This window comes from Gigantopelta aegis, chromosome 3 (genome assembly GCF_016097555.1).
Source record: "Gigantopelta aegis isolate Gae_Host chromosome 3, Gae_host_genome, whole genome shotgun sequence".
Lineage (NCBI taxonomy): Eukaryota > Metazoa > Mollusca > Gastropoda > Neomphalida > Peltospiridae > Gigantopelta > Gigantopelta aegis.
Genome location: NC_054701.1, coordinates 18,791,242 through 18,863,330, shown reverse-complemented (window position 1 = coordinate 18,863,330; position 72,089 = coordinate 18,791,242). Strand labels below are relative to the sequence as shown.

The following is a 72,089-nucleotide window of genomic DNA, read 5'->3' as shown; positions in this document are numbered from 1 at the left end:
CTAGTGCATACAACTAGTAAGAGAAACGTGAACAACAACAACAGGTAAACAAATACTGGGAACAAGTAAACGGGTGCATAGAGGTAAACAACTAGCGTGAATACAGGTAAACAACTAGAGTGAATATAGGTAAACAACTAGAGTGAATATAGGTAAACAACTAGAGTGAATATAGGTAAACAACTAGCGTGAATACAGGTAAACAACTAACGTGAATAGAGGTAAACAGTTTGCGTGAATATAGGCAACAAACAATTAAAGAGGGAACGTTCAAACAACTAGTGAGATCATGTGAACAATTATAGAGAACATGTGAACAACTAGTTTGAGAACTGATAAACATTTACAATATAAAAACAGGTAAACAAGTTATATATTGAGAATATGTAAATGTAAACAAGGCTATCATGTTGTCTGTAACTTTGTATTTTGTCTTTTGCGGGGGTAGGACGTAGCCCAGTGGTAAAGCGCTCGTCTGATGTGATGTCTAGGATCAATCCCTGTCGGTGGGCCCATTGGGCTATTTATCGTTTCAGCCAATGCCACATGACTGATATATCAAAGGCCGTGGTGTGTGCTGTCCTGTCTGTGGGATGGTGCATATAAAAGATCCCTTGCTACTAATGAAAAAATGTAGCGGGCTTCCTTTTTAAGACTATATGTCAAAATTACCAAATCATGTTTTACATCTAATAACCGATGATTAATAAATCATTGCACCCTAGTGGTGTCGTTAAACAAACAAACTTTTGTTTTGTCTTTTGATTATTGTTAGTATCAGAATAATATATTAATATGACTGTGGTGCATGCATTGTTAAATTGGTTTTCTTTTACCAACGATGATGTGACAACACCTACCGTTAATGTCCATGCTGACGAGGTTGTTTGAGAATATAGTTCTGAACTCTGCCTCCGTCAGCTGGCCGTCGTGGTCGACGTCGAACACGTCGTACAGGAGGCACGCCACCTGGTTGTAGACGCCGTACCGGTAACTCTGGATACCCACAAACTCACATCTGCCAATAGGGGGCGCCACTACGAAAACGGTAATTGCAGGCGTCATTAAACATAGGAGTAGTGGAAAGTGAAAAGAAATTAGTGGTAAAATACATGAAATTTTCAGGAACGTATTTAGGGGGGGGGGGGGGGGGGGGGGTCGGGGGAGGGGGGTGTTCATCTGAACCCTCCCGCAAAAGATGAGGTCCACTTTTTTTCTTCTGTTTTAAATATTGCACAAATACTTGATTGTAACTCTCCCATAAAACAATATTTGCTTGTCTTCGTCATTTAGCACTCCCCGTAACAAAGCTGCAGTGTACATGATTCAGAATTTCTAACTAATCTGGTAAACTCAAAACAAAGGAACCTACATATAAGGTTAGGAAATCAGCAAAAAATAATATTGTGTTGGGCGAGTGTGGTAGGGTCCATCTTCAACGTATTTATACAAGAGTTATCAAATATTGGTGTAAACGTATTCAACTACCACTTTTCAGATTACCTTGTCAAAGTTATTTGATGCTAAAAAATTTCGATGATGATGGGTACATTAATTGGGCTACAAAAGTGAAACAAATTTTATTTAATTATGGTTTTGATTTTGTATGGCTATGTCAGGAAGTAGGTAATATAGATTTGTTTATCTCATTGTTTAAACAGAGGCTTTATGACAATTAACAGCAACATCTGCCTCATGTTATTACAAGCAGTATAAATCTTTATTGAATATCAAACGGTACTTGCAACTTAACTTTGCGGTACATTTGAAAAGGGCATTGTCGAAGTTTAAATGCAATAACTTTGGATTAGCTGTAAATACTGGCAAATTTAACAATATAACATATGACCAAAGATGGTGCACTTTTTGTAGAAATAATGATGAGGGTTTATTTTACTGAAGACCAACTACATGTATTACTTGAGTGTAAAAAGCACACACGTATTTCTCTATCTCTCCCCCTCCCTCCCCCTCGCTCTCTCTTCTCTCTCTTCCCCTACCTCTCTGTCTCTCTGTCTGTCTGTCTGTCTCTCTCTCTCTCTCTCTCTCTCTCTCTCTCTCTCTCTCTCTCTCTCTCTCTCTCTCTCTCTCTCTCTCTCTCTCCCTCTCTCTCTCTCTCTCTCTCTCTCTCTCTCTCTCTCTCTCTCTCTCTCTCTCTCTCTCTCTCTCTCTCTCTCTCTCTCTCTCTCTCTCTCTCTCTCTCTGTCACGGGGATCCTATAATACCCGTAACTGGATGAAACACGATTATCCAAATATCTCTCCTAAATGTATATCTATTAGATCTCTCTGTATCGAGCAGTATTTACCCGAGTGGCTCGTCTAGGTATGATCAGAGATACGATCTTATATAAAGTATATATTATTATAGCACGTTTAGTTCACTAGAAAACACAACAAAACACAATACACTTTGGAATCTGTATTAACCTACGCTGACAAATGTACTGCCGCAGTAGTTAATTAATAACAACAATAATAACAACCCAGAACTGATCACTTAATTAGTTAATCTCTAGGTGTCTAGTTTACACAATATGCTAATCACTTCACCGTGACCCAACACCCACACGTGTGATAATTGAGAAACGCTTCCAGGAGAACTTAATTAATAAAGGAATTACAACTCTATTCCTAACTGGTTAATTTTTAATTAACCCTTACTACTCGTTCAATAACGTGTGATAATTGAGAAACGCTTCCAGGAGAACTTACTTAATAAAGGAATTACAACTCTATTCCTAACTGGTTCATTTTTAATTAACCCTTACTACTCGTTCAATAACGTGTGATAACTGAGAAACGCTTCCAGGGAAACTTAATTAATAAAGGAATTACAACTCTATTCCTAACTGGTTAATTTTTAATTAACCCTTACTACTCATTCAGTAACCTTGTAATACAGACTTAATACTGGTACCTATCACAATAAAGACAATAACCTACAGTTTACCTAGGTCCTCTAGGATGACTGGTTAAGCTTTTTATATATATATATATATATATATATATATATATATATATATATATATATATATCAGAACGGTAAGCCTACGGTATACTGCGTCAGCACCGTCTAAATAATATTGGTATAATACAGTATTAAGATATTTAAGTCACATCAATCACATCAAGGTTACACAACAGAGCAGAAATGATATTTACTAAGTCCAAACGGACTAACGTTCCCTGGAGCCTTCCAATATGTTTCTCCCCGATATCTCTAAAACCCTAGCTATTTATTCAAAACTCTCAGAGACAGCGAATATCGCCTGGGGGTACAAGGCGGTACCTCACGTATCATGTGGATTTCCACAGCGACCAAGACGGCATATCTTTCTCTGATCGCCAGACTCAATGACGCCAAGTCGCCAAATCACGGTTGTAAAAACCGCACTCGCGTAGGTATTACGTAACTACTGGCCACATGGCCTCCGCATCTGCGCTGGGTGTGTATGAGAAGTACAGCTCGACGACCGTCGCGCAAGGGTATCACGTAACAAGTTGCTCATCTGGGCTTAAGTGCAACTGGAACTGCACACGGCCCTCTAAAACAATTAATATCGCCACAGGCGAAAAGAAATTAAGAGCACGTACCGTCACACTCTCACACACACACACACACACACACACACACACACACACACATATTGCTCGCAATATAAAAATATAAACTTAACCATCGACGTCCCAAACTGCGTTCGGCTAACGACAAAAACACGAATACGATACTTAAAGGAAAAATATTCTATAGTTTTCAGTACATGAAATAAAATATATTCCAATCAGTTAACGAAAAAAATCAACAACATGGACGTAAAACAAATCCATTCTAGTAAACAAAAGTGTAACACAACACAGTAAACAGGAAAGCCTGCGCGCTTCGTCATTTTTTATTTTTAAAGCCACTACATGATAAAATAACTATGCACAGTTGACGAACACTTTGTATAATATTTTTTGTTTTAAAGGAAATATTCAGTTTGTCAAGCGTTATGGTCCTGTCCGCGTTTTACCAACACCCATTGCTAACAATTGATGTCAATACAAATTGGCATTATGTTCATACCAGTGAATAGTTTGTGAAATATTAGTTTTCTAATGAATTTATTCTTAATTAACACAATTTATATTCAATATTATTTATAATTGTTATGAATGGATTGTGTTTACTATTCTCTACAGTTATGTAGAGGCACAAAAATGTAGCATACCTTTTGCAGATCGAATATAATAATTTAAAACAAATTCTAACAGGCGGCTTAAAAATCATAGTTAGTTACTTTCTATGAGTTAAGTGAACCTGATATCGGTAAGTTTAAGGAATAAACAAACGCGACTTAGTAAAATTAATGGTTTAGAGGTTTGTAAAGTGTTGTATTTAGATATTTACTTGTCTGAACTTTATTGTTAATAAAAAATGTCCGTGAACTGTTAACAAAACCTCACAAATGAACAAGTAGACGACAACAAATCGGATGTTGATTGCGCGAACCGTGCACGAGAAAACAAACTGACCGCTGAAAGCATAACGCAGTTAGGGACGTTGACATACATATATACATGTATTTAATGTATTTTGCTTGCGCTCGCTTTTAGGTTTACCTAGTTAATATTAGGTGTTACTGGTAGCTGTTTTAAAGGCTGTAACATTTATGATGAGCATTTTACCATCAATTCCCCAGTTTGTTAACGTCATCATTTCCTCTAGCGTAATGACGTCATCCATGTTAGCATCCACCCTGTTGATATCTTTGAGGAGGTCTCGGTTCCTGATGTTGGGGATGTTCGTCCATGTCACGTCCCTGAAACAGTTGACATGGTGATCATTGGCGGATCCAGGGGGTTGTCATATTTGAAGTGCTCTTTTTAATGACTTTTTAAAATATGCAATGCAATACAAGACAATAAATACAACACAAAAAGCTTTATTACCGTGCTTACATATGATGTATACATATAATTATTATATACATAAAAACACAGTCTGGTGACCCAGCAATAATAAAGCTAATGAATAATGAACGACTAAATATATACATTAAACAAAATAAAATAAGTTTTAGTTATATTATAAGTGCTATAACGACTTGCCACATAGGCTATTATTTAATACTCAACAAACTAGTTCTTGCTGTATCCACGTCCCAACAGAGCTGTGCTACTGTTACAAGATGGGCAGCAGGCCAGTTGATAATATAGTAGCATTTTTCATAGCTGTTCATTGATTCAAATGCAGGAAATTCATCTATGAGTTTGTCAAAATGATTTTGTCATGTTATTTCAAGTTCAAGACAATTAATAGGAAAATGTGTTTCGTCCTCAATTGTAATGTTGCATAGTTTGCATAACCTGCTGTTTCTCAGTATATTATGTTATCGACCTCTTTCAATTTTAAGGCGATGTGCACATATTTTTATTTTGGTGAGATGTCGTCTTAGATTACAGTTGTTAAGTTTTTCCAGATATGTTGCAAGTCTATATGGTTGTGTAATATGCTTGTAATATATATGTTTTCCCGAATTTTTCAGTTTCTGTAAATAATGCTGTCTGTAGTTATGTTGTAATTTTTCAGTTTTTATTTTCTTTTGTGTTTTTGGTGTCTTTAGAATAACGCTGAATTCTGTTATATCAATATTGTTTTTCTTGAGCATGTTATTTACGTAGTTGTGGAAACTGTTTTTTTGTCATTCCTGTTGAGTAGTTTGCTGTATTGGACTGCATCATATAATAAAGTACGTTTCTGTGGTATGTTTTGTAGATGTGCCTAGTAACAAGATATTTTTTTTCAGTTATTAATGGATATCGGCTAATTTCACTTTTACAAGCGATATTTGTTGCATTTTTTCCTACGTGTTAGTTGTATTTACAGAATTTTGTATGCACTTTTTCAAAATGTTCCGTTTCCAATATGTCTAAGAGTTTGTCTAGGTTGTGTGTCTTTGTTTTGTTGTTTAGTTCTGTATCCCAAATTTCGCAGTTATAGAGTAAGATCGGTTTAATTAGTGAATCGAATAGTTTGTTACATATTTTGAGTGGTGGCGGTAAACTAGAGAAAGATTTCTCAAGACTAAATATGGTTTTAAGTCCTTTGGCTGCAAGGTCTGTTTTGGTTGTACCCAAGTTTCCATTACTATTAATTGTGCAGCCCAGATAAATATACGTATTTGTGTTCTGGATTTCTTCCATTCCATATTGGAATGTAATTTTCTTTGGTTTTCCCTTTTGGATAATCATACATTTTGTTTCTGCTAGGTTAACGGTTAAATGCCATTCTTGGCAGCAGATGTGTAATTCATCAAGTGAATTTTGTAGGCCTAGTTGGGTTTCATATACGAGTACCAAGTCGTCTGCCCATAGTAAATGTGATATTCTTTCATTCTGTAAATGCGGTAGATCGCAGCTATTGGAGAATGTCATATCCCCTAGGAAGACATTAAACATAGTGGGACTTAAGTTATCACCCTGTTTTACTCCTACTGTTGATGGAAACTTATTAGTGAGTTTGTTGTTAATTTTTACTGATAATTTAGTTTTGCTATACATAGTTTTCACAATTTCTTTAAAATGTCCATCCTATACCCATTCTGAATAGTTTAAGAAATAAACCAGGTCGCCAAACAGTGACTAAGGCTTTATGGAAGTCAATGAAACAAAAGTAGAGTTTGCCCTTTGACTGTTCAATATATTTGTTGACCAGTGAATTTATCATAAAGATACTATCTGCCGTTCTTCTGTTTTCTCTGAAACCAGCCTGATTGTCAGCAATAAGATTTTCAGATTCTATATGCTGTGTTAGTCTTCTATTTAGAATAGAAGAGAGAACTTTTCCTAAACAGCTTGTACTAGTAATGCCTCTATAGTTGTTTGGGTCTCCTTTTTATGTATTGGTGTTATATAACCTTCTGTACAGGTTTCCATATATATATATATATATATATATATATATATATATATATATATACCATTCAACTTCCACAATATCCAACACTAAATTGCCCTGAAAGCGCATCTTTGAGCATCATTATTTTAAAATGTTCCGGGGAGCATGCTCCCGAATCCACTACAGGTTTCGCTCATTTGCCTTCGACAAACTAAAATTGCCTTCTTTTTTTGTTGTCTTTTTTTGTCTTTTTTTCCCAAACCTTAACAAAATGCTGGATCCGCCCGTGGTGATGTTAGACATATGTCTGTGTCTGTATGTTTGTGTGTTGGGAATAACAAGTATACAACCACAACAGCAACAACAGCTATATCCTTGTTATAGGTTGTACTATACCAAATAAAATCCCATAGGTGAAAATGTTAACGTAAGTGGTTCAAAATACTATATGCAATATATCCACCAAACTATGACCCGTAAATATCAGTCCTGCAACTCCTCCCTCAAAGTATTAACTGAAGAAAATGGAACAATGGAATCCTCCGTGGCTTATTTTCGATAACTTGTATCTCGCCTTTCAACAATTATTTAAAGATGACCAACATGTTAGCTTGAAAAGATTAATATCATCTTACCACCATGGGCCAGGGGGACACTGGCGCGTGGCCAGGAAGAGGCCGGAGTAACCACTAGCAGTGCAGGTCAGTAGGACAGTGCAGACACAACACAGACGGACGGCGGACAGCCAAGTCATCCTAGTGCAGAGAAACATGTATTATAAAATAGACACGTGTATCGTAATTGGTCAAACCATTCCTGAGTTTGCTGCATTGTAAGATGTTTCCGACTAATAAAATATTTTTACGATTAAACTTACATACTAAATATATTTTCTTGTTTAGAATATCAGTGTCTGTACATTCAATATGTTTCTGGTCGTCTTAATATATGTAAGAAGCCCAAACTGGAGTCTGTCTTCAAATAATTTCGTACGTACGAAAAAAACATATTTTAGGAAATAAAATGAAATTTAAACCTAGTACAAATATTAGAACGATCAGAAACACGCTTAATATACAGCCACTAATATGTTATACAGAAAAATATATTTGATATGTAATTACAATCGTGAAAAAGTCTCTGTTAGTCGATAACATCTTTAAAATTGCAGCAAACTCAGGAATGTCCCTTTAACCAGTAACCAGGGGTAAGTTCAGTCAACCGCGTGTCGCTAACGTCCGCTACACTGGTTTATGCGCTTCTCGGTAAACCATATGGCCACGTCGGGAATCAGTCAAATAGTTCGAGAACGTTAGCAAAACGTTCGCTGACTGAACTTAGGGTAGTGTTCAGGAGGGCGAGCGATCGTGAACAATTTGGCTGGTACCACCATGTTCTACCATATCGCATTCATTTAACGACAGGCGCAAAAACTAATGTAGCCAGTGATTGCGAGCGCTCGCCCTCTTGAACATGCCTTAGTAGTACTTACTAGGGTGTTTAAATATACACTGACGTACTTCATATATTCAGATAGCAAATGCGCTTTCACATATACAAAACAGATACATGTTTATATACACTATACAAATACATTTAACATACCTCTCACCTCACCATAATAAATATAACATCATTTACGAATATAAAATACAAACAGGCCTACGGTTTTAATAAAACCGTACAAATGTTGTGTACTTTGGTCTTTTGACTCTTAACAAATGGGTACACATGAGCTCAATTTCTAACTTTTTTTATTTAACTTTCTTTCTTTTTTTTCAATTCATATATAAACTGCAAAACGTCTTGGTTGTCAGTATTCACTTGAATTGCGAATCATGGTTGAACCGACAACTAGAAATTGCACTTAAATGATTAAATAATGAAAAATGTACTTGAGATTGCATCTTTAAATATTTTAGCAATTCTTTCTTACCTTGCAACTACAGACTGCATCGCAGTTCCAATAAAACACTTGTTTTTGTGATAAAATGTCGGTCTGAGGTTTTTTTCCACGCTCCCATCGCTGCAGAGATCATCAAATTGGCCGTTTGACCGCCAAGTCATGCGAGGATTGCGACGTGGTCGACGGCTAATGTTTTAATATTTACCCACGACGACGAATGAAATCACAAAATGTCTGAGTGACAATGTGTGTAGATTTTTTAAATAACTCCAAGTCGTCGAATGTGAGATGGTTTAACCAGCTTTGTTATAAACAAGCTCGCACCTAATTAACAGAGAGTGGGGTGGAGTTATGGACAGGGATGCAATAAAAAACAAAGTGTCCTTTTATATGTAGTTTATAAGTGAGATTTTGAAGTAGCTGAAGAACACTATTTATTCTGCAACCACCGTTTCTATTGCCAGATTATGAATGAATGAATGTTTAAATGTTTAACGACACCCCAGCACGAAAAATACATCGATTATTGGGTGTCAAACTATGGTAAATGCAAAAACAATGTGATGATCAACATCAATATAAAAATTCAACAGTTAAATTAAAACACAGTGTAAAGAACTGTGCTAAAATACAAATATCACAGATATATAAAATTAAAATTTAGAGTAAAAGTCAGTATCGCGTAAAAATTTGTTTGTCCAAATATATCTTTTCGAGTTTCTTTGAGATGAGGACACTCCACCAAAATGTGGCGTACCGTCAGAAGACACTGAGGTGGAGGATCCTTCTTCAAAATAAATGAATGGGTCAGGTAAGTATGACCGATGCGAACACGACACAAGCCTATTTTATCCTTCTTGCACTGCCTATAGGAGGACTGCCACTCTCCAAAGACTGGCCTGACAGCATGAAGCTTGTTCGCAACCGCACCGTCCCAATCATGTTGCGAAGTCGAAAAGATAAATTCGTTGATATTATGTTTAAAATTAGTATACGGCACATCAACCCTGGCATGAGGCAAATCCAAAGCAGACTTGGCAGCTGAATCTGCCTTTTCATTACCCCTGAAGCCAACATGGCTGGGCACCAAACAAACGACAATAACTTTACTGGCAATGGATAAAAAGACACACTTTCGTATCACCATACCAATTAAGGGGTGGTCCAGCTTCATATTGCGCAAAGCTTGGAGACACGAAAGTGAGTCGGTAAAACTAATACATTTGGATGCACTAGAATCCTTTATTTCTTCCAAGGCTTTAATGACTGCCCAAATTTCAGTACTAAAGATCGATTCCGAGTCAGGCAGTCTCATGGAAAATATTTGGTCTGATGGAAAAACTGTAGCACAAGCCACATAATTCCCATCACGTGATCCATCTGTATACACAGGAATGTAATCACGGTACTTGTCTTGAATTTCCATGTGACAGATTATGATGAAGGATAAAGCAAAGTCATTCATGTGACGTCACACGCATAGCTACATTACAAAATCGCTCATTTGACCTCTAGGTCATCGTACAATTATCAATTGTCATTGAGGGCAATATCAATTTCTTCGGTCCATAAAACATGATATTGCCCGAAATGCGGTTAATAATTGTTTTATTACATAATGTCATCCATAAGACTCGTACATTCCTGACCGGCCTCGGTGGCGTCGTGGCAGGCCATCCGGTCTACAGGCTGGTAGGTACTGGGTTCGGATCCCAGTCGAGGCATGGGATTTTTAATCCAGATACTGACTCCAAACCCTGAGTGAGTGCTCCGCAAGGTTCAATGGGTAGGTGTAAACCACTTGCACCGACCAGTGATCCATAACTGGTTCAACAAAGGCCATGGTTTGTGCTATCCTGCCTGTGGGAAGCGCAAATAAAAGATCCCTTGCTACTAATCGGAAGAGTAGCCCATGTAGTGGCGACAGCGGGTTTCCTCTCAAAATCTGTGTGGTCCTTAACCATATGTCTGACGCCATATAACCGTAAATAAAATGTGTTGAGTGCGTCGTTAAATAAAACATTTCTTTCGTACATTCCTGCTTTATTTATCAGAATCGAAATACGCCAACACATAATTTCCCGCAATGCCTTAGGGATTTAGTGACGTCACGTAATCCTATGACGTTGTATGACACGCAGTGGAATGCGGAAATAAACAGTTGACACATTACTAAGACAAAAATCAAATTCGAGACATTATAACCAGCAAGAGTGTCAAAAATCATATTAAAAGCAAAATAAAACACAAAATGTGATAAATCTTAACATACATTTATAATGAACAGTTGCCGTTTACCTCCAAATGCATTTTTTTTATTTGCAACATAAAATCCTGAGAGTGCCGATTCCAACTGCATTTTGATGTATCATGTACGTTTCTAAATCTGCGAGACATTCCATACACAATTTAACGATTACTGACCTTGTTTTTGTCGTGTTTGCGGAATTAAACTCAGTATCACTAAAGATGTTATATTTTTGTTGAAGGACAGCAAAGCGATTTGTCACAAGTTTGTGTTTGTTTACATTAGCGTTATTAGCAGTTGACGTTGCATTACGTTACCTACTCATTAATTGGATAGAATTTGGTCTCATCTTCATTTTCATTGGTTAAATCTCCCAGGGCAATATCACTTTTGATGGACCGGTGAGACCGTCTCAGGGCAATACCACTATTTACGGACGGTCATGTGACTGGTTTTCGACCAATAAGAATACAGATATATTCTCATTATGTAATAATGTGGCTGAAATAATAGAAACAATAGCTTTTTCACTTAATTTTTATGGTCTGCATGATAAAGATAATAGATAATAACTAGTTAATGACGTCGGATATCTGCTTTATCCTGTTCAGGCCGAATGAGAAATTCCACTCAGCTATATTTTCCATTATTACCGTAACAGGATAAGCAGATATCCGACGTCATTAACTAGTTATTCTCAATATATTACTTTACTAATTATTTTTAGCTAGGTATACATACGGGTTTACCTCCCAGACAAACAGTCATTACTGCAAAAATAGGCAGAACACACGAATCAGCAGAAATGTGACCCTAGAGAATAATATTATGCATGTGCATCGACTACACAGTTTTGAGTTACAGATGGCTCGTACTTTTGGCTTGGTACGGCCCTGAAAAAAAACACACAACAATTATGCTGAAAAACTCAAAGCTCGGATGAGCACAAAGGTGGCCCTAGAGAATTTGTTCTAGGTGCATCGGTTATACAAATTAGGACTTCAGCTGAATTTTCCGCGTGGCAGATGGGGGCGATAACATAGGTGTGCGGATAAAACCAGACATTGTGCTCTTAAGAAATTCATTTAATTAATTTCCTCAGTATATCACATCCTTTGCTTTAGAGCGAATAACATTGACAATATATATTAGATTAGGGATCGATCCTAATCGTATTTTGTGTTGTTTTGTTTTTTGTTTTTGTGTGTGTGTGGGGGGGGGGGGGGGGGGGGGTTGGGTGGTGGTGGCGGTCGATAAGGGTTTTTTGGGGTGTTATGGGGGGTTGGAGGGTGGAGGATTTTTTGTATCTTGATTGGAACGTGACAATCAAAAACAGAAATAAAATGAAACATTATCTATAAATCTCAGTATGGTATTTTGGTTCAAATGCTGTTATAGAATTTGTATCATAACAAAACGTGGTGAGTTTTATTCTGTTCAGTCAAATGTCCATTCTTATTCTAGTATTTCTCCTTTTGTTTTCATATACTTATATATTTCTTTCCAACTTTTCTATCTGCTTTTATTCTTCACGCTTTTATCTATTTTTCCTTTTGAAATTTTAATATACCAATAGCCATGGTCAGATAACTCTACAATAATGTGTATTTCGTGTGTTGTATTTCGCGTGTGGATATTTTTTGCACCAAAAACCCTTTAAAGATTGAGCCGCCAATAAGGAAGGCAGGAAGGCAATGTTTTATTTAACGATGTACTCAACACATTTTATTTACGGTTATATGGCGTCAGACATATGGTTAAGAACCACAAAGATATTGAGAGAGGAAACCGCTGTCGCCACTTCATGGGCTACTCTTTTCGATCAACAGCAAGGGATCTTTTATATGCACCATTCCATAGACAGGATAGCACATACTACGGCCTTTGATGTATGAATCGTGGTGCACTGGCTGGAGCGAGAAATAGCCCAATGGGCCCACCGACGGGGATCGATCCCAGACCGACCGCGTATCAAGCGAACACTGTACCATTGGGCTACGTCCCGCCCCTGAGCCGCCACTAAGTGAAATATAATGGCCATTTACGCATCAATGAGTGTTTTATGTTATGCAGGTGGCCATTAGGAGTGTTTCCTATATACGTCGTAGATACATGTATAGGTAAACATGCGTACGTGTAGGCGTGTGTGCATGCACGCGCAGTCACACGCATATCTGAGTACTAGTATAAGTAACGCATACCGGTATATAATAATATGCATTCCAACAGGCATTTATTCTGCAATCACTATATTATGTATGTCAAGATATGATGACTAAATTAACTTCTATATTATGATCACTGACCACAAATACAGCTTTTTGGGACGGAACTACTTTTACACTAGTTGATCAGTAAAGAAATGTTGTATTGTTCAAAGGTACTTATTCTTTTATTTAAATAAATTGTTAAGATTTATTTTGTTTTGGTGTATAAACATAGCAGACGACAAGGCAATACGTGATTATTGCCGTATCTCTGCACAACGCAGAGTCGAATTGGCACTTACCAAAATAGTGGTTTATTCCATCAATCTCTATCTAGTGGGTGCGGGATTTAGCTCAGTAGGTTGAGTACCAGCTCGGTGGATCCATTTAACTGATTGGGGGTTTTCGCGTTCCAACCAGTGCACCACAACTGGTCAAAAGCCGTGGTATGTGCTTTCTTGTCTGTGGGAGAGAAAGTGCACATAAAAGATCGCTTGCTGCATTAGGAACAAAATATAGCGTTTCTTCTGATAACTACTTGTCAGAATTATCAAATGTTTGACATCCCGTAGTGGATGATTAATTAATCAATGTGCTCTGGTAGTGTCGTTAAACAAAACAAACTTTAACAAATTCGATCTAGTGTCTCGTCTATAGAGGGACAGTACTATAGGCGGAGATCCTTTACTGGTGAGTTCACCCTTCTTGCGCCACAAAGACGACTGCCACTTAACGCAATAAAGAACTTGAACTTGAACTTGAGCCACTCCTAGACTAGTTTACTAAATCAACACTAGCACCGGACATAGCTCATTAGAGCAAGTACAGCTGTGATGACATGCACTCATGAATCACTTTCACACAGGTGATCGCGAAAGGTGAGCATATCCTGTCCCACCGATGGCACCCGTCACGATTATTGCCAGCCGCCACGAGTACCGCCACCCGCCACGAGTACCGCCACCCGCCACGAGTACCGCCACCCGCCACGAGTACCGCCACCCGCCACGAGTACCGCCACGAGTACCGCCACCCGCCACGAGTACCGCCAGCCGCCACGAGTACCGCCACCCGCCACGAGTACCGCCAGCCGTCACGAGTACCGCCACCCGCCACGAGTACTGCCAGCCGCCACGAGTACTGCCAGCCGCCACGAGTACTGCCACCCGCCACGAGTACTGCCAGCCGCCACGAGTACTGCCAGCCGCCACGAGTACTGCCACCCGCCACGAGTACTGCCACCCGCCACGAGTACTGCCAGCCGCCACGAGTACTGCCAGCCGCCACGAGTACTGCCACCCGCCACGAGTACTGCCACCCGCTACGAGTACTGCCAGCCGCCATGAGTACTGCGACCAGAGTAAGAGAGAGTAACCCGTTATTCTCTATATTTTCTATAACTGTACATTACTTCAATAGTCTTTAATGTGAACGCTTTCTAATATAATTTTAATGGATTTGATTTTTGTATGTGCCCTACATCAGAATTCTCCTTTTTACATCAACAACATAACAGTAACATATAATATAATTTTCTGTGGTTCTGGTGGAAGGTAAAAAAAACATTAAGAAAATTGCACATAAAAATTATGTTTTCATTCTTTCTCGAAACCCTTTATCAACAAGAGTGAAGCTAGACCCAGTTTGTAGCGAGAAATGTTACATAGGAAGCAGACATGATTTTTGATTCTAAGAAAGAAAAAAAAACAAAAAAATTTATTTGAGTAAATTTACAATATGTATGTCCTCCACACTGTCCGACTTACAGACGGATGTGTCCGAGTCAGGATCTAATTTTTAAAATGTTATATCCCCCCTTCCCATATTTCTGTTAGTAAAGTGCTTGTTTAAAATAAACTACGCAAAAGTTCTATGAATACCAGCTATTGTATGGTAATCGTAACAGCATCCATAAACCACTTTCCTTTGTGTTTGTTTATATATCTATATGTGTATGTGTTCGTGTATAACAGGTATTAGAAAGGACATCAGGAACTGATTTATAATTTTTTTAACTAAAATAAGTCGTGTTGTGCGTTGTAATTATAAGAACAGTTTGTAATTTTTTCTACATTTACTAGAAAACCGCTTCGCTGCGCTACGCGATTTTATACAATTTATGACTGTTATTCATCAATAAATTGACTCCAAAAATGACAACCAATTCTTATATAATGTTTTCTGCTGTTTGTTTATTTCCCTTCTGCATTAAGTGCACGTAAATGTGTTCCGTTTCTTTATTCCTCTCCTGTGTAAGTTTATTGCTGTGTTCTCTTTGTTGGCGACTTTTGCTCTCTCTCTCTCTCTCTCTCTCTCTCTCTCTCTCTCTCTCTCTCTCTCTCTCTCTCTCTCTCTCTCTCTCTCTCTCTCTCTCTCTCTCCTGCGTAAATGCATTGCTATCAGTTCTACAGTTTGTATACCTCCTGTATAAACGTATTTACGTGTTTTGCTGTAATGTGAATCAGTTTCGCAATACTGTGGCTATGTTTAGAATCCTCCCACTGAATGGTTCAGAATCATCAGTAGATCGTGTTCACTTACATGACTTGGCACTACTCAGTGTAGATGTTTACTCCGTCAACACTCAACCAAATGAGTTTACCAGGTGACAGGCTAGCATGTCATTTGTAAACAGAGACACTTGATAATTAAAAATTTGCGTAACATATTTATGTACAAAAACAAACTCAGGTAACCCATTTCTTTATAGTGTAACCCGTCATTACCATAAATAATGTCCTAAATTTAATGCGCGAACAAAAAATGGGTTAAACAAAAGCAGATATGCGCGAACGAAACTATTTTCAAAGCTCTGCTTTCGCAAGCTTCCACACCCACCCACCCACCTCTCTCTCTCTCTCTCTCTCTCTCTCTCTCTCTCTCTCTCTCTCTCTCTCTCTATATATATCTATATATATATATATATATATAGCCATTATATATATATATATATAAGTATCTGCCTTCATTCCTCTATCTCAGTCTCCCTCTTCATTCCTCTATCTCAATCTCTCTCTTCCTCCCTCCATCTTTCTGTTTCTCTCAATCTCTCTCCCCATCTCCCTCCCCATCTCCCCTATTTCTCCCTCTGTCTCCCTCCATCCTTTCTGTCTGTATGTCTGTCACACTCCCTCTCCCCATCTTTTTGAGAGAAGGAGGGAAGGAAGGGGAGGTAGTGGGGAAGGAGAAAGAAAGAGAGAGAGGGAGAGAGAGAGAGGGGGGATGAGGGGTGAGAGAGAGGAGAGAGGAGAGAGAGAGAGAGAGAGAGAGAGAGGAGAGAGAGAGAGAGGACTCCTTTTTCTCTCTCTTCTTCCTTCATTCTTTTCTTTCTGTTTGTCCGTCTCCCTCAATCTCTCTCTGTCTCTCTCTCTCTGTTTCTCTGTTTCTCTCTCTGTCTGTCTCTCTCTCTCTCTCTCTCTCTCTCTCTCTCTCTCTCTCTCTCTCTCTCTCTCTCTCTCTCTCTCTCTCTCTCTCGCTCTGTCTCTGTCTATCTATCTTGCACATATTTATACAAATACACTTAAACACAGATACACATGAGTGTTTCATTCATCTTTGTATAATGCATTCTTTTTACAAGTGTCCCGCGACTGATACACAGTCGTGGTATTGCAAGATCGCTAGTCTATGACCAACACTCACAAACAATTATGTACCATACAGGCAGACATTTAGACTAGACCACGTTTCATAATTACAATATATTAGACTCTTAGACACAGAAATGTATGGTACCCAAATGAAGAAATGTTTTAAATTATTAAAATCCAAAATTGTTTTCGATATAGCATCATCTATTTGCAAACTCGAATGTAATATTTTAATATTTTACATCTCTGTTTTAATATCTGTACGATTTGAACGATGCCTTAACATAATTAAAATGAATGAATGAATGAATGTTTAACGACACCCCAGCGCGAAAAATACATCGGCTATTGGGTGTCAAACTATGGTAAATGTAAACACAATGTGATGAACAACATCAATATAAAAATTCAACAGTTGAATTAAAACACAGTGTAAAGAACTGCAAAAATATAAACATCACAGATATACGGACTTTTACCCCAAATTTCAATTTGTGCTGTATTGGCCATTCTCAAAGAGAATGTTACACCCCTGCACCACGGTGAGATTACAACACGCGCAGGGGTTAACATAATTAGGATGTCTCCCTATCTTTGACCATTACACATTTTTATTATTTAAAAAGACCCCTGCGTGTGCTGTAACCTCACCGTGGTGCAGGGGTGTAACATTCTCTTTGAGAATGGCCAATACAGCACAAAATAGAAGTTTTGAGTAAAATTCAGTATCCGTAACATTCTGTGCTATTTTTGTTTTTGCACAGTTCTTTACACTGTTTTTGTTTAAGTCTTCAATTTTGATATTGATGTTGATCATCACTTTATTTATTTGCATTACCATAGTTTGACAGACAGTGGCCGATGTATTTTTCGTGCTGGGGTGTCGTTAAACATTCATTCATTCATTCATTCATTCATTCATTCATTATTTAAAAACAGAAGTGTATTTATATTCCATAAATTGCAAAATGTACCTACATGGCTTGGACATTTTATTTGTTATGTGTAAACAAATATATAGTATTGTATAAACCTAGACATTGTCAAAACAGCCGGGGCGGAACGTAGCCCAGTGGTAAAGCGCTCGCTTGATGCGTGGTCGGTCTGGGATCGATCCCCGTCGGTGGGCCCATCGGGCTATTTCTCGCTCCATCCAGTGCACCACGACTGATATATCAAAGGTCGTGGTATGTGCTATCCTGTCTGTGGGATGGTGCATATAAAAGATCCCTTGCTATTAATGGAAAAAATGTAGCGGGTTTCCTCTCTAAGACCACATGTCGAAATTACCAAATGTCTGACATCCAATAGCCGATGATTAATAAATCAATGTGTTCTAGTGGTGTCGTTAAACAAAACAAAACTTCTCTTTTTTGTCAAAACACGTCACAAATGATAAAGTACAAGAATGGTACATATTCCTGGAAGAGACACGCAAATATTTCCTGAGAAAAACAAAAACAAAAAAGAACCCAGCTTTGAACGGGTTGTATTGTTATACATAACACCGTCACGATCTGCTCAGTCATCGCTAGCAGACGAACCAGTCTCGAAAGAGGCCGAGCGCCGCCGAGAATTGTCTAGCGAGGTTCATTGACAGACGAAGAAAGCTCGCTGTGAACGTTACATTCGACATTCGGGAATCGGGGTGAGTCGACTTGTAGTACACGGGGTAGTTCTCTCTAATAGCTAATATGGCATATTTAATGCAGTAAAATGTTTTGCATAATAGTTAATATTAGTCATATTTAATTCTGTAAAATGTTTTGCATAATAGTTAATATTAGTCATATTTAATTAAGTAAAATGTTTTGCATAATAGTTAATATGTCATACAGTGTACTTAATTCAGTAAAACAATACATAATAGTTAATATGTCATATTTAATTCAGTAAATTGTCTTGCATACTATTTAATATATCATATTTAATTCAGTAAAATGTTTTGCATAATAGTTAATATGTCATATTTAATTCATTAAATGTTCTGCCTATAAGTAAAAAATATCTTAAATATTGTTTATATATATATATATATATATATATATATATATATTGTTAATGCTAATAGAAATGTGTGTTCTCTCTCTCTCTCTCTCTCTCTCTCTCTCTCTCTCTCTCTCTCTCTCTCTCTCTCTCTCTCTCTCTCTCTCTCTCTCTCTCTGTATATTATTATTATTGTTGTTATTGTTATTATTATTATTATTATGTGTGCCTATACCGCATATAATCGAGAAAATTATGTAATAACCATAATAAACATGTTTTTAATTCATTTTCTCGATTTTCCTCGTATTATTTCAGTACGCTAATATATAATTACTTTAATAAATACATTTCTTACTGTTACTGTAACATGGAACATTGTTTATAACTATAATGAGTCAGTAATTTGTAAACATTGCATTTATTTTTTACTGTTTTTTCCGTAGTAAAATGGTAACTGTTCCTGCACTATCATTCCTTGTTGCTGCCATGGCAATGGCAGTCAACGCTGGCCCAATGGACTTTTTCAAGAACTGGCAAATTGCTTACAAATGTCCAAGGTATGTACTGTGTTTGTCACATATTAACATGATCGCAGCTTTACAAGTTAGACACTGTGTGGGGTAGTTCCCATCAGCCCATTAATAAAGGAAAGGAAGGAAATGTTTTAATTAACGACGCACTCAACACATTTTATTTACGGTTATATGGCGTCGGACATATGGTTAAGGACCACACAGATATTGCGAGAGGAAACCGGCTGTCGCCACTTCATGGGCTACTCTTTTTCGATTAGCAGCAAGGGATCTTTCATATGCACCATACCACAGACAGGATAACACATACCACGGCCTTTGATATACCAGTCGTGGTGCACTGCCTAGAACGAGAAATCAGCCCAATGGGCCCACAGACGGGGATCGATCCAAGACCGACAGCGCATCAAGCGAACACGTTACCACTGGGCTACGTCCCGCCCCTCAGCCCATTAACAAGGCATTATGCTATTTGTCGTTCTAGCCAGTGCACCACGACTGGTATATCAAAGGCCGTGGTATGTGCTCATCTGTCTGTGAGATGGTGTATATAAAAGAGCCCATGCTACTAATGGAAACAATGTAGCGGGTTTCGTCACTAAGACTATATGCAAAAATTACCAAATGTTTAACATCCAATAGGCGATGATTAATAAATAAGTGTCGTTACAAGTTACAAGTTAGACACTTTGTTGTCAAATGATCATAATATGGACTTCACGGTTATGCTGCAAATGAAGACAAACGGCCTCCGTGGTTAAACCACCAGGCATAAGACCAATAGGTACTGGGGTCGCATCTCGGTACCGGATCCCAGCCAGATCGGGTTTTTAACAACTCGATGAGGTGTAAAGTCATCATAACAACTTCTGTCTCAATATTCGCCAACAACTGACCCATTGTCTTCACAGACACATCAGATAGGACGCCCAGGAGATCATGATTGGACCTTAGTTGGATATTAGCATGCAAATAAAGTTCAAACAGAAACAAACAAACTAAAATAATAATAATAATAATAATAATAAATAACCCCAAAACCAAAAACTAAATTTAAAAGCCAACAAAGACAGATGTTAATTGTTGTTTCAGAGATTTTGTCAAGTCCAAGTTTCACTACTACGCGCCCTACGTGAACCACGTGCAGGTGCTGCTCGACCTTCAGGCCGTCGACAAGGATAACAACGACGACATCACCGCATCAGAACTCGCCGACTTGTCTCCTCTCAACTTCAATCGTAGGTTCAGTTAATATGTCACATCACATAAAATCATATCAAATATCATATCAAATCACATCACATCACCATCAACATCAACATCCTATCACATTACATCACATCAGATATCACATCTGATCATATCACATCACATCACATTATATCACATCACATAATATCACATCACATCATATTACATCATATTGCATCACATTATATCACACCATATCACATATCACATGACATGACACCAAATCACATTAAACAACATCATACCACAAATATATTAAGCCAGTCACCCCACACAATACTACGCCATACCATGGCACGCCACACCATACCATAGCATACCAATTCTATTCTATCATATCATATCTTATCCCATCGTATCTTATATCACAATTTATATTATGTATATGCCATAACATTCCACACCATATCGTACCACACCACACCACACCATACATGTATTGTATTGTATTGTGTTGTGTTGTGTTGTGTTGTATTGCATTGAATTGCATTTTATTACACTATTATAATGTATATTGCCTATTATTGTTTACTGAAGTGTGTATTACAATATTAGAACTTTAGCACTGTTGTCACCTTGTGTCGCAATACATCATGGTTAATGGAGTAAACTTTGTTTTCAGTGAGAACTGGAGTATCACGTTGTGAGTACGTCAAAACATACGGAGAGCGCTACGGACTGAAACCAGTGATCGCTAGTTTCCTGTTCACGGATGCCGACGTCAACAAAGATGGCGTCTTCACCACTGCTGACGTCACAATGCCAAGAGTAGACAAAAATGGTATGTTGGACTTTTTAATTCAACTATTTTTACAGAAGTAATGTCACATTCGAGATTGCAATAAAATTATTTCCAGAACGTTTTTTCATAACATTTAAGAATTGTCTGTTATTTTTTGTTCTATGTTCATCGGGGTGTGAATCGACGAAGCTGTTTCACGTAAACATTTGAGGATGATTTTTTTTTCATACCCAGATGAACGTAAAAGAAGTATCAGGGAATACTAATAATATAATTTGAAAAATACATACTAATAATGACACTAAAAGTTCATATTCTTTTTAGAATTATTTTGTTGGTTTTAACTCTCAATCAAACAAAATACCAATGTAAAATGACGTCATCAGGTATGACGTTCCCTGAATACGTTATTTTTACATTAATCGAGAAATTAACAAACTCGCTTTGCTACGGCTAGACCAATGAGATAACATTAAATTGTTATGAATTTAACGGAATTTTTTTTTCTTTTCTTGAGAATATGAAACAGCCACATGCTAGGAAGTAACCAACAGGCAGTAAAACAGACAGCAATGGCTTCCGAAATTTGTTTATTAAAAAACATATTTTAGTTTAAAAGTATATATTTGTTGTCTAGCTGGAGAAACCCATATATTACTGTGCTTTGATTCTATCATTTACTAATGCCCCACCCCACCACCACCCCTCCCCTCTAACATTTATCATAGGCTACGATTGGCCCTGGGTTTCGTTTTACGAAACGATCTTAGCTCTAAATTCACGTTACGTTCATAAGGTGGAGTTTGAAGCTTAAGGTGATTTTAGCGCTATGATCACTTTGTAAAAGGGAATCCTGGATTCAGTCAATGGCGACGTCAAAGGTTGTGTACAGGATAGGCGTGTCCGAACCTTAATTGGAAGTGGACAGATAACTGATGTTTTGCATACATGGTTGTCATCTTGTTGTCATCGGTCACTGTAAATACTCATATGCTGTCGTTTGACGGCCTGAGTGTATCGAAATAAAGTTTCTAAGTATGTGGTGGGTACTGTTTTCTTTTTCAGGTGATGGTAAGAACAGTGTGTGCGAGTTTTATAACGCATTCCTGGGTATTATCGACCTCGCAGGAAAGGATGACTACGATCGTAAGGTAACACGCAATATTAATGTCATTTATTTATATATTACTACTCAAAAGAATTTAAGGGTCAGACGATATTTTCGACATTATTTTCTGAATGTCAATTATATTAGCTAGACCATAATGTCACGCATGGTATTGTTCCATTTTGACGAAAGTGGGTCTAAGCAACCCATAAATGAATTAAAATTCATTGTCATTGACACTGTCGACTAGTTCTAATGGCGAAAACATGCTTACATTTGCACGTAAATTAGGGCGAAAGCGAAAGGTCTGCTAAGTGCCCATAACTTGCTTTTTCACAAAGCGCTTCATTTGCACGCTTTCCATGTGTATTCCATGTTCCCAATGCTGAATTTCCGTATAATTGGAGCTTGCGTTCGTGTACGGTGCACACTCCAAATTCGACAATGGTACGACGTCAACTGACTATCGAAGATCGAGGAAGGGCTATTGCTTGGCTTCAGGATGGCAATATGCAAAGAAATGTTGCTCTGAGACTTGGTGTCAGTCAGAGTGTCGTTGTCCGACTGTGGCAACGGTACCAAGCAACTGTTCGAAATCGTCCACGTTCGGGAAGACCCCGAAGCACTACAAATAGAGAGGACCGCTACATCACCAATATGGCTCTACGTCAACGCACAACCACTGCACGCCGATTACGTGACAATATGCGGACTGCGACTGGAATTCGAGTGACTGATCAAACCATACGCAATCGTCTGAGAGCCAATAATCTACGCTGCCGTCGCCAGGCTGTTCGACCACCACTCCTACCACGTCACAGAACGGCCAGACGTCACTGGTGCACACTTCATCTGCGGTGGCAACGTGTTCAGTGGGGTCGAGTGATGTTCACTGATGAGTCCAGGTTTAGTCTCCAGTTCAACGACGGTCGGGTTCGTGTCTACAGACGTCCTGGGGAGCGCTTCGCTGACGTTAACGTTAGACAACGTCACCGTTTCGGTGGTGGCAGCGTCATGGTGTGGGGCGGCATCTCTATCCACCACAGGACCCCCCTCTATGTGGTGGATGGAAATCTGAATGGAATCCGCTATCTGAATGAGATTATCTGGCCGTTGGTTCTCCCAGGCCTTCAGCAGATTGGCGGTGGGGCAGTTCTGCAGGATGACAATGCCAGACCCCACCGCGCCAGGGTGGTAACGGACTTTCTCAGACAACAAGGTATCGCCAGGATGGATTGGCCAGCATATTCGCCTGACTTGGCCCCAATAGAGAACGCCTGGGACGAATTAGGCAGGAGAGTTCGGGATAACCATGCCCCTCCGGCCAACCTTCATGATCTGGGTCAACTTCTTATGGCAGAGTGGCAGGCCATTCCCCAAGAGTTCTTCAGACGTCTGATCAACAGCATGAGGCAACGATGTGTCGAGTGTATTCGCGCCAGGGGTGGATTCACACACTATTAAACGAATGTTCTAATGTGTAAAATCCATGTTTGACAACCTTCAACTTTGACAGCATGTCATGTGACTTTCTTGTATACAGTGACGTTTATTTGTGGGTTTTTTGTAAATATGGAACAATAAATTAAATTTCTGGTGTAGTTTACATCATCAATCTAATACACTCTGAAACTTATTTGGTTATAAATTTTTTACCCTTAAATTCGTTTGAGTAGTATATATATTTGACCTGTCTACCTGGTGTAATTAATTAACTACCTTTTCACTGTTCTCTTAACTCAGTGTTCATTTGCATCACAAAATGTGCTTTTTTCTGAAACAAGGTTGACGGTGTGTCTCTCTTTCCTGGATAGAGACAGTCCAGGTTTCTGGACTATGTCCCCAGGGCAGTGTGCTTGAATCTTAATTGGATATAGGCCTGTGTATTCACCGTGTATTTTCTCTGTATTTCACAAGGCCATGTATGTGTATTTACTGTGTATTTTCTCTTTATTTCACAATAATGCATGTATATTATTTGTACATTCTAACTCTCTTTTACAAGGCCATATATGGGTATATATTACCTCAATTTCACAAGATCATGTATGAGCATTCACTGTTTAGTCTCTATTGTATTTTGACCGTGTATTCTCTCTTTATTTCACAAGGCTGTGTATGTATATTCACTGTGTATTATTTTTTATTTCACAATGAGACCATGTGTACTCACTGTATATTATTTTCTTTATTTCAGAAAGCTATTTGTGTGTATTCACTATGTATTCTCTCTTTATTCCATAAAGGCCGAATATGTGTACTCACTGTATATTATTTTCTTTATTTCAGAAAGCTATTTGTGTGTATTCACTATGTATTCTCTCTTTATTCCATAAAGGCCGAATATGTGTACTCACTCTATATTATTTTCTTTATTTCAGAAAGCTATTTGTGTGTATTCACTATGTATTCTCTCTTTATTCCATAAAGGCCGAATATGTGTACTCACTGTATATTTTCTGGTGCGGGACGTAGCCCAGTGGTAAAACTCTCGCTTGATGCGAGGTCGGTCTGAGACTATCCCCGTATGTGGGCCCATTGGGCTATTTCTCGTTCCAGCCAGTGCACCACGACTGGTATATCAAAGGCCGTGGTATGTGTTATCCTGTCTGTGGGATGGAGCATATAAAAGATCCTTTGCTACTAATGGGAAAATGTAGCGGGTTTCCACTCTAAGACTATATGTCAAAATTACCAAATGTTTGACATCCAAAAGCCGATGAGTACTAAATCAGTGTGCTCTAGTAGTGTCGTTAAACAAAGCAAACTTCATCTTGTTCTATATTGTCTTTATTTTACACCAAGGCTCTGTATTCCCTCTGTATCTGACAAGGCCATGTATTTGTATTCACTGTATCTCAAGTCCAACTGTGTCCATGCACTGTGTTCATGCACTGCGTTCATGCACTGTGTTTCTTTCGGTTTTTCAGAAGCAGATTCGTCAGATCAAAGCTGACACCGACCACTACAACGACAAAAACGCCAAGGACTGGCTCGGCATGTTCTGGCATTTCTTCAAGAACTGGAACTAGCCGTGTGTCCAGACAGTCACCAGTAAACAATGCCACAGCAAATCAGAGTCAACTGTAAACAATACATTAATCGTCGCGTCTGTCATTTGTGTAAATGGAAAGCGGTTTGCAGAGAATCGGCTGTTTCAAAGTTAAATATGTAACTAGATATTTTGATGTTAATGAAAGCAGAATTGCTTTGTATATGTCTGAATTATTTCAATATTAAAATGACTGGCTATTTCAATGTTGTGTTTGTTGTTGTTGTTTATACAGTTTATTGAACAATACTATACACTGACGTGATATTTTGAAACCCTTTTGAAGATAAATGAGTAGTGTGCTTTATGAATTGTGCCCGACGCCATAGTTTTTTTCTCCAGCTGTCTTTCAATGAAGGTGGACGTGTCTACCTGCGCTCTCGAGCTACACCCCCCCCCCCCCCCACACACACACACACACACCTGGGGGGACTGATTGCCAGCTTCGGCTCTTTGTTGGAGTTTCGGGTCACGTATACCGGGTCACGGGCGACCGTGACTTTGGTGTACGGGGACCCGCCTCCACAGAAGAGGAAAGGAGGGACTGGAAGAGGAAGGAGAAGGAAGAAACCCGTGCTAGGGACGGCCCAGGGGGGGACAAAGCTGGCGGCTCAACCGCCAGTGGCGGTCCCTTCTGTGACCCCGCCCCCACCGAGTCCTCCGGAGAGGAAGCAACCGCCTGCGGACCCTGCACCCCCGGAACGGCCGTACACCACCCAGGACATCCAGATGTTCCAACGGACGAGTGTGCCACCACCGACCTCCACCTCCACCCCAAAGACGACGACTCCGGTGCAGCGGTCAACTATACTGACCGCTCCCGTCGAGTCGCCACATGGACTTGTTGTTCCGGCGGCGAAGAGGAAGGCGACATCACCGACCACCCAGCCAGCCAAGACCAAGCCGCCGCCGGAAGCCGCCCCCCCCCCCCCCCCCCCCCGAGGACGACGAATGGAGTCTTGCCATCTGTGGACTTCGTCGTCAACTGCATCAGTATATGCAGGGGGACACGCGCGATCCACACCTACTTCGGGGAGGTTTTCTCAATGCAAATTGGAAAACACTGGATGACGGCAGCAGTTATGAGCTCCACTCCAAGATCTTCGGTGGAACTAAGGGAATAGTCGTCACGCACCGAAGGGACCAGACCTACAGGCAGTGTATCTTGTTTTGGAAGCTCGACAACAGATCGATCCACAAGATGCTCAAAGCGGTCTGCGGCCCCGACTATTCCCTGGTAGTCAAGAGCTTGCGCCAACTCAAGGAACAGCTGCCGTCACTCCGAGATACTCCAGGCTCCCCGAAGTAGACCAACCTTAACTAGGACAGGTAACCTCCTTTTGGGGCTTAGTCGGACTTTAAACATTTTCGATCGAGCTTCCAAATTCTTATGTTTATTTTTTTATAAATAGTCCAACGCATTTTACTTTGGCGCCCGTTCAATTGCTCAAATCACCTTAAAACCTTTTCGGCCGAGCAGTCAAACTTATTTATGGGTTTAAATTCTCAGTCCGGACATGATGTTAGGTGCAGTTATTCTCCGTAGACATAGGTTTTTCTAGCTAGACCCGAAGGAATCGAAATTCAGCCAGTCAGAACACGGCCCATTTTCGGTGTCTACTAGTCGAATACTTATTCAAAATTCTGCCCACTTCAAACTCAATCCCCCCCCCCCTTGTCCTGGACTTAGTCACTGGCAAAGGCCAGAGATTAAGCCCAGGACAGGCGTGTGTGAAACCTTCGTGGTATATACGCACGTTAAACCTTTTACCTGACCTGACCCGACGCCATATAACCGTAAATAAAATGTGCTGAGTGTGTCGTTAAATAAACCATTTTTTTCCTTCCTTCTTTGAATTTTACGAATAAATATTTGGACTTGGACATTATAAAAAAACACCCCAAAAATAGACATAAATAATAGTTCTAAGTGAGCTTCGTGGTTCAACTCTTGTTGGCTCACACTTGCATTCATTTTTAAATCGACCACACTATCAGTTGCATTATACATGTTAATGTTTGCATGTCCAATCTCTCCTACAATTTTCTTGTATTTTGACCGTTTTCTGTCAAGTGTCCTCTGAGTCTGTCTTCTGAGCTGTCCACATCATCATCTACCTGTCTTAGCGTTTGCCACAGGTGCTGACTGTGTGGTCTTTCTTGCACCCACCTGGCATTCTTTTTCTTTGTCTTTAATAACGATAGTCGAACTCACTCACAAAGGCTCCTGTCCTGGATGGGGAGTCGGCGAAAGTCTACACCTGCGCCCATGACGGGTGTGTTCTACAACAGCTTGCTCTGAATGTTGACGTTAAAACTTTTGACCTGACCTGGCACTAAGGGGAATATAGTAGGTGGTTACATGTGCCTCTTAACAAGGCCCGAAATTACCACTGACCAAGTGGTCAAAATAAAGCTACAGGGAAAAAAAAAACTTTTTTGAAATGGCAAGTGTGTGGGACATATGGCTACAAATGACAAACACCTGTCGCGGATGGAGATACAAGGACTGGGATGTGAAGGTGGACAGCAAAAGAAGTTGAAAGATAGGAGAAGCTGCCAAATCGGGTTTGGCAATTTATGACTATTTTTACTACTGATTAGCGGCAAAATATGTTTATATGTACTTTACCAAACATAACAGCTCAATGGGTCCACCGACAAGGATCGACCGCGCATCAGGTGAGCACTTTACCACTGGACTACGTCCCGCCCCTCAGTATTCATGAATGAAATAAATTAACGAATCAATCAACCATCTAACAAACAAAGAACAACCAGTGAACCATCCAACCGATTAACCAATCAAACAAACAAACAAACAAACAACAAACAAACAAACCAGCAGACAGATAAAAACACTAATAAATAAATAAATAAGAGGCCTATCAGTCTATTCGATTTTTAATTTTGTCACTTTAATTATTATTTAAATTTTTAATTTAAAAAAAAAAACATTTCAAAATATCTCTATATGTATTTGTGAAGACTGTCCCAGAGAGTCTTAGTACCCAGTTTCAGGACTATCCTATCAAAACCCAAGGAGAAATTTTCAATTAAAACGTATTAAAATTGTAATAAAAATTTAAAAATTCGACATTTCTGAAATAACTGTCTATTAGTTTATGGAGTATACTACAAAGGATCACTGTACCAAGTTTCAGAACTATCCGATAGAAACACTATATGAAGATAGATTTTAAAGCAAACGTTGACAGACAGACGCCGGACAGACAAACACCAGACAAATCGGTATTAGAAAACCTCCACTGTGGAATGTCATAGCGGAGGTAAAATGTCTATTTAGATCTTTTAAATTTAAAACTTTAGAAGAAAATAAAGTTTGAAAATTTTCAATGTTAAATTTTAAAAACCATAGAGCCAAGTTTAAGTACTACTTTAAATTCTCTATGTTAAATTTCTATTTAAAATGTTTCAAGTTTATAAAAATTATAAATTTCAAAATTTCCATCATGTATCTCTATTAGTTGTAAATACTGCCTCGGAGAATTATAGCACCTTTTCAATTTAAATTTTTAAAACATTTAATAACAATTCTAACGTTTTCTAAATATATCCCCATGGGAATACCTATAGAAAGTTTCAGAATTATCCAATCTAAACTCTAGGAAAAAAATATACTTTTAAATGTTAAATTTATTTTTAAAATGTTTAAATGTAAGAAAAATTCACAAATTATAAATTTCCAAAATATATCTCTATTAGTTTGTGAGGACTGCCCCAGATAATTATAAAACTATTCTATTAAAACTCTAGAAGATAGAAATTCAAATGTTCAACTTAAATTTAAAAAACATTTAAAGGGACATTCCTGAGTTTGCTGCATTGTAAGATGTTTTCGACTAATAAAATATTTCTACGATTAAACTTAAATGTTAAATATATTTTCTTGTTTAGAATATCAGTGTCTGTATATTCAATGTGTTTCTGCTCGTCTTAATATTTGTAAGAAGCCCAAACTGGATTTCGTCTTCAAATAATTTCGTACGTACGAAAAAAACAAAAATCGAAAATAAAACGAAATTTAACCCAGTGCAAATACTAGAACGATCAGAAACATGTTTAATATACAGCCACTAATATTTTATGCAGAAAAATTTATTTAATATTTAATTACAATCGTTAAAACGTCTCTGTTAGTCGATAACATCTTAAACATTGCAGCAAACGCAGGAATGTCCCTTTAACAAAAATTCATATATTGTTTTTAATTTCCTAAATATCTCCCCATTAGTTTAGAGAGAGTTCCCCGGATGATCATTGTACGAAGTTTTCGAACAATTCAATCAAAACTGTAGAAGATAGTGTTCAATGATGGACAGGTGGACGGCGGACAAATCGGTATATTTCATTTCAACTTAGTTTCATGCTTATATCGAATTAAGTACGCTGTCCTGGGCACACACATCAGCTATCTGGGCCATCTGTCCAGGACAGTGGGTTAGTTGTTAGTGGTTTGTGAGAGATAAAAGGGTGTAGTGGTCTTACGCCTACCCATTGAGTCGTTAAAACTCGCTCTGGGTGGGAACCGGTACCAAGCTGCGAACTCCGTACCCATGTTCGATGGCTTAACCACGACACCACCGAGGCCGGTAAATCGGTATAAGAAAAGCTTCGCTGACGGACGTTATAGAGGAACTAATAAAAACAATTCATGCAGAATGCATCGGGGCTTTAGAGGTAGTGCGAAGAGCTTATGGACACCGACACCGTCCTATTTTAAAACACAGTTAACAATTCTGAACGTGAAAATCGTATTGTCATACAAAAAAACGTATCTCTGGGAAGAGTCGAAAGGATGTTAGGCAAAGTTGTGAGGACGTTATGCAAAGTCGTAGTTGCTTCCATTATCCACTTCCAATCAGGTGCTGGTCCTTAGGAGGACTGCCACGCTCTAGGAGATCCGTAACAGGATGTTCCATCCATCCTACACCGCCTGTAGGAGGACCGCCACTTTCTAGTATAGCTTTTAAATAACCAGACCCAGTTAACAATACAGCCATTATATTATTGAATAAGTTTTAATGACTGTATTTGTTATTATTTTAAAATCAGTTTTGTACTTGTGCATGTTGCACTGTCTGTGATTGGGTCGGCCGGTATACAAAACATTGTTCTGTTTTCAAAATAATACTTTTATACTTATATTAGAAATTTCATACATTCGACATTATATATTGAAGCATGAGTAATATTAATGCTTTTTAAAGGGGTTTATATTTGTAATAAACTAATAAATTACATTTATATAACAACTATAGTAAACTAGAAAATTACATGCATATTTGTTCATAAATGCCATTCTAGAAATTTAAATCTAACAAATATCTCGTTTGATTGCAAATAATATATGCAACATATAGATAAAATATTTGACGGCCATATTTGATTTAGTAAATTAGACGTACGAGTATTTCCCGAAGAGGGATTCTTTGGGACCTTTAGTGTGTCAATCCGGAGATATTTCACAAATGCACTGTTCTGAAATAAATGTTGTTGTAATTTGTTTCAAATTATATGTAACGTTTAGTCGTAACTATATAATACAAATGTAATATGCGAGGATATGGTTAGAGCGTAGTGTTGAAAACTGTCGATTTCGATAATCAAAGTGTCACCAAGTACTTTGTTTAATATACAATAATGACATCAGTTTCCAAAACCTGATACCACACACATTTAATTTAATTTGGTCATGTTTTAGTTCTCTCGTGACATTAAGCTCCAAGAGATAATCGTGTCTGAAAGAGACTTCGGCAAACAGTACCGGGCATTGTCGACCATTGACGAGTTGTCACGAACTCTGTTTGATGCCGATCGCGTTTCTTTGACGAGGTCGTGGTTAACCGCTGCTAAACTTTGACTCATTTCAGTACCTCCGTACAGTGACATTGCAGTTTTCTTACTGACGAAAGTAAATGCGAATTAATTTCGATGACGCATCGCATTCTTCTATACAGTCGCATTCAAAAACATTGTTTGCGAAATCGTGACGAAAACATGTTTTGACATTCGCGTATGTAAGAAACGTGCATGTGTTTGATAATTTTAGAACATTTTATGATCATGGTCTATTTTCAGCCAAGTCTTTTGCCACGTGAGATGAATGTGTTTTAATATAAACTAATATTGATTCAGTCTATCTTGGGTTGGCCTTGAAACAGTTAATATTTGCTGAATCATAAGCGGGCAAAAATGATACAGATATTCTGCTAACCTGAGACTATTTTACCATGTATTTCCATCATTCTACCATCAAAATTAGTTGTAATCCACGTAAAAATGCGTAGTGATTCGTTTGAAAATCTATAATAGCTGTTTGGCAGTAATGCTATTATGAATAAATGTTATGCAGATTCGGGCATTGTCGTTTAATTCGGGCAAAAGCCAACCTGCACTCCTACAACAACGGGAGCCCGTACGCCTATGGGAATACGTGTTGTCGTTCTTACTTGTATCATAATAAACAATATACCATCCTTATCTTTGCTAAAGTACTGACTATACAACTTACAAAACTACTTTGTAAACTACTTAAAACTATTGACAAAAATACTTACCAAACTACTTAAAATTATTTAATAAAATATTTACCAAACTAAGCTAATTTTGTTTTAACGACACTACTAGAGAACACTGATTTATTAATCATTGGCTATTCGATGTCAAACATATGGTCATTTTTGATACAGTCATAGAGAGGAAGCCCGCTACATTTTTCCATTAGTAGCAAGGGATCTTTTATATGCACCATTACACAGACAGAATATCACATACCACGGCCTTTGATATACCAGTCATGGTGCACTGGCTGGAGCGACAAATAGCCCAATGGGCCCACAGACAGGGATCGATCCCAAACCGACCACGCATCAAGCGAGCGCTTTACCACTGGACTACGTATCGCCCCCACCTTAAAAACTGCATACTAGACTACTTATTAAATGTTTTACTAAATTACATACTACTTTCTAAACTACATACTACACAAATGGGTCTAGCTTTACAGGAAACCAACTTGTTTATTACAGTAAATAAAAACGTGTTAATGGATTCTAATGATAATCAAATTTGTGATTTAATATTAAATATAAATTATTGTTTAAAACTGAAGTGTAACAAGTTACAAACCCGCGACTGGTTAAAAAAAGTTTTTTAAATCGATGGCTCATTGCAGCAAATGTCGGTCATTCAAGTGAAGGAGCAATGAAAATAGGTCGTGTGTCATATAACAGTGTGCATTCAGTAATGGAAAACACTGATATTTAGATTTGAGGCGAATCTTGTTGAGTGTTTGCTCTCATTTCAAATTAAATGTCATTGAGTGCTTGGTTTTGGAATCACGTGCTAGCTCGCCCGCTTAAAGGCCAGTCATTGGGTCAATGTTGTTGAAGTGCACTTTTATTATAGGTTATTTCTTAATATAACATTAACTGGTCCTCTAACTCTGAATACGCATTGCCCCCCCCCCCCCCCCCCCCCCCCCCCCCCCCCCCCCCCCCCCCCCCCCCCCCCCCCCCCCCCCCCCAGTTGAAAGACAATCAAAATATGGATTTGAATGAATATGTTGGTGTCTTTGTTTCGATCAGTTTAATCTGGAAGTTCATAAAAATGTTGGTCATAATTCGTCTCATGTTCTTAGAATATTGTTTTAATACGACCACCAGAGTTCATTGTAAATTTCTAACTTGTTTGTATCTTCCGACAATTATGTATAATATATTATACTTGTTTATACGAAAGCTGCTTCTCTTAATATAAATCTAAATATATGTCACTGAGTTACACGTATGTAGGACTTGTAAAAAGGTTTTGTTTTAGCCCACTGTGCAAACTGTGCATAACTGTCAGAAAACTATAGCAATGATGATCATAGATACAGATATATATATATATATATATATATATATATATATATATATATATATATATATATATATATACACATACCAGGGCTTCTCGAATTTGTACAAAATTCACTAGCCATGGGATTAAAAATCCACTAGCCCTATTTTACTTAATCCAGTTTTACTAATAGTAATACTCAGATATGTCACCTAAAGAGGAAGATAGCGATTAAAAACACTCAGATTGGGGTTGGGGTTGGGGCAGAACATTCATATTTACAAAATAGACTTAAATGCAGCATTTGCGGGCATGGCAATAGTAGTTATTTACTAGCCCAATACTGAATATCACTAGCCATCGGAGTGGGGCTACCACATTCTAGAAACCCCGATACACACACACACACACACACGCGTGCGTGCGTGCATGTGTGTAATATGTATTTCTGTATGCGGTAGCATTAAAACAAATCACCCCTGCGTGTGCTGTAACCTCACCGTGGTGCAGGGGTGTAACATTCTCTTTGAGAATGGCTAATACAGCACAAAATTGAAGTTTTGAGTAAAATTCAGTATCCGTAAAATTCTGTGATATTTGTGTTTTTGCACAGTTCTTTACACTGTTTTTGTTTTAAGTCTTGAATTTTTATATTGATGTTGATCATCACTTTATTTATTTGCATTACCATAGTTTGACACCCAATAGCCGATGTATTTTTCGTGCTGGGGTGTCGTTAAACATTCATTCATTCATTCATTCATTTTAAAACAAATCACTCCATGCAAGTAGCTATAATGAATTATTGATTAGGACTAAAATGTAATTCGCGTTCTACCGAATTTACATGAACCATACGTGTAGGGGCGTAGGCTAGGGGTTCGGAGGGTTCGGATGATCACGCATGCCTCGTTTTGCGTAATCAATTTTTCATTCTCGCATAACAAAAAAATAATAATCCATGCATAATAACACATTTAAAATGATGTGTATGCATTAGGAATTTATTTTATGCAAAACCAGGATCCTGCTTGTGTAGGTGCATTGTGTCAGCTCATGCTTGTACAAATATATGTTGTAAATAGCATACATGTTTTGCATCCAGTTCCATATGTGGAATATTTATATGCAATAAAGTTTATCTCATCTTCAATTTATAACATGATTTACATGATCTTAATAAAATTTATTACCCCAGCAGGCACTCATAACGGGGAAAATAAAAATCATAATTTCTCACTGAGAAATTAGCATGCATTGGTTTAACGTACACTACTATTGCACGATTTGACGCCAACAAACCAATCACCTTGCCGGTACTAAATATGACGTCATCGCGATTTGGCAAAGCACACACAATGACGTCACGTAGTTTAAAGCATCTGCGTTTACGTCTTTCTGGTTTCATTGTTAAACTTGTAATGCAATTTATTATATATATTTTTTTTTTTTACAGAATATAGAGAACTTTGGGTTTTGAAAATGATCTGTGAACCGTGAATAAAATACAAAGTTAAAGCAATACCCAACAGTAAAGTAGTTCGAGTCGTTTCTATATACATGGACGTGTAGCCGATGTGGGCTATTTCGAAAATAAAGACTTTTAAAAAAAATCAAATAGTTGGGGTAATAAATAGAATAACAAACTCGGTACCAGTTATTATGAAATGTATGTCCCTCGTGTAATAATTTTCACTTGTCACTCGCTAAAGCTCGTGTCAAAAGAAAATAATTCCACTCTGGACATAAATTTGATAATAACTGGTAACTCGTTTATTATCCTCTATATATGAAGAAAAAAATCTCAGAGGCCTGGAAAGAGAAAACAAAATTGTATTACTGCGTATGCCATTTTTGTAGAAATTACACTAGTCTGCTCTTATACAGAATTTATTTGTATTAAGAATAATAAAGAATCTAATAACAGTAATGGTGTCAGTGTGGTAAACGTAATTTTCAGATTATATCAACAATTGAAATATTTCAACCACAAATTCAAAGCAATACCCTACAGTAAAGTAGTTCGAGTTGTTTTTATATACATGGACGTGTAGCCGATGTAGGCTATATCGAAAATAAAGGCTTTTTAAAAAACCCAAATAGTTGGGTGTAATAAACAGAATAACAAACTCGGTACCAGTTATTATCAAATTTATGTCCCTCATTTATTTATTCGTTCATCCATCGATCCATCTATTCATTTATTCATTCATCCATCCATTCATCCATACATATATCCATCTATACATGCATACATATATTCATCCATTCATCCATCCATCCATTCATTCATTCATTCGTCCATCGACCTATCTATTTATTCTTTCATTCATAAAACTTCCAAAATAATGTGACCTTTGTCCGAATCTCTTTACAAAAAATCTACGCCTAAGCACATAGTTAGTTCTGAACAACTGTAGACCGGTAGAGTTCGGTGTATGCGCGCACAGTCAGAGCTTGTTGTCGGGAAAATATCATTTCATTCTTAACATCGACTGGCGCTCGACTGGTGAGTTTTTCTGTCTCTAGCTGTAAGCGGTACACTAGTATATTCTAGTCGTTGTATAGCAGTAAACAAATCGCTCTTGTTGGAGCAAATATTAAACACCTTATCATTTAATTGTGTTGTGCTTGATAATATCTATGACAAAACGTAAATATAAAACATATGGGGGAACTAATTTAAATACATCTTTTTAAAATATTTTTTAAATACACATTTATGAAATGTTTATTTTTCCATACTATGTAGTGATTTATATGTTATCGTACACCTTTACTTATTATCCATTATACTTAGTCTTTACTGAGGCAATTAATTAAATTAATTAATGTAACTTCTATTAAAACGCATGGTAGGTAGTGATATCATTACCATATGTATTGTATATAATGCTCGCCTGATCGAGGTTTGGGGTCGTAGGATCGAATCTCGGAGAATCCGTTCTCTGATTGATTGTACCCGCGTCTGAGCCAGTGTCTCACGATTGGTGTATCAAAGGCCGTGGTATATGGTGTCTTGTCTGTGGGAAAATACATATAAAAGATCAGTAGTTGCCACTGTAAAAATATAACGGGTTTCCTCTAACACTAAGTTAGAACACCAAAAGCTGATGATTAATAAATAGATGTAATCTAGTGGTGTCGTTTTGAAACAAAACAAACTTTATGCAAAATGATCACAAGGCGTGAAACACAATGATGTCATTGCCATGGTACCTGATGATCAAAACGCGTGAAACACAATGATGTCATTGCCATCATACCTGATGATCACAACGCGTGAAACACAATGATGTCATTGCCATGATACCTGATGATCACAACGCGTGAAACACAATGATGTCATTGCCATGATACCTGATGATCACAACGCGTGAAACACAATGCGTGAAACACAATGATGTCATTGCCATGGTACCTGATGATTACAAGGCGTGAAACACGATGATGTCATTGTAATGGTACCTGATGATCACAAGGCGTGAAACACAATGATGTCATTGCCATGATACCTGATGATCACAACGCGTGAAACACGATGATGTCATTGTAATGGTACCTGATGATCACAAGGCGTGAAACACAATGATGTCATTGCCATGATACCTGATGATCACAACGCGTGAAACACAATGCGTGAAACACAATGATGTCATTGCCATGGTACCTGATGATTACAAGGCGTGAAACACGATGATGTCATTGTAATGGTACCTGATGATCACAAGGCGTGAAACACAATGATGTCATTGCCATGATACCTGATGATCACAACGCGTGAAACACAATGCGTGAAACACAATGATGTCATTGCCATGGTACCTGATGATTACAAGGCGTGAAACACGATGATGTCATTGCCATGGTACCTGATGATCACAAGGCGTGAAACACGATGATGTCATTGCCATGGTACCTGATGATCACAACGCGTGAAACACAATGCGTGAAACACAATGATGTCATTGCCATGGTACCTGATGATTACAAGGCGTGAAACACGATGATGTCATTGTAATGGTACCTGATGATCACAAGGCGTGAAACACGATGATGTCATTGCCATGGTACCTGATGATCACAACGCGTGAAACACAATGCGTGAAACACAATGATGTCATTGCCATGGTACCTGATGATCACAAGGCGTGAAACACAATGATGTCATTGCCATGGTACCTGATGATTACAACGCGTGAAACACAATGATGTCATTGTAATGGTACCTGATGATCACAAGGCGTGAAACACAATGATGTCATTGCCATGGTACCTGATGATCACAAGGCGTGAAACACGATGATGTCATTGTAATGGTACCTGATGATCACAAGGCGTGAAACACAATGATGTCATTGCCATGGTACCTGATGATCACAAGGCATGAAACACAATGATGTCATTGCCATGGTACCTGATGATTACAAGGCGTGAAACACAATGATGTCATTGCCATGGTATCTGATGATTACAAGGCGTGAAACACAATGATGTCATTGTAATGGTACCTGATGATCACAAGGCGTGAAACACAATGATGTCATTGCCATGGTACCTGATGATTACAAGGCGTGAAACACGATGATGTCATTGTAATGGTACCTGATGATTACAAGGCGTGAAACACGATGATGTCATTGTAATGGTACCTGATGATCACAAGGCGTGAAACACAATGATGTCATTGCCATGATACCTGATGATCACAAGGCGTGAAACACAATGATGTCATTGCCATGGTACCTGATGATTACAAGGCGTGAAACACAATGATGTCATTGTAATGGTACCTGATGATCACAAGGCGTGAAACACAATGATGTCATTGCCATGGTACCTGATGATTACAAGGCGTGAAACACAATGATGTCATTGTAATGGTACCTGATGATTACAAGGCGTGAAACACAATGATGTCATTGTAATGGTACCTGATGATCACAAGGCGTGAAACACAATGATGTCATTGCCATGGTACCTGATGATCACAAGGCGTGAAACACAATGATGTCATTGTAATGGTACCTGATGATTACAAGGCGTGAAACACAATGATGTCATTGCCATGGTATCTGATGATTACAACGCGTGAAACACAATGATGTCATTGTAATGGTACCTGATGATCACAAGGCGTGAAACACGATGATGTCATTGCCATGGTACCTGATGATTACAAGGCGTGAAACACGATGATGTCATTGTAATGGTACCTGATGATTACAAGGCGTGAAACACGATGATGTCATTGTAATGGTACCTGATGATCACAAGGCGTGAAACACAATGATGTCATTGCCATGATACCTGATGATCACAAGGCGTGAAACACAATGATGTCATTGCCATGGTACCTGATGATTACAACGCGTGAAACACAATGATGTCATTGTAATGGTACCTGATGATCACAAGGCGTGAAACACAATGATGTCATTGCCATGGTACCTGATGATTACAAGGCGTGAAACACAATGATGTCATTGTAATGGTACCTGATGATTACAAGGCGTGAAACACAATGATGTCATTGTAATGGTACCTGATGATCACAAGGCGTGAAACACAATGATGTCATTGCCATGGTGCCTGATGATCACAAGGCGTGAAACACAATGATGTCATTGTAATGGTACCTGATGATTACAAGGCGTGAAACACAATGATGTCATTGCCATGGTACCTGATGATTACAAGGCGTGAAACACAATGATGTCATTGTAATGGTACCTGATGATTACAAGGCGTGAAACACAATGATGTCATTGCCATGGTACCTGATGATTACAAGGCGTGAAACACAATGATGTCATTGTAATGGTACCTGATGATTACAAGGCGTGAAACACAATGATGTCATTGTAATGGTACCTGATGATTACAAGGCGTGAAACACAATGATGTCATTGCCATGGTACCTGATGATTACAAGGCGTGAAACACGATGATGTCATTGTAATGGTACCTGATGATTACAAGGCGTGAAACACAATGATGTCATTGCCATCATACCTGATGATCACAAGGCGTGAAACACAATGATGTTATTGCCATGGTACCTGATGATTACAAGGCGTGAAACACAATGATGTCATTGCCATGGTACCTAATGATTACATGTTATACGTAGTCGTTTACATAGTGCATAATGATTATAAATAAAACACAAAACACACACACACACACCACACACCACACACACACACATGATACGTACCGGACCCTCTGTAAACCGGAATTCTCTCAAAACCGGACGTTTTTTATGGTCCCTTTTAAATATATGTGCAGAAAAGAACCTTTCTAAACCGGATACCTCTAAAACCGGACTTTTACTTTGTCCCGAGGGTGTCCGGTTTAAAGGGGTTTCACTGTAATATCATTGCTGTGATATCATTACCTGGGTTTTTTTTTTTCTTTCTTTCTTTCTTTTTTTTTTAGCTAGTGATTTATCTATAAAATAAAAAATAAATAAAAACATATGTTGTCATCACTTAGTCTTTATTGATTTATCTATAAAGTGATTTTTTATCCATGGTACTTAATACAGTTTTCATAGTTCAAATTGCATCTCTGTACAAGTGAAGTTTTGACAAACACTTCTGCTGCACATTTTTTAAATTATTATTATTGTTTTGAGCTTGCTGCCGTGATGAAGTCGCTGGTTCTACTAATCCTGGCCGCCGTCGTCGCGTCGTCTTCTGGATTTCAAGGATCATGGTCGTAAGTAGCATCAGAATATCAAGACTACTGAATTTAGGGGTTTCGTTTATTTGAAAATGGTTAAACATTTCAAAAATGTTTTTCAAGAAATTTCAATTTCAAATATAGTTATAATTTTTATTATATTATTATTATTTTATATATACTTTATTATCTACATTATTTATACCGATTGTTGACAATGTTTTTTTGTTTTTTGGGGGGTTGGGTTTTTTGGGGGGGTTGGGGGTTCTGGGGGGTTGTGCTTATTGGGTTTTTCAAATGTTTTGTTACTAATACTCTAGACAGACAATTTTGTTTTATTAGGCCTAATGAATATATATATATATATATATATATATATATATATATATATATATATATATATATATATATATATATATATATATATATATACATACATATATATATATATATATATACATACATATATATATATATATACATACATATATATATATATATACATACATATATATATATATATATATATATATATATATATATATATATATATATATATATATATATATATATATATACATATATATATATATATATATATATTCAAACAGTATAAGTTTATTGTCGGATCATTATTTATAACACGTATTACCTATTAGAATTATACTGTGGTGTATGTGGCACTGATCACTGATGTAAACGAAGACACAACAACAACGTGTGTGTGTTGTCAGAGTTGAAAATCCACCAATGTATGAAGATGTCATTATAACAATAGCGTTGCCTATTAACACAAAATTTATTTATTTGATCATAACATTTATTTAAAATGATATTTTTAAGATTAGCATGTTGACTATTGTCACAACCAACGTTATACGATGTCTGTTCATTATATACTTGGTTTTCGTCTGTAAACATGATTGTTGGTGAAACATGATTTACACAAGGACGTAGGCTTGGGGCTAAAACAGTTGTTTACAGTACATTATTAAGCTATTCATACAGGTGTCCAGAGACAATGGATACAAAAGTGGTCCGCTATGTTCATATTCGCCCCCGCTCCCTTAGATTTAAAATATTACTGCAAATTCAAAATAGATGGAACCATGTTGATTTTCAATGCATATAGGAAACGAAACACATACATTTGTCATGGGCGTCGGAAGCGTGGGGGGATAGTGACACCACTCCCTAACTCTCAAGATTAAAGCATTGCCTCCCCCCCCCCCCCCCCCATGAAAGAAAATTACTATCTAACTGCCCCACCCACCGTGGCCGTCTTGTAATTGCTTGTGTTTATGAATGAATGAATGAATGAATGAATGTTTAACGATACCCCAGCACAAAAATACACATCGGCTATTGGGTATATGAAAATATTATTTATATATATTTATGTAAAACCACAGTGTAAGGAGCTGTGGGGAAAAGTATAATACAATACATAAAATCGAGGTTAGTAAACCTTAAAACTTTGTATAGAAGTCAAAATGTTTCAAAAACTTTACAATTAATTCTGGATGGAATTTAATGCTTGTGTTTATTGCATGGCACTTTTTCAGGGACCTTGTGTATCCGATGTGGGGATGCAACCCCCCTAAAACTCTCCGAGGGGTCGTCAAACTGGCGATGTTTAACAACATTAGAAACGACGACGAGGTCATTGACCAGAAAGACTTTATGATTGATCTCATGGAATACGACTACGACAGTAAGACATTTCAGTAATCTACTTATCTTTACTGATGTACATGTACTTTCAGAATTTTATAACTTTGCAAATTAGATGTAAATTAATCGAGGTCACGGCACTACGTTTATTAACATTTAAGCAAATGTACTACGATGACATTCTATAACTGACGTATGCATTCATAGTCATCATTCAAAAAGATTTCAATACCAACTTTATACTGAAAGCTGTTCAGCGTTCAGAAAACAAACCAAAAACCCCATCTAAAATGACGTCATTCAAGTTTTACGTCATTTCAATATCTATCCCGAGTATTCTGACTGTAAGAGAGCTAGACGGATATTTGGACATAAAATACGCTCTCATTATAGTCAGAGACCAAGCTATGTCAGGGCCGTAGCTAGGATATTTTTTTTTTTTTTTTTTTTGGGGGGGGGGGGGGCAACTGAGTAGTTAATAGTCTAAAACGCCTTAAACAGTTAAGAAGATAATTTTCTTTAAGTTTCTATACTGCTTTCCGGATTTTGCCCCTCCCCCCCCCCCCCCCCGCTAGCTACGGCCCTGTATGTATTTTTTTGGCAATTGCCGACAACCAAAAAGTTGTCAAAGATTTCCGCTCTAATACCACAACAATCCTATGTTTGACGTGAAATACCTTTACATCGATTATTTTCGAGTTGATTGATTAAAAGAAATTCAGATATTAATCACTAATACACACACTACAGAAAGAAACCCGACAGCACCCACATTCAGCTAAGCTTCGGCAAACTCCGGACAGCAGATTCTAAGTTCGCCGACCTATATCGTGACGATGCGTCACATGATCGCCCACTCAGCCATTCCGTCTTCCAGGGGCCGTCTCAAAACGACAAATGCCCGACAATCACCCAAAAAAAGTTTGTTTTGTGTAACGACACCACTACAGCACGTTGATTCATTAATCATCGGCTATTGGATGTCAAATATTTGGTAATTTTATCACCGTGTTATTGAGGAAACCCTCTACATTTTATCATTAGTAGCAAGTGATCTTTTATATGCACCATCCCATGGACAGGATAGCACATACCACGGCCTTTGATATACCAGTCGTGGTGCACTGGGTGAAGCGAGAAATAGCGCAATGGACCCACCGGCGGGGATCGATCCCAGACCGAAAACGCATCAAGTGAGCGCTTTACCACTGGGCTGTGGACAATCACCAAAGCGACAGAGTAGTACACACACACACACACACACACACACACACACACAATATTACATTCCCGTTTTCTCAAGGTGAAAAAAGTATTTGATCTACGAGTCGTATGCCTGTTTGACATGTGTACCACTGTGGCATATCAAAGGCCGTGGTATGTGCTATCATGTCTGTGGGATAGTGCATAGGCCTATAAAAGATCACTTGCTACTAATGATAAAATGTAGCGGGTTTCCTCTCTAACACTGATAAAATTACCAAATATTTGACATCCAATAGCCGATGATTAATAAATCAATGTGCTCTAGTGGTGTTGTTACACAAAACAAACTTCTGGGGTTTTTTGTGATTGTCGGGCACTTGTCGTTTTGAGACGGCCCCTGGATGACGGAATGGCTGAGAGGGCGATCATGTGACGCAACGTCACGATATAGGTCGGCGAACTTAGAATTCTGCTGTCCGGAGTTTGCCGAAGCTTAGCTGAATGTGGGTGCTGTCGGGTTTCGTTCTATAGTGTGTGTATTAGTGATTAATATCTGAATTTCTTTTAATCAATTAACTCGAAAATGATCGATGTAAAGGTATTTCACGTCAAACATAGGATTGTTGTGGTATTAGAGCGGAAATCTTTGACAACGTTTTGGTTGTCGGCAATTGCCAAAAAAATACATAGCTTGGTCTCTGACTGTAATGAGAGCATATTTATGTCCAAATGTCCGTCTAGCTCTCTTACAGTCAGAGTACTCGGGCTATTCAATATCTAGTAATAGCGGACTGGAATTAAAGTTGCGTATATAGTTTACAAAAACACGTGGTATTAAGCTTGAGATTATATATGATAAAGAGATTATTACCCGTGTGTGTTTCGGTATCGTCAATATCGCATATTAGGAATAAAAATAATGTATTACGCTCGCCAGAGGCTCGCATAATACAATTTGTATTCCTAATATATGATATTGACGATACCGAAAAATACTCTGGTAATAATTCACGCACACACACACACACACACACACACACACACACACACACACACACACACACACACACACATACATATATATATATATACTACTACTACTACTACTACTACTACTATTATTATTATTATTATTATTACTACTACTACTACTATTACAATATTACAATTATTATTATTATTATTATTATTATTATTATTATTACTACTACTACTACTACAGATGACCCGTGCCAAGTCCAGAAGTGGGAGTGGGTGTACCACTGGAGGTGTGTCTATGGGTATTCCGAGAGATACACTCGCTGGTTTTTCGATAACAGGATAGACATAAGGAAAGTCGGTTACATTGACCTGACTGATACAACTGCCAATATCAGTGAGTGACACCAATGTTTCATCTTCTTACCTGAACACAGACTTCAAGACAATTAACAGGAATAATCGGCACTATATAGGCACTATATAGGCACTATATCGGTACTATATAAATATTTCTGCATTTTGTTGCTATTATAAACCAAATAAATTAAATATTTCTGTAAACGTTAGAAGCGCTCTGTCAACATTTAGGTGTAATATCTTTGGGATTAATATTAGCAGTGGATACTGAAAAATGTAACCACACAATGTATGAGCAATGCCGGTGTACCTCTTTTTATAACTAAAAAATGAGGGAGCGGGATTACTGAAGGTCAGTTGCATGCACATCTCTTGTACAAAACCTATAATGATTAAGAAGTATGTCTCTTGATTTCTTTGTTCATGAAAAAATAGCTTTACCACCATTGATTATTTTTGTCAAAAAGCTGTCATCTCAGTTCTATTTCTAGGTATGTAATTACAATTCATGTTCGTTAATTGTTTTAAATACATGTATGTATTGTCGAAATTCATCCTGGTTAATACATACATAAATTTCCTGTATATCACGATACTGGTGTAACATAGAGGCTTATTGAACACCGCGTGGAACTAAAAAAACACACGTTTGTTTTGTTAACGAAACCACTAGAGCACATTGATTAATTAATCATCGGCTATTGGATGTCAAACATTTAGTAAATCTAACACATAGTCAGAGGAAACAAGCTACATTTTTCCTAATTTAGCCAGGGATCTTTTATATGCACTTTCCCACAGACAGGAAAGCACATACCACGGCCTTTTGTCCAGTTGTGGTGCACTGGTTGGAACAAAAACAAACCCAATCAGTTGAATGGAGAAATACCGCGTGGGACTAATGCACATGTTGTCTTTTTCTTGTAGGTTTTCCTACAGAGGAGTTCAAAGCAAGACAGTATGACGTAAGTATTTACAAAATAACAAAGTAGTCCATTGGTTAACCGTCTCGTTCTGTCCACACGTTAAAAAGATCCATTCGGAGAAGACTGGATTGGCTACTGTAGCATTAGAGAGGAGAGACATACATACATACATACATACATACATACAGAAGTGGAGGAAGAGAAAAGAGAAAGCGAGAAAGAACGAGAGAGAGAGAGAGAGAGAGAGAGAGAGAGAGAGAGAGAGAGAGAGAGAGAGAGAGAGAGAGAGAAAGAGAGAGAGAGACGGAGGGGAGGGTGTGTGTGTGTGTGTGTGTGTGTGTGTGTGTGTGTGTGTGTGTGTGTCGAAGGAATATGTGGGCCAGAATAGTGAAATATTAATATATAGACTCATTAAACGAGCTTGTGTGTCGTAATGATTTTACGGAACGAGTGTAGGGATGTTTTTTTTATTATATTGCCCGAGCGAGAGCGAAGGTAATACATGAATCCTGACACGAGTTTCGTAAAAATCAGTACGACTCACACGCGAGTGTAATAGTTTCTTAATTATTCATATTATTATTGTTTTGTTGTCTTTAATTAACAACAATGATCGTCTCAAAATATTTCAACCACAACTAGAAGGAAACAATGACGTAATATTTCACTTGCACGGTCGGAGTTTGGACTGGGGAAGCAACGTCATGTTATGACGTCAGTTCCCAAAATTACACTTGTTAGTACACATGTGCTTCGTATGATTATTATTAACTCGGTTATGTTGAACCATGTGGATAATATTTATTATTTTGACGTTGTATACCTGTCATTCCTCCTGTATAATAATTAGTCCATCTGTTTCCAGCGGCTCGCCGTCGACTACTGCAACAACACAGTCAACTGGGAGGACCCTCTATGTGACAGGGTCAAGGCCGAGACGAGGGAAATGGTCCTCGCCGAATAATTGTGTCAAAAACTTTAAAATGGATGAAGCTACAATTTAAGCACACCTCGTACACTAAAGACAAATTGTATAATAAAGACATTACAATAGTAAATAATTCTTGTACAATATAAAAAAAAACATTTTGTAAAATAAAGATATTTAAATAGTAAAGAATTATTTTTAACATAGAATATATTTCTGTTTAATATGCTGTACAATAAAAACATTTTGTATAATAAAGATATTACAACAGCAAATAATTCTTGTTTAACAATGTACAATTTAATCTCTCTCTCTCTCTCTCTCTCTCTCTCTCTCTCTCTCTCTCTCTCTCTCTCTCTCTCTCTCTCTCTCTCTCTATATATATATATATATATATATATATATATATATATATATATATGTACATGTACATGTACATGTACATGTACATATATACATATATACATATATATATATATATATCTGTATGTATGTCTGTATGTCATTATATCTGTCTGACCGTATTACTGTGTTACTTCTATATGTTTATCCATCCATCCACCCACTCACTCCCTCATCAGTCCATCCCTTCATACATTCACCCACCCGTCATTCCATCAATCCATCAATCCATTCAAATCCATCCATCCATCCATTCGCCCATTCATTCATCCAATTATATTTCTTCTCTTTTGAGATAATCGAAATAAGAGCGGAGGGGAAATGAAAGGAAAGGAAAATTAAAAATAGTGAGAGAGAAAACTCAGTGCTTTCACAATTAAATGAAGTTACAGTTTGTTTCGTTTATCGACATCACTAGAGTACATTGATGTATTAACCATCGGCTATTGGATGGCAAACATTTTTGACCCGTAGATTTAGTAGAAGGCTACATTTATCCATTAGTATCCAGGAATATTTTATATGCACTTTCACACAGACATGACAGCACATACTACGGCCTTTGATATACCAGTCGTCACAGGGGATAACTGCATGCGGGTAACTGTAGTTACTCACATCCAAAATGAACGCAAATGATGAGTATTAATCAATGTGAATTTCCATTCTTAATGTGCATTTTTGAGATATTCATATACAGAGGCTTCATGAAGGGAGAATAAAAAACAAAACAAAACGAAACAAAAGAAAAAACAACAACAAAAAACCCCACAAAAAACAACAACCAAAAACAAAACAAAACACGCTAGAGCTTAGCTCGTCGGCAGCCAAATGTCCAACGTCTTTAGGTATGAGTGCTTCAACTAAACTTAGTTTTGCCATTGCCATTTGTGTAGTTATTAGCTGTGGACTTGCAGAGCGCGTGTTGGTCGTAACCGCGGGCTGCGACCAGAAGACATTCGAGCTACTGTCCATTCAGTACAAATGCATGACGAGCACACACATATCAAGGCATCCGTATCCAGTGGCGTAGGCAGGATTTTGTATTGGGGGGGGGGGGGCACCTGGCATCCAAGCCCTCTGCCCCCCCCCCCCCCTGCCTACGCCACTGATCACCCCACTATCCGTATCCAACGAACTGCATAGGCTAGAGTCCAAGATCATAAGGTGAAATGAATTTTTTTTAAATTCTGAGAAACTTGATAAAAAGTAAGTTGCCTTCGTGCCACTCTTTTGAAGGAAATGTTTGCCTTGGTACCCCCCTCGAACTTGCCTTTGCGCCATAATGTTTGTTATTAAATTAAAGGCAACACTCGCCGCCCCCCCCCCCCCCCCCCCAATTATTCACCATGGGGCCGTTGAAATATTACGTAACGCTATTATATCAAAATTAGAGACCCTCCCTCCCCCCTTTATTACATATCGGTGGAAGAGATACACATGTGATATTTATCGTCTCTTCACATATGAAAATACGTCTTTCGAGAGGTGCCGCACAGTACAGCTCCGCATAGATGTTATGCGAAAAGTGTGCACATGGTTCTTTCGATTCATATTTTTAAATCGGAAACATACTTGCTGTATAATTAATGTTAGCAGCATAATTTAACAAAATATATATATTTTAATAATTTTGTTTAGCTGTGAATATATTTATAATATTGTTGTATAAACTTCATTGATAGATGTGTTGGGTAGGAATGCAAAGTTTCATTGATAAATAGCTAAATGAAGTAGCCACGACATGACGTTATTTTCCCTCTTGTAACGCCACATAACGTTTGGCGCTACACCCATCAACACCCTCAAGCGTTACGTAATATATGAATGGCCCCAGTGTACATTTTGATGGGGTGTGTTAAAACAGTATTGGCTCGGGCGGAGGATGTATCGCACAAATAGCACATGTAATAATCTGAAAAAGAAAATGAAGGGAAAAACATAAGAATAATGTGTTTTACCAATTGTTTCTAGACGCATATGGCGACCATTAGTTATGAAGAGATAACTGCTGCAGATACTCTCATCCTACAGTTACGCTCATCATTGCAGTTACCCGCATCCCTTTTGTCAGATACCCACATCTCATCAGAAGCTGACTAGAGAGTTACCTACATCACCACTTCGAAGTTACCTTCATCATGCCTAACTATGTGATTTCATTATCAGCCGAATGACACAACTTATCCTTCGTTCATTGATTCGAAATACATTCATACTAAAGCAACTGCTGATACGCTCTATTGGCAATAAGGAAATTCACATTGATTAATACTCTTCATGTGAGTCCTCCGCCATATTGGATGCAAGTAACTACAGTTATCCGCATGCGGTTATCCCCTGTGAGTCGTGGGGCACTGTTTGAAACGGGGGGAAATACAATCAGTTGGATGGGTGCACAAAGGTGGTTCGACCCTACGACGCAAGCATTTCAGGCGAGCGCTCTGCTGACTGAGATCGATCGCGCACCTGCCTCGACACAGTAAAAGGAACAGGATGTAGCTCAGTGGTAAAGCGATCGCTTGAGGTGCGATGGGTCGTAGGATCGGTTTCTTCCTCGTCTCAACCAGCGTCATATGACTGAAACGTTAAAGATTGTGGTACGTGCCGTCCCGTCTATGGGAGAGATGCTCTGTTGATTTATTGTTAGTAGGCTTTGTGGCGGCAGTAGGGTTTTGTTGGAGTCGTTTTCTCTTTTGACCAAATAACCGTAGTTTATAATGTGCTGAGGTGTCGATAAATAAAAATTACTTTCCTTTTCACCGCCTATCAGCATCCACACTCGCCTTAGACAGTTTACGTGTTTATGTAATTTAAAAGTAAAAATCAATTTGAAATCTGGCAAGCTTATAGGAAAGTAGTGTTTTAGTCCAGCAGTAGCCTAGATAACCTTGGAGTAGAATTCCTCCAAAGTTTAAAAAACACACAAAAAACAGTTCTTATATCGTTTAAGGATTCTAAACAAGAACATTGTCAAGCAACTTTGGGCAATTTGCATAATATGCATTTGATTCGTAGGTAATATGCAAATTAAGTCCACCATTATCGAAATCCAGTTTTCCGTTGATATCTTCATGAATATATGAGATAGGGTCAAATAAGTGGGGTATACACCAATATTTTCAGGGTCTACGAATCAAATGCGCCGAAAAATCACTCTTTTATTCAAAATATGTAAATTAGGTGACGCCATATAACGTTATGCAGCAGTTTTTAGTATTTAGTCCTTATAAATAAAGAGGTTCAGACAGATCGAACTAACAAATGAACGAATGAATAGGTTGATTTATGTGTGAATGGATGAAAGAAAAAAAATGGAAAGAAAGAAGAATAAATTAATGTATATAGAATATTGTATAATATTATGTGTATTATCTCTGTAGAAACAGGTCAGTACAATAATCGTAATTATTCTTTTGTAATATGAATGAGTTAGAAGACGAGTACCATTTTCCATTAACCTTCACTTTGTACAGTACTATAAAAAGAAGACATATTAAACTTTAAATCATCAACATTCACCATTCTGCGTCCCACTCAGGTGAGTTTTAACCGCCCAATGAGGAGGTACAATAGCGATAACCTAGTAGCCACTAACAACTAACCAATAAGTCACCGTCCTGGATAAAATCGCAAAGTTGCGAGAGTTTAATGAATTAGTCCCCAGGAATTTGAAAAGGAATTAATTTTTATAATGACCTATAAATTTTATGGTTATAATTTCATCTTTTTATTGAAAGGAAAGTAGTGCAAATAAATAAATAAATAAATAAATAAATAAATAAAACAAATGACTAAATAAAACAACGACGAAAGAGTTTTGGTTTTACTGTTCCATTTTGTCGACGCGCTTTTGGACAAGTCATATGGGGTCATGCATTTATTAATTACAGTAAATGTGTGAATTAGTTAAAAAGTGACGAGTATTTATGACTGGAAACGAAAATTCTTAAATGTGTCTCTAGTCTCTCTGAGAGTGTTATGGTTAATCACTGATGGAGTTTGACTCATTCGGTACATGCGAGTAATGACATTGCAGTTTTCGTACTGACAAACGTAAGCATCAATTCAAATTAATTTTCATCGCATTCCTTTATTCAGTCGCTTTCATACACATTGTTTGGAAATTATGATGAAAAACTTTCTTTTTTTTCATTCTCGTTAGATAATTTTAGGACATTAGTATTCGTGTTCAGTTTTCCTATAAGTCCAAAATGACGTGATTGATGCGTGATTTTGTGGGAGAGTATTCAAAGTAGTTTCATCATGGTACAAAAAAAAACCCACATCTGTGCCAAAAAAAATATCAAAATATTACTTGTGAATATATCGAAACTAAAATATGTATGGGTTGAAGATTAAGATTTTATATCATTTAAACAAATTTAAATGCGTCGAATAATAATACTATTTGTATCTCGGCTATTGGTATATTTTGACTTCATGGGTAGGTTACATTAGTGAAGTGAATTTATTTAACAAATGCTGTTTCTTCTAACCACACGCCTTCCTCTGACAGTTTCAAAGTAGAATTCTGTTAAAAAAAAAAGAAGAAACAAATCCTACAATTATACTAATTGTATTATCTGCATCCAGTTATTAACTAATAAAAAGTAAAACTTTCTATCACTGATATTTCCATGGTACCAAGTGATTTCAACACAAGTGAATGCTTGGCCTTCTGAAGCTGTCGGGAGTGGGCGCTGACCTTGACGTGGTATTGACGAGAATCTACTGAAATATTTCTTCTTTTTTTTTGGCCTTAGCTATGTAAACATTTGAGCCGTGGAAACATGTCGCTTGAAGTGAATGGATAAAACCGCTGAGTAACCCTTGGCCGATCACAGCTCGGACGAAAACGACGGTTTCTTACAATCGTGAGTATTTATATATAGGCTATACATACAAGGTGTATGCGGTTGTTTGCCAAATGCGAACTGAAGTTGAATTTGACGAATATATTTTATTATTAATTCTCCAAAATACAAAAAGCTCATTCATAATTGTGAGTCCTTTGTAAATTTGTTGTCATTTTCGTTATTTTTCTAACTCAAACTTGAATTTGCCTACAGATTTTCTGATTAAATTCGCCACATTACGAATAATTTCAGGGATCTAGCTTTTAAAATCATGGGTGTATATATTCATATATATACTACTCAAAAGAATTTAAGGGTCAGACGATATTTTCGACATTATTTTCTGAATGTCAATTATATTAGCTAGACCATAATGTCACGCATGGTATTGTTCCAGTTTGACGAAAGTGGGTCTAAGCAACCCAAAAATGAATTAAAATCCACTGTCATTGACACTGTCGACTAGTTCTAATGGCGGAAACATGCTTACATTTGCACGTAACTTAGGGCGAAAGCGAAAGGTCTGCTAAGTGCCCATAACTTGCTTTTTCACAAAGCGCTTCATTTGCACGCTTTGCACGTGTATTTCATGTTCCCAATGCTGAATTTCCGTATAATTGGAGCGTGCGTTCGTGTACGGTGCACACTCCAAATTCGACTTTGGTACGACTTCAACTGACTATCGAAGATCGAGGAAGGGCTATTGCTTGGCTTCAGGATGGCAATACGCAAAGAAATGTTGCTCTGAGACTTGGTGTCAGTCAGAGTGTCGTTGGCCGACTGTGGCAACGGTACCAAGCAACGAATTCTGTTCGAAATCGTCCACGTTCGGGAAGACCCCGAAGCACTACAAATAGAGAGGACCGCTACATCACCAATATGGCTCTACGTCAACGCACAACCACTGCACGCCGATTACGTGACAATCTGTGGACTGCGACTGGAACTCGAGTGTCTGATCAAACCATACGCAATCGTCTGAGAGCCAATAATCTACGCTGCCGTCGCCAGGCTGTTCGACCACCACTCCTACCATGTCACAGAACGGCCAGACGTCACTGGTGCACGCGTCATCTGCGGTGGCAACGTGTTCAGTGGGGTCGAGTGATGTTCACTGATGAGTCCAGGTTTAGTATCCAGTTCAACGACGGTCGGGTTCGTGTCTACAGACGTCCTGGGGAGCGCTTCGCTGACGTTAACGTTAGACAACGTCACCGGTTCGGTGGTGGCAGCGTCATGGTGTGGGGCGGCATCTCTATCCACCACAGGACCCCCCTCTATGTGGTGGATGGCAATCTGAATGGAATCCGCTATCTGAATATGATTATCCGGCCGTTGGTTCTCCCAGGCCTTCAGTAGATTGGCGGCGGGGCAGTTCTGCAGGATGACAATGCCAGACCCCACCGCGCCAGGGTGGTAACGGACTTTCTCAGACAACAAGGTATCGCCAGGATGGATTGGCAAGCATATTCGCCTGACTTGGCCCCAATAGAGCACGCCTGGGACGAATTAGGCAGGAGAGTTCGGGATAACCATGCCCCTCCGGCCAACCTTCATGATCTGGGTCAACTTCTTATGGCAGAGTGGCAGGCCATTCCCCAAGAGTTCTTCAGACGTCTGCTCAACAGCATGAGGCAACGATGTGTCGAGTATATTCGCGCCAGGGGTGGATTAACACACTATTAAACGAATGTTCTAATGTGTAAAATCCATGTTTGACAACCTTCAACTTTGACAGCATGTCATGTGACTTTCTTGTATACAGTGACGTTTATTTGTGGGTTTTTGTAAATATGGAACAATAAATAAACAATTTGGTGTAGTTTACATCATCAATCTAATACACTCTGAAACTTATTTGGTTATAAATTTTTGACCCTTAAATTCTTTTGAGTAGTATATACATATAATGACACACAAACAGCTCAGTTGAAATCTAGCGCTGGACTTTCAAACAATTCTAGAGTTCGGGGTTCGAATTTCCTCAGTGATTTATTGTAAAATTAGCGAGTTTTTAGTTAATGTTCAGTCATGTAAATTAGTTAATGTTTAGTCATGTAAATTAGTTAATGTTCAGTCATGTAAATTAGTTAATGTTCAGTCATGTACATTAGTTAATGTTTAGTCATGTAGCTAGTTTTGTTTTCAGTTGTAGCCATGACGATACTACTGGTGTTGTTCCTGTCTTTGACTACTGTGGCGTCTGCTGGTGACTGGTCATGGCTGTAAGTAAACTATACTGCGCGACACTAGGAAACGTACAAAAAACACCAAGTTACCAGTAAACCTGTGTGAAAAGCATGATGAACTTTTATTTAAACACTGTGTACAGCTACATGTTAGTCAATATGCAAAGCCAGTAATTCCACCATATTACTAAAGCAGTCATTCCACTAAGCCACAGGCTTCACATGTGCCAAAACCTGTGCACAGATTTTAAAAGTAAGAAAACGTTTTTTGGTTTTTTTAAAGTTGTAACTATTATATTTCATTTTTTATCTTTCATTTTAATGTTCTTTTATTTGTATAATATTATCGTCTCTCATAACTCTGTATTGAGTGGCTTTTAAAATATTATGTATATTGTTTTATATTTTTATATAACATGTATGTAATTTTAAAAAGGTGACACGGGAATAAAATATTGAATTGAATTGTGTTTAAGCTTTTTAAATATTTTAAATCAAAACCCGTGTTAATGCAAATTCAGCAATGTGATTTCAGTCGTACTAAAACTAGATCGAAAATGGAGAACTATTTATGATGACTATTGCTATATTGATTACATTGAAGCGGGTGGGTTCGAAAGGGAAGCTATACCTACCACTGGCAAAATGAAATGTTGTTCTTTTTAATGTTTTGATCAGAGATCTGGTGTACTCGATTTCTGACTGCGACCCGCCCAAGACTCTGAGAGGAGCGGTTCAGCTGATTGTGCTAGACAACAATCGGACCGATGATGGCATCATTGACAAAAACGATTTCGAGATCGACGCCATGTTTTACGATTACGATGGTAAGATATTTATATCTAGATAACATGATTTGATAACAGATCAACTGTAGTACGGTTAATAACTTTTACTACTATAGTTTGTTAATGACTAAATCAAGTGTCAGTTGTTGTTGTTGGGTTTGTTTGTTTGTTGTTGTTGGTTTTTTGGGGGGTTGTTGTTTTTTTTTGGGGGTTGTATGTTTGTTTTTGTTTTTTGAGTGGTGGGTTTTTTTTGGGGGGGTTTTCCTTGTAGATTGCCTAGTTTACCTTCAAGCAAAGAAAGGGAACCCTTATGTGGTACTTTCGGTTACAGCTTTCTGGTACTTCTATTGGTGGTATAGATGGTCTACTGTTTCAAAGTACCCCATGTATATGGTATAGATGTGAACTGGTGTACTAGCGGTGATTGATGGACATTCAAAAAGTCTCCGTTGCTCCCATAAGCGTACGAGACGGGGGTTGGGGAAGTCAGGAGCAAATCCTCAAGTTCGGGCAGAAACGATATAGATATTTGGGCAAAATGTGCTAACCATGTATTTGTATCATTCTACCCTTAAAATTAGTTGCAATCCATGTAAAAATGCACAGTGATTCGTTTCTAACCCTATATAGCTGTTTGGCAATAATACTAACATGAAAAATGTTGGTATCCGATTCGGGCATTTTCGTTTAATTCGGACAAAAACTAGTTTGACCCCACCCACCCCCCTCCCCATACAAAACCTGGGAGCCCGTACGTACGTCTATGGTTGCTCCACCTACTTTTACTTTTACCAAATACATATTGACATCTTAACAATGGGGCACAGACATGTTAAACTTTGTTTTGTTTAACGATACCACTAAAGCACATTGATTTATTAATCATCGGCTATTGAATGTCAAACATTTGGTAACTTGACATATAGTCTTAGATAGACAACCCGCTACATTTTTCCATTAGTAGCAAGGGATCTTTTATATGCACCACACAACAGACAGGATAGCACATACCACCGCCTTTGATATACCAGTCATGGTGCACTGGCTGGAACAAGAAATAGCCCAACGGGTCCACTGACGGGGATCGATCCTAGACCGACTGCACAGCAGGGCTTTAGCACTGAGCTGCGTCCCGCCCCTTGAACGATGTGAATATCTGAGTGTGATTTCCTCGGTTTGTACCACTAGCAATATTTGTTACTTCTCTACGTTCCGCCCCTTGAACGATGTGAATACCTGAGTGTGATTGCCTCAGTTGGTACCACTAGCGATATTTGTTACTTCTCTACGTTCCGCCCCTTGAACGATGTGAATACCTGAGTGTGATTGCCTCAGTTGGTACCACTAGCGATATTTGTTACTTCTCTACGTTCCGCCCCTTGAACGATGTGAATACCTGAGTGTGATTGCCTCCGTTGGTACCACTAGCGATATTTGTTACTTCTCTACGTTCCGCCCCTTGAACGATGTGAATACCTGAGTGTGATTGCCTCGGTTGGTACCACTAGCGATATTTGTTACTTCTCTACGTTCCGCCCCTTGAACGATGTGAATACCTGAGTGTGATTGCCTCGGTTGGTACCACTAGCGATATTTGTTACTTCTCTACGTTCCGCCCCTTGAACGATGTGAATACCTGAGTGTGATTGCCTCAGTTGGTACCACTAGCGATATTTGTTACTTCTCTACGTTCCGTCCCTTGAACGATGTGAATACCTGAGTGTGATTGCCTCGGTTGGTACCACTAGCGATATTTGTTACTTCTCTACGTTCCGCCCCTTGAACGATGTGAATACCTGAGTGTGATTGCCTCGGTTGGTACCACTAGCGATATTTGTTACTTCTCTACGTTCCGCCCCTTGAACGATGTGAATACCTGAGTGTGATTGCCTCGGTTGGTACCACTAGCGATATTTGTTACTTCTCTACGTTCCGCCCCTTGAACGATGTGAATACCTGAGTGTGATTGCCTCGGTTGGTACCACTAGCGATATTTGTTACTTCTCTACGTTCCGCCCCTTGAACGATGTGAATACCTGAGTGTGATTGCCTCAGTTGGTACCACTAGCGATATTTGTTACTTCTCTACGTTCCGCCCCTTGAACGATGTGAATACCTGAGTGTGATTGCCTCAGTTGGTACCACTAGCGATATTTGTTACTTCTCTAACGAACGCACGCTTATTATACGAGGTTAGTGGTGTTCATTCATTCATTTATACTGTTTTTTGTGTGTGTGTTTATATCCAATTAAGGTTCAAGCACGCTGTCCTGGGCACACACCTGAGCTATTTGGGCTGTTTGTCCAGGAGGGTTAGTAGTTAATAAGAAAGAAGTCGGTGTAGTGGTCTTACATCTATCCATGGAGACGTTAAACTCGCTCTGGGTGGAAGCTGGTACCGGGCTGCGAACCGAGTACCTACCAGCCTTATGTCCTTTGGCTTAACCACAACACCACCGAGGCCTGTATTTGGTGGTGTATCACTGGTGATGTCTGATAGTCTGTTTTCGCTGCAGGTGACCCGTGCACGCTGACTAGATGGGAACTGGTCTTCCACTGGCGCTGTGTTTACGGCTTGTCAGAAGGGTACGCCAGGTGGTTTTTTAACCGCATAGATCCTGACGGTGACGGGGTCCTCCACTTAAAAGACGGATTTGGCGGTCTCAGTGAGTAAATATTTGTAATTTAAAAGTTAAAGTTTGTTTTGGTTAACGACACCACTAGAGCACATTGGTTTATTAATCATCGGCTATTGGACGTCAAACATTTGACCGGCCTCGGTGGCGTCGTGGCAGGCCATCGGTCTACAGGCGGTAGGTACTGGGTTCGGATCCCAGTCGAGGCATTGGATTTTTAATCCAGATACCGACTCCAAACCTTGAGTGAGTGCTCCGCAAGGCTCAATGGGTAGGTGTAAATCACTTGCACCGACCAGTGATCCATAACTGGTTCAACAAAGGCCATGGTTTGTGCTATCCTGCCTGTGGGAAGCGCAAATAAAAGATCCCTTGCTGCTAATCGGAAGAGTAGCCCATGTAGTGGCGACAGCGGGTTTCCTCTCAAAATCTGTGTGGTTCGTAACCATATATCTGACGCCATATAACCGTAAATAAAATGTGTTGAGTGCGTCGTTAAATAAAACATTTCTTTCTTTCTTTCTTTCAAACATTTGGTAATTTTGACATATACGAGTATTCCTAGAGAGGAAACCCGCTACATGTTTTCCATTAGTAGCAAGGGATCTTTTATGAGCGTACGAGACAGGTGGCAACTGCCTCTCCACCCCCCCCCCCCACCCCTCCACCCCAAAAAAGACACCAAAAAAAAGACAACAGATAGAAATATCAGAGCAAAATTAGCTGCCTGAAACCTTTTTACCATGTATTTCCATTATTCTACGCACAATATTAGTTGTAATTCATATAAAAATGCGTAGGTATTCGTCTGCAACCCTATATAGCCGTTTAGCGTGATGCCAATATAAATAAATGTTGTTATCCGGATTTGGGCATTTTCGTTTAATTCGGGCAAAAATTAGCCTGCTCCCCTACAATCTTCTAGTACATCCACATGTTGTCATTTTATCTTGTCCTGAACATAGATGTGACTCGTCCCCTACCTTTTTCCCAAAGAAACCATATGTGTGTGATCTGCTGTATTTGCTTTGGGCATTTTCACTGATATACTTTTTTAATATTCATTTGGATTGATTATTTGAATCAAAACCATACATGTACATGTGAGCACCAAAATGTGTTAACTATATTTATCTTCCCTTTGCAGGCTTCACTGTTGAAGAATTCAGAAACTTGCAATACGACGTACGTATTTATCTTCGTTTTAATCTTAAATGGTGGGGTTTTTTTAGATACTTCCAGTTAGTATTTAAGTAAGCAAGTAATTAATTACGGTACATCAGTATATTACATTTACTAAAAGGCAAAACACCGATTCCTCTACTGGAATACCACCCTAAATCTAAAAATGTGATGCTGTCCCCTCCAATTTACTCCATAAATGTTGAAATAATTAAGAGTAAATATGATTGAATCCGGGGCCAACTCTTCATTTATGCCAGTGGAATTATTTGAGTGAAATGTCTTCAAGACAAGACGAAGTCCTTGCACTGATTTTGCTTGTAACTGCTGATACAAAATATAGTGGACAGCAATATCGGATTCGATCATAATGAATTAACTAATAATATTTAGGATTTGGCTAAAATCAAAGTGGATTATTAGTAGTTAGTTAATAGTAAAGAATTTTCTTCAAATCAAACTGAATTATATGTAGCCTTTCAACGGGAGTTGGAAGTAAGGCAATGCACAACCTTTAGAATTGGGTGAGGCAGTCCCACCCAGATCGAGTTTTAACGACTCAGTGTTTAGGTGTTAGACCACTACACCCTCTTCTTTCTCACTAACCACTAACATCTAACCCACTGTCCTGGACAGACAGCCCAGATAGCTGAGACGTGTGTCCAGAACAATGTGCTTGAAACTTAATTGGATATAAGCACAAAAATTAGTTGAAATAAAAATTGATTAATTACTGCCTATTTGATACAATGGCGGATCCAGTATCAAATCGAGCAGGGGTCACAACAAGGCTGTGAATATGGAGATGGGTTGTTGGTAGTAATATAGCAAATTATCATAACAAGCAGTCCTGGCGGATGCAGGATTTTGTTAGGAAGGTGCAATGATTAAAAGCAACACTTCCTAACAAAATACAGAAGTACATTTAAAACAATGTTAGTAACATGTATGATCTAGCCTATATGGCAATCTTCTACAGAAATATCAAGCTACCATTGTGAACGGAGAATAAATTTAAACAATAAATGCACTATGGATTTTTTTTTTGGGGGGGGGGGCTTTTCAAATTTTGGAGTGGGTGCGCACCTCCAACACCTTCGAAGGCAGTTCTTACGATTAAATTAATGGAATAAACTGAAGTGAACTGAAATGAATTAACCTCGCGAACATTTCTTGTAATTCCTTATTAATATGCATTGGCGTACAAATGTGGATTATCGGGGGGACCCTCCACAGTCACACACAATGTGGGTAGGTATTAAATATAAAACACTCGCTATATGCCTACGCACCTCAACTCCGACTTCAACGGTCCTGATAAACAACCAAGCAAAGAAACAAATACAAACTTACCTCTATTGGTATATCCACTCAACACTTGTAGAAAACATTGCAACAGAATAACACACTAGTTAGCTGTCGTCATTAGGTAGTATTAGATCCATAAAAAATATTTTACATCTATATACATTTAACAGAAATATGATGATTAAATGACAAATAGCGATTCTGTTCGCACATTTCTGAAGTTAAAACAATAGTCAGAAGAATGTACGTTGTGTCGCTTTGACATCAATAAACATATTAATTTAAAACGTTAAAGCATTGTTGACGTCACATCAAAGAACTGTTAGTCAACGTTTTTATGGCAACGTTTCCGGCCATTTTCGTAACTTAACGGAAAATGTCGAAATGCATACACCAACACAATGCCTGTTGTAAAGTACATAAAGAGTATTCATGCATCGAAATAACAACCAGTTGTTTTCGTTGTTATATATAAATGAAATTATTTGGATTATTTTGGGCCATGAGGGTAATACTTTCACCCACCCTCAATAAGACCTCTTTGTTTTCCCTACCATGTTGTTTTTCTGTCGCCACATGACTCATATGTCGCCCTCCCCCCCCCCCCCCCCTCCATGTGGGTGCCCCAAATATAAAATCCTGGCTATGTCAATGTTTTTGTCAGGGCCGTAGCTAGGATTTTTTGTTTTGGGGGTCAACTGAGTAGTTAATAGTCTAAAACTCCTTAAACAGTTAAGAAGAGAAGTTTCTTTAAGTTTCTATAATGCTTTTCGGATTTTTTTCGGGGGGGGGGGGGGGGGGGCCCCCCCCCCCGCTAGCTACGGCCCTGTTTGTTTGTTTGTTTTTATTGTTGTTTTTAGGGGGTGGGGGGTAATGTAATTCAAGGTATAATCTTTACACGTCACAAGAAAAATTAATATTTCGGTTATTATGCAATTTTGACACCGTCGCTTTAAGTCGATCTATATTAAAGCTGCAATAACAAGGTTTATATGTACATTGTATTATTTAACCATGTAGAATAGACCATCAACATTGTTATACTCGTTATACATCGCCCTCAAAAATGTATTCTTCTCCATTATAAAACCGTTACGCGGGCTGCTATTTCATGGATTTTGTCACCGATTGACTACGTTTTGTTACACACACACACAAAAGAAGAGTAGATTTAGGAACATTATGGGATTCCTAATTTAAGTGTTTGCTCAATTTGTTGAGCTTAGACTAATGTAATAAAAAATATTTAATTGTTTTCCAAAGGAGGGGTCACAGGACCCTTGTGACACTCCTTGAATCTGCGCCTGTGATGTCAAACATTTGTTTCCTCTAAGACTTAGAGAAACCCCATTATATTTTCCCATTAGCAACAAGGGTTTAGGAATGATGTATCATCTTGGGAAGTAGTAGTTCACCTATAGACAAATCACATGACAAAGATTTATGGCAGGAGTCACACACTTGTTAAACCATCTCTCGACTCTGCCGTATACATATGAGTTTTGAAAGCGGTAATAGTTTTGTACGTCAGATTAAATTTTGTAATATTGTTTATTGTAGACATTGCTATTTTCAGCGTATCGCTATCACCTACTGCAACAACACCGTCGACTGGAAAGATCCGCTCTGTGACAGAGTAAAAGAAGAAACCAAGGAGATGGTTCTGGGACAATAAGAATAAAACCAAGTGCTTTTGAAACATAGAAAAGTAGTGTTCTATGTTAATGAAAAACAAAAACAATGTTATTACAACAACAACAAAAAAACGTTTTAGGACAATAAAAAGAACAAAACCAAGTGTTATAGAAAAACAAAGGAGAAAAATGAAGATCAAAATCAAATGTTACAACAAACAAATACGTTCTGAAACAATAGAGAATAAAACCACATGTTATAGAAAGAAAAAAGAAAAATGAATATCAAAAACAAATGTTATAATAAACAAACAAAAACGTTCTGGGACAATGAATAATAAAAACAAGTGCTAAAAAATAACTACAGTTGCTAAATTCCAGTTAAAATAAATTATTATTTTCAAAGTAACAGGTAACATTCTGGAGCGACATTTTACTGTAGCGTGTTCAGAAGTCGAACTGTTTTATTGGCAATAAAACGTGTGGCTATACATGTATGTATTCGTGTTTAGTTTCGATAACCAGAGAATTCATATTTATATTACCAAGTGGGGTGCATCGTTTTCATATGTATACTTAACTCCAAAAGAAACGCGAAAATTTTAAAATATTAAAAAACCCACATTTGAATAAACTATGTACAAATCGATTAAGTTGACCAATAGCCATCTTGTCAGCGTATCCAATTCCACATAACGCATGAAAAAAACGAGTACAGTGTGACGTCACGCACGTGCTGAAATTGACGACCAAAATCGATCTGGAATGCAAAACGGGTGGATCATGAAAGATACGAATTGCACGTGAAACACTACCAGGCCTGGGTATAAAAGAAACGCCAGACAGCAATGTTCAACTCATTTTACGAGTAGCGATACAACGATGCCACGACTTAACGCTGATTCCAGACATAGAGCTTTGGGGAATTTGGAGGCCGGAATGGATGCCAGGCAGGTTGCACGTGCTTTCGGTGTCCATGTCTCGACAATCTACCGTCTCATAGACCGATTTCTACAGAACAACAACGTCGTACCGTCGTAGCGGCCGTTGACGTCACAGCGCCAGGACCGTTACATCGTCCGAACTCACATGCGTGATCGGTTCGTATTTTCCTACACCACGGTACGAATCGCCATCCATCTGAACTGTCGTCGGTACATTGGACAACGTCTCACACAGCGACACCGCCTTGCACGACACAACTGGGCTGTTCTGCATCGACAGTGGCGGAACCGACAGTGGCAGAACATCGTCTTCTCCGACGAAAGCCGCTACTGCTTAGATAGGGCCGACGGTCGTATGAGGGTGTGGAGGCGTCGAGGTGAGCGCTTCACAGATGCGTGTGTTATGGAGAGGGACCGTTGGGGAGGGCCTTCCGTAATGCTGTGGGGTGCCATATCCTGGGGACGTCGTGTACAACCTGTCATCTTCGACAACAACGGCCGAGGACGCGGCAGGGGCGTCACAGCACAGCGCTACATCGACGAAGTGCTCACGCCTGTGGTGGTGCCTTTTTTCGCGGGTCACCGTCAGATGGTTACCAGCACGACAACGCCAGGCCACACACGGCACGGGCCAACCAGGCATTCCTGGCACAGCACAACATCATCACAATGGACTGGCCAGCTTTAAGCCCGGATCTGAACCCCATCGAGCACTTGTGGGACGAGGTTCAGCGCATGATGAACCAACGCCCTGCTCCCGTGGTGACACCGCAGCAGCTCCGCCAGGCCGTCGTGGACACCTACAACAACGTGCCCAGGGCCTTCATCAGGAACCTCTTCCTCTCCATGGGTAGGAGGTGTGCGGCGGTCATGGCCAGCAATGGCGGACACACCCGCTATTAGTGGACATGTTTGAGTGGCATGTCACGCCATTGAAGAAGCGCCATGGCCTTGACATTTCAAATGACAATGCGACCTCGATTTTTAACATGTCAATAACATGAAATCTCATCTTTACGAATTGTTTAAGTTTTTCATAGAAACGATTATTTTAAGAACTTTGGGACGTATTTCAATGAGTGCACTCAAAACCTCCAATCTACGTATTCGCGTTTCTTTTGGAGTTAAGTATATAATAAAATTTGACCTTTTTCACTGATGTAAGCAGTCTCATTGTCGACATCGAGTCTGAAATTTAGAAATTGAACAATCTAGCCCCAATCTGATATATAAACAGAATAGTTAGTTCGTTTTGTGTAACGACACCACTAGAGCACACTGATTTATTAATCATCAACTACTGGATGACAAAGATTTGACAATTTTGACAGTCCACATCAGAACCGCGCGGATACGGAAGGAAATGTTTTATTTAACGACGCACTCAACACATTTTATTTACGGTTATATGGCGTCAGACACATGGTTAAGGACCACACAGATATATAGAGAGGAAACCCGCTGTCGCCACTTCATGGGCTACTCTTTTCGATTAGCTGCAAGGGATCTTTTATATGCACCACCCCACAGACAGGATAGTACATACCACGGCCTTTGTTACATTAGTCGTGGAGCACTGGTTGGAACGAGACGTGGAATGTTCGCGTGGCGAAGCAAAATATAGTCACGTGATCATATTGAACTGTGGAAGGTTTGGCATGTTTACATGGATTTTTTTCTAGCGGAAGAGAAGAAATGCGAACAAAGCCATACAGAGGGATCTGAGGGCCTTCAATCACCTCCACCCCCCCCCCCCCCCCCCCCCCCCCCCCCAAATATTAAAGTAATTATTTGCTTTCGGCCTGTAGGCCATGGGTTGATACCCCAATATTCATGTTGGTACCATTTTTAGACAGGGCTCACTATATTAATGGGACCTTAGGAATATCATTATCAAATGTTTGACATCCAATAGCCAATGATTAATTAATAAATGTGCTCTAGTGGTGTCGTTAAACAAAACAAACTTTATTTTTAGGAATATCAATGAATGAAAATCACTTTGCATTTGGATTATTAGCGATATATTCAACTTCCACAGCTTTTGGGCAAACCTAGGTATCTTGTAGCAAGAAAATCCCAAAATAACTATTTCTGTCATACCGGCCTCGGTGGCGTCGTGGCAGGTTATCGGTCTACAGGCTGGTAGGTACTGGGTTCGGATCCCAGTCGAGGCATGGGATTTTTAATCCAGTTACCGACTCCAAACCGTGAGTGCTCCGCAAGGCTCAGTGGGTAGGTGTAAACCACTTGCACCGACCAGTGATCCATAACTGGTTCAACAAAGGCCATGGTTTGTGCTATCCTGCCTGTGGGAAGTGCAAATAAAAGATCCCTTGCTGCCTGTCGTAAAAAGAGTAGCCTATGTGGCGACAGCGGGTTTCCTCTAAAAACAGTGTCCGAATGACCATGTTTGACGTCCAATAGCTGATGATAAGATAAAAAAAATCAATGTACTCTAGTGGCGTCGTTAAATAAAACAAACTTTACTTTTACTTTCTGCCATTTTCCTAAAAACGGCATTTCGCAACCGATACTTTTACCGCACAAATTGACTATTCTGCCTAAATATATTGTTCACAAAGGTAACTAATAACAACTGCCTGTGTATCTCAGAATGGGTTTGCTATTGAAAGCCTTCATATGAATCCAGAGATATTAATTTTTAACGTTTTGTCACCAAAATGGTCTTTACCATGGCACCCGTAGAGAAATATTGTAATAATTGGTATTTTAAAAAATCAACATTTGCATTGGTCATAATTTCCTCTTTTTTTTTACTTTTTTCTTCTAGCCATAGGCCTACATACCTTTTTTATAAGAGAAACTTCATAAAAAGATAAAAACTACCACTTTTTCCGATATATTATTTATTTATTTATTACATAGGTGGAAAGAGTACACAAATAACGTTTTATCTGGGGTGAATGTAGTTAAAATAAGTATATATATTAACCGGCAAATTCCATGAAAGTTGAAACACATTTAAAAGTCAAATATATAAAATTAATAAATAAATAAGCCTAATAATAATTTGTTCACCTATAATATAAAATCTTTGAACAGGTTCACTCCCAAATTTGTTTTTTAACCATTTCTTTTGTAATCGTCCATTGACTTGTAAAGTATTAGGTAATATACCAAGTTTTCACATTTATATTCATATTTGTGTTTGAATATCTTCCAAATCAGTTCAAATTGGCCAAGAACATGGCGCGGAAACCGCGCTCCAATCATTCGACGAGCGATTCCAGCGGAAAACGCGACGTTTTTCGTTCAGAGAATTTACCGAGCGGTTTTGGTATGAATGGTTAAATGAAATGACGTAGTGAGCGATTTCGGTGTGAACGGGCCATAATGAGGAAACCAGCTACTCTTTTTCATTAGTAGTAGGTCAGAGGCTGAATCCGGGGCGGGCGTGCCTGAACCCTTGTGGATAGGGGCACGTTAATAGAGATTCCCAGTTCCCAGTAGTACGTGTGATCTTTTATATGCACCATTCCACAGACTGGACAGCACATATCAAGGCCTTTGATATACCAGTTATGGTGCACTGGCTGAAAGAAGAATTAGCGCAATGAACCCACCGAACCGGATCTTAGATTGACCGCATATCAGGTGAGTACATTATCACTCCCACCGAACGAGATCTTAGATTGACCGCACATCAGGTGAGTACATTATCACTCCCACCGAACGGGATCTTAGATTGACCGCACATCAGGTGAGTACATTATTACTCCCACCGAACGGGATCTTAGATTGACCGCACATCAGGTGAGTACATTATCACTCCCACCGAACGGGATCTTAGATTGACCGCACATCAGGTGAGTACATTATCACTGGGTTATGTACCTCAGCATTTATAACAATAAGAACAATCTAGCCCGGTTCTCACATATAAACACAATAGGACTAGAGGACACACAAGCTAGTGGCATGTCGGCATCACATATAAACACAATAGGACTAGAGGACACACAAGCTAGTGGCATGTCGGTATCGATCATGAGTAGTCATTGTGAGACAACTTCATCAGACCACCTCCAGATCCATACCTACCTCCAACAAACACACAGTTCATGCAGAGACAAACCTTTCTCTGACAGGGACTTTCTGATGGGGAAATATGTTTCCATTAGATTAAAAACACACAGTAACTTTAAAATTCTTCTGTCTGTAATATTAAAGTTCTAGCTTTTCCATTTCATCATCCATGATCAAACTTTAGTGTGTGGACACAAACATTTGAGCATGCTTCATTATCTGTGTCCATGTCACGTGTAGTAGGTGGGAAAAAAAAAGCACATCAGTAATTTATGCATTGTCTTTTATGACCTTTCTGTCGGAATCCAATAGAATAAAAAATATATATACAATGTATATGCATATGTTGGAGTTTCTGACAAGAAGTCCCCAAGCAGAATAAAATTCAAGCAAAACAATAACACATGAATAACAATTTTAGAATGTAATAGTTTAATGTGATGTCCTGAAAGTAGAGATCTTAGCCGTTAAATATATGGTATGACAATTGGGTCATATTTAATGTAATAAATACAACATAATATATATATTTCCAAAATCTCAGTAGCTGTCATAGTGGAATGAATCTGTTCTTACAGAATATTACCAAGCATACTACTAGAATGATATCAAATATACCACAATTTAGTCACCAAGCAAGCTGCCAATATGTGTTACAAAGTACACTACTATACCATCAGTTATATACCACCATCATGTAATACCTACCATCATTTTATATATAAAGTATATTTCCATAAAAAAGGAAAAACAAATTTGTTTATCAACACCTCAATTGAGTTTAAACAACAGATATTTGGTGTCTAACATATGATTATATTTTGACACTTTGTTAAGTGAAAGAGAGAAGAAACCTGCTTTCACCACATATGCTAATCCTACCTTAAAAGCAACAATGGTTCTTTTGTACACACTTTCCCACAGGACTCACAGATAGGACAGGACATCAGTGTTCGAAATAAGCACTTATCTGTTTGTCCTGACAAGCGATAATCTGCTGGGACAAGCAAAATGTACCTTGGTGATTGTCCAGTGGACAAGTAAAAAATGTTTTAATGTATAATGTTGTTTCATTCTGAGCAATCAAAAACATTGTACTTGCTCTTGAACAAAACTAACAACTAATTTGGACAAGTAAAACTATTGGTGGACAAATAGATTTGTAGATGTAGTTGTCAGTCCGGTGGACTAGTGAAACATTCTGCTTATTTCTATCACTGTACATACCATGGTCATTAATTTACCAGTCATGGGAGCATTGGTTAGGACTGGCAGAAAACCTGATTCCATTGACAGCGATCGATCCTATGACCCATCACATCTCAGGTGAGTGTCTACCAATCAGCTACATCACACCCGTATTAGTGAGTGTGATACCAAGTATAATACCAGTGTCAAGTACCAAGTATAATACCAGTGTCAAGTACCAAGTATAATAACAACGACAAGTATACTAGTATAGTTGATATCAGATACCATGATAATTTTATATAAAGTGTAATAACACAGTTTGACATAAAACATATCACCAGTTTTATATCCCCTATATTATCAATATAATATATAGTATAAAATATACCAGAATGGTTTGAAATCAGTTATATTATCAATGTCTTTATCATACAGCAGTTTGGTGCAGTATTGGTGAGAAACATTTCATCTTAGTGAGAAACATTACAGTCTATTGACAGTATTCAGAATTTCATCTTAGTGAGAAACATTACAGTCTACTGACAGTATTCAGAATTTCATCTTAGTGAGAATTATTACAGTCTACTGACAGTATTCAGGATTTCATCTTAGTGAGAATTATTACAGTCTACTGACAGTATTCAGAATTTCATCTTAGTGAGAATTATTACAGTCTACTGACAGTATTCAGAATTTCATCTCAAAAGGTAACAGGCCATAGATATTTGTACATGTTTACACCTCACACTTACAGGGCGGATAGAGACAACAGACCTGCAAGCACATCAGACTTCAAGGTGACAGATGGCAAGATGAAGACTCAACCTTTTAACACACAATGGATAGAATATAAATATATGTAAAAATAATATCAACAAATAATTTTTAAATGTCATAGCAGGTCACAATATTTCAACTTCACCAGCATTCTGTTCTCATGTTGTTACCCAATTTTATATCCATTAATTACCACTTGGTTACCTAGTGAAATTAAAAGTTGTCTTTTTCTTCATCTAACTATCACTTTATTTGTATTTTAAAAAATGTCCACTCTTGATATCGTACACTTGGTGATGAGTACTCTAGTTAAGCAATGCAAGTTTGAGGCAACCAATCAGGAAAGCTTCATATAACCAAACATTTGCTTACCTAGGCAGTGTTTCTGTCAGAAAGAAATTACAAGGGCGTAGGTTCGGGGGGTTCGGACACCCCCCCCCCCTCCCCCGCCCGCTGAAGCAAATGGTCTGCTTTCAGAACTATAATATACAGGTTTATACATATGGAGTTTCTGGTGGTGGAAAAACAAAATAGAAAAGGTCCACTTGGTTCATATTCGAAACCCCCGCCCCCCCCCCCCCCCCCCCCAGGTCCAGCTCACGCTACGCCTCTGAATTATTGGGTACAGCGCTATGGAACTGAATGCAACCACAGTCAGCAGGGGGTATGGGAGGCCTCCCCAGGAGAAAAATGAGTTTAGGGTTAGGGTTGAGAAAATCATACAGTAATGATAAGAGTAATTAAATTTGTCCAAACAAAAATTAAAAATCTGCAAAAAATTTGGGTATAGCGCCTTACCCGTTTTACCCTCTGGCAGAAACCTTGCTAGGTAAAAACCACATAAATCTACTTCTGCCAATTCTGTTTACCTAAAAGTTTGAATTACTGTCCCCTATCATAGTATAAATATATCAGCATGTCAAAATTACAAAAATAAGTACAAACATATCATAGCATACATAATTTGTACAATGTCAAAATAATATCAACGTGATAACTGTAATAAAACTTGTTACTGAGCAACACAACTTGTAAGCGATATAGTCAAACAATGTAATACGATATTCCACTAACAACCAACTGTACAAGTTATTACAATGAGCACCATTCGATTATAGATGAGGCAATATAACAGATACTAATTTGGTGGAAGTTACAGTGTCTGTATTTATGAATCAAATCATAACAATGCTCCTTTCTTTTCGACATCTATAACAATGACCGGTCTGCAATTCACCAACAAAGTTGTCACTAGGGGCCATTCAACAATTACAGAACTCTATGACAGAGAGGGTATTTTTTACGATCCCCCTCCAAACCTCCCCCAAAGTTCCCTTGGCATTCCACCTCATGACACTGCCCCCACCCCCCCCCCGCCCCACTAAATGGATTTTCTGGATCCGCCACTGGTATCATGGAATGTGTTACGAAGTATTATAATGGAAGTGTTTCTCAAGAGTTACCTATGTTTTCAAAAATGTCAAGATTTTTTAAGTATGTAGTAAAATGCACCATGTCACTGACATTTTTTTCTTAACAAATGATTTCCTATGAAATATTTATTATCAAACCAAATAACTAATACAAACAGAAAATCCAATAAGATTGTTCAAATTATATCACAATGACAGAGAAAGTGGGGGAGGGAATTTTGACGAGTGTTATGTAATTTTAGACAGAGGTGTTCTTTGTGTTAAAAAATATTACAAGAGAGTATGGGATATAAAATATACCATATTTTGCATTAGATAATTGTTGAACAGCCACCTAAACTGTCCTCAGGTCTTTTAGGCAAGCAAATACAGAATTGTTATTTGGAACACAGTAATGAGAATATTGAGTATTTTCGCCAATAACCTTTCCTGGTCACCTAATGCCAATTAATATCCTAAGCTAAATAAGTGAGTTTTTTTACAGTTTGTTTTGTTTAACAGCACCACTAGAGCACACTGATTAATTAATCATTGGCTATTGGATGTCAAACATTTGGTAATTCTGACTAGTAGTCAATAGAAAGAAAGAAAGAAATGTTTTCTTTAACAACACACTCAACACATTTTATTTACGGTTATAATATTATATGGCGTTAGACATATGGTTAAGGACCACACAGATTTTGAGAGGAAACCCGCTGTTGCCACTACATGGGCTACTCTTTCCTATTAGCAGCAAGGGATCTTTTATTTGCACTTCCCACAGGCAGGATAGCACAAACCATGGCCTTTGTTGAATCAGTTATGGATCACTGGTCAGTGCAAGTGGTTTACACCTACTCATTGAACCTTGCAGAGCACTCACTCAGGGTTTGGAGTCGGTATCTGGATTAAAAATCCCATGCCTCGACTGGGATCCGAATCCAGTACCTACCAGCCTGTATACCGATGGCCTAACCTCGACGCCACCGAGGCTGGTAGTAGTCAATAGAGGAATATGTTTAATGTAATAAAATAAGTTTAATGTAATAAAATAAGTTTAATGTAATGAAATAAGTTTAATGTAATAAAATAAGTTTAAGGTAATGAAATAAGCACCAATATTAATATTAGATAAATGCATATTGTTCTGGCAAAGAAGTACGTAGTTTCTTCAAGGCTGACGTTCAAGGTCTGAAGGTTATCAAAATGTTAGTGATAAAATGATGTCTAATGCAATGCCATGTTTTGACCGTGTGTATGCTTCCATAGTTTTGGTGACGATGATGGATTTCACCACCACCAGTGAAGCAGAATATGCTTGTCCTATTGACAGTGATTCATGAGTCTGCTTAAAGGGACTGTCCTAATTTGTTGCCATTGTTAAGATGCTGCAGACTATCAGGGATGTTTTAATGACTACAACTGTGTATTGAATACATTTTTCAACATAAAATATCAGTGGTTATTTATAAATGTGTTTCTGATCATCACCGAGTCTGTACTACGTCAAACTTCATTTTATTTCCTAATACATATTTTTTGTATGTTCGAAATCATCGGGATACCAAATCCAGTTCTGGCTACTTATAAACATACTTGTATAGGATGATTTGTTTTCTCTTCTTTCCTTTCACAAGCTAAATCAGTAGTCCAGTCTGTAAAATGAAATGACCTGTCTTTTCCAGTTCTCCTCTGTCACTATACAGTTATATAGGATGATAAGAAACACACTGAATACAAAGACACTGATATTCTAAACAAGAAACTATACTGAGTATGTAACTTTAAATATCAAAAGATTTGTGTTAGTCAGAAAAACCTTACAGTCTCTTTAAATATTCACTGGAGTTAACACCAAATGCCACTGTCACATGATTACTGAGCATATTAATGATCAGGGATAAAATGTAACTTGAAATAATAACTTCAGAGGTAGCTTGACATGATATCTGTCATGTAGAAAATGCCTTAGACAAGTCAGCATAAGATACACATTTTTGGAAGAAAACGTCACATCATCCATGACATCTGTAAACAATACATTCAGAAGACGTCCATGTAGGATACATTCAGAAGAAGACATCATCCATGTCATCTGTATAGGATACAAGATTCTGCTTACCCCCATGTAGAACATGATTCCTAGGAAGGTAGCTGTAACACAACAGAAGTAGAGAATACTTTTGAGGTAAACACAGACATTTCATATTCACGTGATTTCTCGTCTCACGGAGACAAAACAACAGGCAATACGAGTCTATCCATTCTCACACTGTTCTCAAAGTAACAATTTCAACAGTTAAGTATTTTTTAGTTTTTAATTACTCTTGGAAGCATCATTAACTACTGAACATACTGCCACATCTGAATAAATATACTGGAAGCAAGAGGTTTTCTCGACTCTCGAGTGTTTAATTCAAAGTCCTGCCTGACTGAATTTTACAGCAAGTAGGAGATTTTGGCAACTGTTATCATTTTAAGCACTGTCATGCCTGATTGGACTTGAGAGAAACAGAAGGTCGTTTTGAGTCACAATCATCAGTGACCATAGTGACACTCAAAGCACTGCTAAATAAGCACA

The 72,089-nt window shown here is 38.3% G+C and overlaps 4 protein-coding genes across 4 annotated transcripts in view; 2 read left to right on the top strand and 2 right to left on the bottom strand.

The window, feature by feature from the left end:
- Positions 1-8,949, bottom strand: part of LOC121368529 — an 11,197-nt gene extending 2,248 nt beyond the window's left edge. The window contains exons 1-4 of the mRNA XM_041493266.1: positions 8,819-8,949; positions 7,518-7,637; positions 4,671-4,804; positions 861-1,037 (exon numbers count right to left, since the gene is read on the bottom strand). Coding sequence (XP_041349200.1) covers positions 861-1,037; positions 4,671-4,804; positions 7,518-7,637; positions 8,819-8,949 — 562 coding nt within the window. The remainder of the gene's footprint in view (positions 1-860; positions 1,038-4,670; positions 4,805-7,517; positions 7,638-8,818) is intronic.
- A 9,453-nt stretch (positions 8,950-18,402) lies between these two features.
- Positions 18,403-25,810, top strand: LOC121391442. Its single transcript, XM_041523080.1, has 6 exons — positions 18,403-18,481; positions 19,266-19,379; positions 20,448-20,593; positions 21,229-21,387; positions 22,414-22,499; positions 25,387-25,810. Exons 2-6 carry the CDS (start codon positions 19,270-19,272, stop codon positions 25,486-25,488), a joined length of 603 nt encoding a protein of 200 aa, XP_041379014.1. The 5' UTR covers positions 18,403-18,481; positions 19,266-19,269; the 3' UTR covers positions 25,489-25,810.
- A 9,851-nt stretch (positions 25,811-35,661) lies between these two features.
- On the top strand, positions 35,662-46,396 carry LOC121390547. The gene is made up of 6 exons (XM_041522387.1): positions 35,662-35,883; positions 40,015-40,097; positions 41,627-41,775; positions 44,164-44,316; positions 45,207-45,244; positions 46,071-46,396. Exons 2-6 carry the CDS (start codon positions 40,027-40,029, stop codon positions 46,167-46,169), a joined length of 510 nt encoding a protein of 169 aa, XP_041378321.1. The 5' UTR covers positions 35,662-35,883; positions 40,015-40,026; the 3' UTR covers positions 46,170-46,396.
- A 24,149-nt stretch (positions 46,397-70,545) lies between these two features.
- LOC121368528 (rabankyrin-5-like) overlaps positions 70,546-72,089 on the bottom strand; it is a 35,317-nt gene continuing 33,773 nt past the window's right edge. Inside the window, exon 25 of the mRNA XM_041493265.1 lies at positions 70,546-72,089. This exon is cut by the window's right edge and continues 281 nt beyond it. The gene's annotated coding sequence lies outside the window, so the exon portion shown is untranslated.

What these genes read in the sequence shown, in the direction of transcription:
- LOC121391442 (XM_041523080.1), top strand. Translation starts at nt 19,270, where the DNA reads ATGGTAACTGTTCCTGCACTATCATTCCTTGTTGCTGCCATGGCAATG. An exon ending in GTCTCCTCTCAACTTCAATC is followed by an intron (nt 20,594 to 21,228) that starts GTAGGTTCAGTT and finishes CTTTGTTTTCAG; the next exon opens with TGAGAACTGGAGTATCACGT. An exon ending in GCCAAGAGTAGACAAAAATG is followed by an intron (nt 21,388 to 22,413) that starts GTATGTTGGACT and finishes TTTCTTTTTCAG; the next exon opens with GTGATGGTAAGAACAGTGTG.
- LOC121390547 (XM_041522387.1), top strand. Translation starts at nt 40,027, where the DNA reads ATGAAGTCGCTGGTTCTACTAATCCTGGCCGCCGTCGTCGCGTCGTCT. An exon ending in CATGGAATACGACTACGACA is followed by an intron (nt 41,776 to 44,163) that starts GTAAGACATTTC and finishes CTACTACTACAG; the next exon opens with ATGACCCGTGCCAAGTCCAG. An exon ending in TCAAAGCAAGACAGTATGAC is followed by an intron (nt 45,245 to 46,070) that starts GTAAGTATTTAC and finishes ATCTGTTTCCAG; the next exon opens with CGGCTCGCCGTCGACTACTG.